Source organism: Triturus cristatus, chromosome 2_1, assembly GCF_964204655.1.
Source record: "Triturus cristatus chromosome 2_1, aTriCri1.1, whole genome shotgun sequence".
NCBI lineage: Eukaryota > Metazoa > Chordata > Amphibia > Caudata > Salamandridae > Triturus > Triturus cristatus.
In genome coordinates this window covers 396,223,755-396,295,843 of record NC_140581.1, presented here as the reverse complement: position 1 = coordinate 396,295,843, position 72,089 = coordinate 396,223,755, and positions in this window count along the sequence as shown.

The following is a 72,089-nucleotide window of genomic DNA, read 5'->3' as shown; positions in this document are numbered from 1 at the left end:
TGTGAATCCTGAACTGTGATTTGGCCGGGGCAGGGGAGTTGTCATCACCTCATGCGGTCATCCCAAAATTCTTGTTTAGTAAACCCTTCCCACTTAATATATTACATTTTCAGGACACTTCCTTTCACATGCATTTCACAAAATAGATAGATACAATTTTTATATAATTTCTTCAGTTGAGGAGCTTTTCCCAAGCACACGTCCTTGGTTCTTGGCAGCCAGTCAATGTTCCTGTCAGCAGGTCATTTCCCAGATCTTAGTGCGCAGACTCAACTTGCGTTACGTTTCACCCCCCATCTTTCTTTCTGCTTAGCACATCAGGCCCAAAACGTTCCTTTTTGACGAAAGATCATAAATAGATATTAATTTCTCAAATATGTTATTATCACTGTTTACCTCCCCCTTCTACTCTATCCCAGGTTATTTTCTTCTTTGTTAAGCAAAGCGTTAGTAGCGAAAAACTTCCTTTAAAATCCAGGCGAGCATATGCCGGGCATGCGGTACTTCAAGACCTACAGTTAGCAATTCCTCGCGCATGCGTGAGACTTTTATTCTTCACATGGGTTAACCACATGGTTATTTACGCACAACAGTTTCGCATATGCACAACGGGATTTTCGGTTTTAAGCGGGATTTCAGTTATGTAGCACATTAGTCTTTGTTATTTAAGCAAGCAGAAAGCCTTTTTCCCCATGTATGAATGTCGTGTGTATGTTAATTTTCTTTCAAGTCTCTATTCCTACTTGCTAGTACTTGTTAACATAAGGTTGATTCGAGCAAGTTTCCTTTCTTTGAATCCTTGCTCCATCAATGCGACTCACAGTTTTGCACTACACGTCAAACCACCACCTTCAATTAACCAGAGGAAGTACTGGACAATCTCTATGCTATCTGCAGGGCCACCAAAAAGTGCTGTGGCCCACAATGAGTGAGTTCACCTCATTCACTTGTTTTACCTATGAACCATTTTTTACTATGAGCTCCTTTGTGACTCATTCCTCCCTCCTCCCAATACAGCTTAATCTCATAGAAGCTCCTAGATGCTTTCTGCTTAGACACTCCTACCCTTGAGGATCCATTCCATATTACTGACCTGAATAAGTCTCTACTTGATGTCGGAGCACTACATTTCAATGTGGTGCCCTCACTTTCTACTAACCCTGCACCGATGGGCTGCTATGATCTCACAGTCATTTCTGCCTCAATCACAGGGCCACCATGGGCATTAATGTTTTAAATCACACACAAGGGAAGGGGGTGCCCTCTCTCTTGACGCCATCCATCTTGGCACTATATTCTCTTCTCTAAGGGATTTTTTAGTAAGTGCATGCTGTTATTTTTCCAATCTTTTTAATTGAGGTGATGGTTTAGTTTTCACTTCCACCAACATTAGAGCAGTGTTCTCTTTCTCGCTACTTAATTCACTACAGGAATATTTTGCCATATACAGGCAATTAAGTCTGATATATTGTAGTTTATGATTTTCTAATTGTTTAGAGTGAGGTCCTCTCTATATTTCCGCATAGACAACTCAGTCCTGAAGATGGTCTTGTGGATAATTACAGTATGAAATCAAGACATCAACATACAACCCATCTGTCCCATGGACTACCCACATCACTCCAATGAGTTTTTTGTTTCAATACTATGATGGACATTCTTGTGTTGAATTGAGAGAGTGCGTTACCAGTATACTGACAAATGTCTAAAACTCTCCAGGTTTCTAATCTCTTATAAACACATTTTCAATGTACTATGCAATAATATTGATTTTGAACCCCTTAGTTTCCTATATGTTTAATTTCAATATATCATGTTAAAGCATATACCCGTTTCTATGATTTATTCAACAATTTGATGTTTTCTCTAACTGACTACAATAAATTAAGTTACTATGTCACTCTTGGTCATCGCTGACTTATTTAAGTATTCAATTGTTCTTGCCAAATAACTCCCTTTTAGGCATCTTTACTTACTTTATCATAGATACTCAATCCCACAAGGGAATACTGGGTTGCCCTCTTGTTTATTACTTAGAGAAAGTTGGCATTTTCTTGCCCCGACCATTTGGTGTCTGTATCCTGGGTCACATGACTAGGTGTTGCTTGCAGTTGGCCTTTGAGTATTTGTTAGACCTAGTTTGTCCAGCATGTTTATCCCCAAACTTTTTGCTTTCTGGCCTCCTGTTTTGGACCTTGTTTTTATTTGTTTTATGACTCTGGGCACTTTTACCACTGCTGATCAGTGTAAAAATGCATATGCTGTCCCTGTAAATTGTGTTTATGGATTGGTGATTCCATGATTGGCATATTTGATTTACTGGTAAATTCCCTATTACAGTGCACTCTGTGTGCCCAGGGCCTGTAAATCAAATGTGGCTAGTATTTTCCTTCGGAATTTGGCTGTTGGAACTCTGGTTAGTTGTTGCACCTGTGGTGCCATGTGAAAATGGAAATCAACTTTTGGAACCTGCACATCTACAAAATGAAGGAATTAAAAGTATTTTGCAAGGAGAGGGGACTACCTGTGAAGAGGAGAGCTACAAGGCAGGATCTTGAGGCAGCCCTGGATAGCTATGAGGTGCCAGGCTGGGAAGCAACACTAGCAGAGGACTCTGAGGAGGAATCTGAGGGGGAGGATCCCCAGCCTGAACACCAAGGGAAACATTTTGGGAAAGATTGGCTCATGAAGCGAGGAATCGGGTTCGTGCTCGTGACCGGAGGCTGAGGCAGCTAGACCAGGAGCGCAAAGAGAAAGAGCGAGCCTTAGCTGAAAAAGAAACGTGTGTAGCTCAGGAAGTGAGCTTAGCTGGGCTGAAGATGGAGTCCAGCTCAGATGGTGGTAGCAAAAAGGTGTTATCTAGTGCTGAGGAAGAAGTGCACACACCCAGAGAGGTGGCACCTGATTTTAAGGAGGGGGTTAACATACACCAGATGGTTCAGGTTTATGAGGTGGCTCCAGTGGTGCGCAGTATCCCTGAAGTGGATTGAGGAACTGGCACAGGGGATCATATTACTAGTGGTGGGAGGGACACTCTACTGACTCTAGATGAGAGGTGCAGGGCGAGGGGTCCCCCATGGTAGAAGTCCTGGTATGTGAGTGTGGAGACCGCCCAGAAGAGTGTTGGATGAGTGACAGAGACAGTCAGACACTGTCCTGCCAGTCTCAGGAGAGGGATGTTGAGTACTTGTGCGAGGCACCGGATGGTGAGGCAAAGGGTAGCTCGGTTAACACCTGTGTGGGGCTCTGTGATTCAATTGGTGGAGAGCATATTTTAAGTCCCTGTTTTCCTGAGCTATGCCAACACCTGGTGGAGTGTGAGTTCTCTGACCCCAGGGATCTCACACTGGAGGCAGACCTTTTGGTGGATTCCAGAGGGTCTGAAGAAGCATCTGGGGGTGATCCTAAAGGAGGTGGCTTAGGTTATTTCCAACCAAGTGAGGTAGGGGAAGGTTGTGGTGGCCCAGATAGGTCCCTGAGTAATGGGAGGGGTGTAGGGTCCCATGTCCTGTCTCAGAGGAGAAGTTGTGAGGGGGCTGTGTCCCAAGGTGCCCGAAACCCAGTCTCAAGGCCTGGTTGCTACCATGAGGGAACACCTGGAGGAGGGGGGCTGGTCTGTACCAGGAGGCCATCCCCTGAGGGCGATCCCAAGGTGTCAGTTGAGCTGGGTGTGACTGCTTTAACTAGCATTCCACCAGCTCTACTGTCTGGCAGCACCTATCCAGTTGGGAGAAGGCATGAGTCCAGAGGAAGCAGTGAGAGGGGAATGCAGCCCCGGGTGGAAGACCAGTGGGTCATGGGTTGCCAGCTCTGAGGTTAGAGCACCCATGGACTGACCCTGGTGAGGCCACTTTTGGCTTGGGGGGTTTCATGCTCTGTCAGGTGGACAGGAGGCAGGAGACCTGTGCCAGGCCGACTCTTACACAACTCCAGAGGAGTGTGTTTCCTATAGGGGGGGTGGGTGTACTCCCCCATAAGTCCTGGGTTGCCAAGCACAGGTCCAGGCTAAGGGTACAGACCCTGGGTTGGAGGACCAGGTTTAGAGAGTCCCCCGTGACCTGGAGGAAGGGGCGACCACTGACAGTGCCCCTACTGGTTTGTCTTCTGGGGGATCTGCTCCAGGTGGGAGGGTGCAGGGTCTGAGTAGGGGGTGGCAGGGAGAGGGCAGCCTCACCCAGACCTCTGCCCAGTCTAAGGGTACGGACACTAGGCTGGGATCCCAGTTGCAGGATAGAACCCCTGAACTGGTGGGCGGAGTGTGCAGGACAACTGCCACAGGTGCCGTGACAATTCTGGAAGGGGGTACTGCTCCAGGTAGGAGGGTGAAGAGCCCTAAGCGGGAGGACTCGGTGTGGAAGAGCCCACCCCAGTCCCCTATCCAGTCTCAGGGTACAGACACTGGAATGGAGGGTCCATATCAGGATTTCATCCCTGACCCGACAGGAGGGAGAGTGAACAAATGGTGCCAGGCACCTGGGGCTACTGCTTCCCCCCCCCCACTTTTTGATGCCACAGAGGTTCGAGCGCCCTGAGAGGCATAAAGCCTGGGTATCATCACTGACCACTTAAGTGGCCACTGTGGCTTGCTGTCCTGGTGGACAGTGGCCCCTGGGGAGGGTACAGGAGTCACATCCCAGAGTTGGACTGGCCCATCTGGGTACTGTCTGCCTGTTTGCACACACATGTGAGCAAGCTAAGGTTAAGTGCTGCACAGATGGTGTCCACAGGTGAGGAGAAGGGTTCCCCATGGGCTAGCTTAGGGGGTCCTGAGAGTATGCACAGAGGGATCCAACTGGGTTCAGAAAGGTGCAGAACCAGAATATGCCCACGCTGTTGTGGGCCAGGTCTAGGTTCTATCGCCTCAAGCATGGAAGTCTATCAAGGGATTGATTAGTCTACCCTAGCTTTAGGCTGGAACGGTGTTGTGTTAGACCTGGATTTGTCCAGCAGGTTTATCCCCAGACTATTTGATTTGTGGCCTCCTGTTTTGGACCCTGTGTTTGGCTGCCTTTATGACTCTGGGCCCTTTTTACCACTGCTGATCAGTGCTAAAGTGCATAGGCTCACCCTGTAAATTGTGCTTATGGATTGATCATTCCATGATTGGCATATTTGATTTACTGGTGCTGGTACAGTACAGTTGATTTACAGGCCAGGGGCCGTAAATCAAATGCTGCTAGTGGGCCTGCAGTACTGATTGTGCCACCCACATGAGAGCCTATAAGTGTAACTCAGACCTGCCACTGCAGGGTCTGTGCGCAGTTTGGTACTGCCATGTGGACCCTGATGTCGACCTGGCAAGTGCACCCACTTGCCAGGCCCTAACCTTCCCTTTTCTTACATGTAAGACTCCTCTAAGGTAGGCCCAAGATACCCCCATGGGCAGGGTGCAGTGTATGTGAAAGTTAGGACATGCCCTGATGGGTGTGGTATGTCCTGTTAGTGAAATACTGCAAATTCCGTTTACATTATTGAAAGGATATCTGTCTAATAGGCTAGAATGGGAGTTTATTTATAACATCTTATAAATATAACTTTGCATTGGGACAAGAAAGAAAGATTGAGTTTAGTAAGCCTGATTTCAGAATATGAAAAGCATCTTTTAGCAAAGATGATTTTTATATTGTGTGTTTGAAAATACCAACTTTTAGAAAGTGTGTATTTTCTTGCTAAGCCATCCTGTGTGCCTCTGCTGGTTTGTATATTGACTGTCTGGCTTTGGAGTGACAGGGGCGAGGGAGGAGCATTCTCTCGGACAGCCACCGGGGAGTCTTGATGTGCGTCCTGCCTTTCCTGAATGAGTCAGGGCTGGGCTGAATAGACCGGGGCTGAATTCAGAGTAGGGGGAGGAATTCTCACTAGCACCTGAATAGGCCCAGTCTGCCTTATACAATGCTGTCTCCACCTCCTGCCAGGAAGCTGCACAAGTGAGGACATAACTGGTTTTAGTGGGCAAAGAGCTCCTCTGCCACTAGAGAACAAAGGAATTTATGCTATAAAAAGTGGGGCCCAGACCCCTGAACTTTAGACTACTTTTGCACTAAGGAACCTGCAAGTATGAAGAACTGGGAAAGCTGAAGGAGGAGTACTGCCCCTGTGCTGTGTGTTGTTGGGGCTGGCCTGCAGTGGCTGCTTCTGTCTTTGGCAGGGAAAGACAGGACTGTGCTTTCATCATCCTGCTGTTAGAGTGTTCTCCAAGGGCTTGAAGCAGAGCTTGCCTCCTGTTGGAAGTCTCAGTGATAGAAGAGAACTAATAGACCACTTCTGGGAAATCAAGAGGAACTTTTGCCAAGGAGAAGAGCTGGAGAAACTAAGGAGGAATACTGCCCCTGTGCTGTTTGCTGTCTGGGATTGGCCTGCAGTGGCTACTTTCTGCCAAGGAAAGGGAAAAGGACTTTGCTGTGTGTTGTGTTTCCTACTTGAGGAAGATCTCCATGGGCTTGAAGAAGAGCTTGTCTCCTGTTCTGAAGTCTTAGGGACACAACGACTTCACCCCCAGCTCCCCTAAACTTCCTTGCTGGGAGTTATGACCTGCAAAAACGTGCTTGTAGCTGTTCTGAACCTCAGGAGGTTGTTCTGGCTGTGGGAGCTGGAAAAGCAACGCAACACCAAGAAGCACGATGCATCTGTACCAGTTTCCGATGCATCGGCAAAGAAACCGATGCAGTGCCTGCCTGCGGCTCAAGAAATTGCCGCACACCGCATCGGGTGCACTGATCTCCGAAGTGCTAGATAACCGCACCAATTCTGATGCAAGCCCTGCTGTGCGGCTGCAAGAACCCATGCATCATTCCGGAAAGTCACGCATCGCACCAAAGCACCAGGTCTGTCGCATTATTGGGGGACACAGTAAGAAACCGACGCATCGCCTCACCACCCAGTAAGAAACCAATGCATCACCTCCCCTGTGCTACAGAAAGGAACCGACACATCACCTCCCCTGAAGCCAGGAACCGATGCATCACCTGCCCTGCTTGTAAGGAAATGGCATCCCCTTCCCTGTTTGAGTGTGTGATGCATCCAGGGTACTTTGTGTAAAAAGTGTTGCATCTGCAATTTGCTTTGAATAGAACTATTGCTACCATTTAAAAGTCATATTTGTATTACTGTATTGTGGACTTGTGTCGTTTTCATCTTGTTTTGGTTTAGATAAAGATACCTTTTTTTTCTAAACTGGTGTGGTGCTCATTTGTAGTGCTTTCACTGTATTAATGTATGTGGTCACAAATGCTTTGCACGCTGCCTCTGAGATAAGCCTGTCTGCTTCTGCCAAGCTACAAAGGGGGTGAGCAGGGGTTATTTTAGAAGTGTATCCTCCTTACCCTGACTTGGACAAAGGAGCAAACGCTTGCCAACTAGAGACCCACATTTCTAACAGTATTGCTCCCAGACAGTCAGACAACGGGGAATAGGTGTTGGCAGGAAGGGCCATCTCTGACTTGATGAGGGGTTTGGAACTGTCACCTACCATGGTTGCACTTAACAAAGCCTCTGACGATGCACACTCACAAACGGTTTGACACTCATCTTTTGTGTCCCCAGAAAAGCTTGGGCCGTGGCAGGGAGACACAAAATTCCAGACCAATCTAGGTTGGAAACCTCCAGAACCTTCTTCTACTTCAAAGTAGGCATCAGGTATAAATATTGGACCCTCAGACCCAACTCTTCAGGACACCTCTGGACCTGTAGAATACCCAAAAGGACAGCTGTGCTGCTCTGCAAGAAGGACTGTTACTCTATTGAATCTCAGGACCACCAGAGTGACTCCAAGAGCTAATTGGGTGACCGCCTGATCATGGCCTCAAGAATAGAAAAGGCTGCTACCACCTTGAACCCAGCATCTGGACTCTGTCTGCTATGAGCCCTACACCCCCCCAAGTGATAACGCACTAGTCCTGAACCCTTGGAGGAGCACTTGAAGGTCCGCTGCCATCCCTGCTGTGGTGCTGTGTGCAGAACTGATGTAGCGCAATAAATCTTCTCACAGCTCTTCTTTGGAACTGCCACAGCGCGATGCATCCCCGACACTGGACCTCACATTTCAGCCCTCAATCTCCTTGGAACCGTTGCTCAGCACATCTTCAACAGAGGCCTAGGCATCGAAAGCCTCTTGTCGACGGCATCCCCGACGACGACTCAGGACTTCACATCGCAGCTCTGCAGTTTCTTCAGAACAGATCCGCCACTGCATAACGCATCCTCAACTCTGGACTTCACATCACAAGCCCTTCCTAGATGGCACCCTAGAAGATGATGCAGGACTCCATATCACAGCCTCTTAGCTTCCTTGGAATCACCGCTGTGCGATGCATCCTCAACGTGGGATCACGCAACGTTCTGCAAACCAGCGTTTAAGATAATACATTCAGGAAGCTTCACTTAGTCCCTGTATCTGGTCCCGCTGCATCGTGGTCGGGCTGAACTTATGACTTTGTCCCAGTTCGGCGTGACCAGATAACCACAGTTGGCGCTTTGTGCTTCTAGGGACTATTTTTGCATAAAACTCTGAAATTGCATATCTGGTTCTACTAATTTAATTTTTGGCATTTTGGTCTCGACTAATTTATTAATTTTTACTCTATCTTTCTAAATTGGTGTGGAATTTTTTCTTGTGTTGTGTTTTTACTTCATTACTGTTTGAAGTGCTACATAAATACCATAGACATTTTGCATTAGTTAAGCCTGACTGCTTTTGTGCCAAGCGATCATAGGGGAAAGAACAGGTAAAGTTGGAGTTTGCTTGTGTTTTACCCTGAAAGAGATTTTGTTTGCTACTTGAGTAGGGTTTCACCTCCCCAACCAGTAACCCAATTTCCTACACCCCTCTCAAACCCATGGATCCTGGTATCACACACCTGATGCCCTATTGATACCCACGCTCTTGAAAGAGGGCAAGACATATGCTTACCAAGAGGGGTAAAGATTGACACACACATATTTCTTTTTCCTACAGACACCAAACTGTGTCTGTTTGATATGATAGTGTTCCATGTCAATGCTTCTCTATGGATGGGGTCATTGTGGGGACATTATTAAGTGGATGTCAATCTGTCTTTGGACATAAAAAGGATAGGTACTGAGAAAAGAGTGCCGGAAGTGAATGCAAAGGCTTTCTCCACCTCCTTAATGATTGCCAGAAATGTGCCATTACCCATAGTGGCAACTTGAAGCTAACCGCACCAGAGAGGCGAATCCATATATTTTCTTTAACACCTACCTATGATGCTGTCATGATGTGCTAGATTGGGGATTGTGCGTGTGGCCGACTATGTGCGTGTGGTATTAGTGTGAATGTTATTGGGTAAGATAAAGATGCTGGTCTTTGAGCTGTGAACCCACTTGATTGACCTCAACCATAGTATGCTGTCTCTAATATGCTCACCAGGAGCTGCATCAGTTCCTTAGTACTTTATGCCTAAAGGAGACAGCACTTTCTTTTTGTATCTTCTAGGAGGTACATCGCTTTCTTTATGCATCTTCTAGAAGGTACATCGCTTTCCTTATGCATAGTCTAGTACGTCACTTTCTTTATGCACCTTCTAGGAGACACATCATTTTCTTCATGCATCTTCTAGGAGGCACATCACGTTCTTCATGCATCTTCTAGGAGGTAGATCGGTTTCTTTGTGCATCTTGTAGGAGAACATCGCTTTCCTTATGCATATTCTAGTAAGTCACTTTCTTTATGCATCTTCTAGGAGGCACATCACTTTCTTCATGCATCTTCTAGGAGGTAGATCGGTTTCTTTATGCATCTTCTAGGAGGTACATCGCTTTCTTTTTGCATCTTCTAGTACGTCACTTTCATTATACACCTTCTAGGAGCACATCACTTTCTTCATGCATCTTTTAGGAGGTATACCGGTTTCTTTATTCATCTCCCAGAAAATTATGTGTGAATTGTACCTAGAGCTCTCTACCAATTTAAAAAAATATATATACCATCGTTGACATCCGCACAATGGTCCACGTAACATAAACAATTCAATTAGTCTAAGGCGCTTGAGGAATAATATTGCACAAAGAAATAGATCATCTTATAAAATATATTTTATTCGGTTAACCTTTACACAGCTCATTCAGCTATAAAACACAGAGGAAGAATTCTCACAATGTAGTTTCAAAAGCTCCCTTTGTTATTTAAATCATTTGCAAGTGTGTGGGCGCCCTTCTGATGCAAATCATGCAGCGTTCGTTTCGCCATGCTAATTATTTAAATGGCAGTACACCACGAAGGCGTATTTCATGCTGTAAAATGCTCCTAAATTCATACATGCTGAGAGAATTAAAATAGGTTGTCATTTCCCAAAGACCTTCAAGGGTTGCAAAATGTTCTTGATTTTGCAACTGAAATACGTTTGTCTGACATTCCTTAATTCACAACGGGTTGAAAAATAGTTGGAGGAATAAGAGGCGTACATGCGACTTAGACTTAAATACGATTGTAGTCAATGTTTTCCTTTACCACATTTAAACACTCCCGTAACATTGAATTTGAAATGTATAGAACACTAACCTAATGACCTATAGGTATTTACCACATACAGAAAAGTAATTGAATTTACTAGGATCATTGCAAAACCTTGAATGTTTCGCGGTTGAGTTAGGCCCTCATTTTGAGGTGGGAATAAAGTCATATTCAGTAACAATGTATGTGAAAGTGACAAACAATCCCAAAAAAGTAAGTGTCATCGAAAATGGATGATACTCCCATGGTTATTCCCTATTTCTCAGGGCCCAACCTGTGAAGACACATATTCCTGTACACTAGGGATTCGGAGCCTGCGGTATTGGTCATTCTTGGTCCATTGGTGCATAACTACTCCAGAGTCAGGAGAGTTAGACAGAATAGGACAGGCGGAGGGGTTACCATTATTTATAAAAACGATTTTCAATGCAAAGTTGAAGATTTCTGGGTCCTGCATGTTAAACTTTCTGTTACGTTTACACATACATATAGCTATCAGGGGTCTTGATCTACCAGTCCCCTGGGTCTGCTGGAAAATGGTGCACCTCTTTTCCGGACTTAATCGCTCCCCTCATATTAAAAGCCACCAACTTTACACTACGTGGTGATATTAACCTACACTTGGAAGACTCCAAGTGCAGCCAGAGTACTTCCTTTACAGTGGAAATGGGTGCCCTCAGTCTTGGACTGTGTAACTCTTCACCCACTCATACAGCCGGCCATCTTTTGGATCCGGTCTTTTCCAATGTCAGGGTGCTGCGTACAGATCTGCCCCTTCAGTTACTGTGGTCTGGCCATTTTGTGGTACCATTTAAGGTTAGCGTCCCAAACGACCCTTTAACAACACGACCCATACTACCTTCTAAATCCAGGGATTGGTTGAAATGTAATGTTTCTGCCCTGAATGACAGTCTTGATAGCACTCGCCCTATTTTAGCAAGCGGCTGACATGGAGCAGGACCTGATTCACAACTGGATTATGGAAGCCATGGAGAAAACTCTACCAGTCACAGATAAACGCTTTGGCTAGCGTCACCCGCCAGCTCCCTGGTTCAGTGACCTGCTCATACAGGGGAAAAAAACAGTGCATAGTCTTAGAAATACTGTGGAGACAGGCTGATTTGGAGGAGACTAAAACTAATTACAAAGTTGCTCTAAAAAAAAATAGCACAGGCTCCGCAAATAGGCTCGTGCAGCATTTTACTCTCAGATCTTAAGTACCCAAAACTATCCTAAGACACTTTTTAAGGTGGTGCAGGAACTATCCAATTCTAGTAACTTACCGTCTAAACTTCTCCTCTCTCAGACCCAATGTGAGGATTCAGCTCACTTCTTCACCCTCAAAGTAAAAAATATCCATGACAAACTGGTGAGGGATTGCACAATTGGAGAACATATGGCAGACGCTGTAGATGATGACATTTGTAACCCTGTAGTAGCTGATAAAATCGATATTCTGGCTGATCCTGCATCCACCTCTACAACAGGGACATGATCTCTTATAGATATGGCAATATTTAAGACCATACTACAGTATATCAAATCAGGATTCCCACTGGATCCTTTACCACCCAGACAGCGTGGGGTCCTGGACGCCAGTTCGTTAATAACAATAATGGATTTTCTCAATTTCTCCTAATGTGAGGGGTATTTCCCTTTAGGGTGGAATAACACATGATGGTTCTCCACCTTTTGAAAAAAATCGAACTGGGATATGACCAAACGGTCTAATTTTTGCACTATTTCCCGGTTACCTATCTTCTTAAACTTTTGGAGAAACATGTAAATGCTCAGCTTATATCATTTGTGGAAAGTCAAACATGTTTTCACCCCTCACAATCGGGCTTTAGAGCAGAACACAGCATGGAGCACACCCTACTGGGCATAACTGAAACTTGAGACAATGTCTTGATGAGAGTGCAACAGCTGCGCTTATTCTATTAGATCTTAGCACTGCTTTTGACACCAAGTCGCACTCCATCCTGTTGGACAGATTGTTGTCCCTGGGTCTGGAAGGCTCAGCACAGGTGTGGCTTGTATCGTACTTAAAAGATCGTACATTCCATCTACTGTCAGGCCTTAATCGCAAGCCTTAACCTCTGGAGGTCCACAAGGCTCAGTTTTGAGTCCCCTGCTGTTTAATATCTACATCCGTCATTTGGCATATGTAGTGGAGAGTCATGGCTTGAAACATTTTCTTATGCAGATGACACGCGGATCATCTTTACATTGTAAGGTGCACAGAATGATGAACTCTCTGATCTTAACCTGGGCTTGAGTTGCATCTCCTCATGCATGAACAAAAACTCACTTAAGCTCAATGGGGATAAAACGGAGGTCATAATTCTGGGCAAGCACTCCTCTTTCTGGGACCCATAACATTGGCTGGGTTCTCTTGGGCCTATGTCAACTCCATCTTCATAGGTCAAAAACCTGGAATTCCTGCTGAATGACACGCTTTCTATGAAACCTTAGGTGACCAAGGTGACTACCACTTTCTTTGCTGTGCTTGAGTGGCTAAGAAAGATAATTTGGATGATCCCCTTTCCAGCTCAAAGGACTATGGGAATGTGTAATACTTGGGCTCCGACAAGACAACAGTTCATCAGTTGGCGGTAGTACAAAATGCATCTGCTAGACTTATGTACTGGCTTTCAAAATTTGCATCGGTCTCTCGTCTTCTCCACGAGCTGAACTGGCTCACAATCTTTAAACGCATTAAATGTAACGCCTTATGTTATATTTTCAAGGACAAAGCTGGACTGGGACATTATTATGTTCAGGACCTAGTGGTGTCCTATCTGCCACTATTACAACTGGGCACCCGTACAGCCAAGGAGGCGATTCATCAATTGTATACATTGAACACAGTAAACAGTAAAACACTCACATTTTGAGATCTCTGAATCAGGCTTTGTTTAAGGTGCTCATATTCCACCTGGCCCACATGAAATGGTGTGCCTTCTCTCACTTAGGCCCAAAATTTACATCTGAGGACTTGTACATCACTGCTTGTTTTTTGTAAGGGTTTGAACACCTGGCTTTTTAATCTGTGACTTCTTAAATTCTCTACCTTACTGCTTCTGCACCGGTAAACCCCTGGGTGTAGCTGTGCATATTACAAATCTTTAAATAAATAAATGGGTGTATGAGCACCTGAAATGTAGGCCTTAATGGCTATAGAAAGATGGAAAGACTGTCCCCAGTGATGGACTTCACCACAGGCGTGCTTGAGGAGTTCCTAGTAGACTTGATTTTGGGGAAGACGCTCTCAGAGCTGAAGAGCTTGCCTATCCAGTCTTGAAAGCAACCCTGTGAGAACTGGCACTCCCTCAACTTGACTGAAACCTTCAGTCTCTTAGAACATCAAAGCTTCAAGAAGACAGCCTCTCTGACAGCTGGAGTTCAAATGTTGGGAGTGGAGTGTGCAAACAGAACATTGACAGGAGCACAGGTGGATTTGTCTTTTGGTGCCCGCCGCCTTCTCTTTAGCTACTCTGGTTCATGCCCTCTATAAAGAGATCTTTAGGATCTCAATGTCAACTTCTGTGGGAATATCATTCGGCTTAGTGTTACTTCATTTGTTCATATGTCCTCAATGTTGAAGAAAAAAAGAGCAGGTGGTCCTTGAATTCCGCTCCCCCTCTCTCTAGCCGTATTGGTTATTCTTCATTCACAATAGGCGACATTCAGGTTAAGCCCCAGTAGTAATCTGAGTCTCAGTAGACCCACTTAGACCCTTTATTAAAGCCAAACATGTTCCAGCGTCGAAGTGCTATCTTGGAGACATTATGGGGATACCACATTTTTTTTGTACAGGGTCCACAGCCTGATCAGCACAGCAGCAATTTTGACAGGTGCCCGATCTGGCATACAGGGTTGCAGACTTAGCTCCACACACAGGCTATGGTCCGATCAGCATGGTAGCACGCTTCACGGGGGCCCCACCCAATATACGGGGTTACCAATTTACAATCTTGACATGGGTGATGACCCATTCGGTGCAGCAACCTTCATGGCTTTCTTCATGGCAGTCCTCCTCTGGCATACGGGGGTGAGCAACTTTCCCCTGTACAGGGCAACAACCTGACGGGTGTAACAGCGGTCTCCGCACACCTTACTACAGGGATTCAATCGCCAGGATCTCCCACTGGACCCCATTCTCTCCAACGCTCCCATCTCTCTCACAGGGCACACTTATAGGCGCTGGTGCTCCCAGCTCCAGGGGCAGAAGGGCTTGAAGTCCCTGAGTGATGTCCTCCCACCCAGCTAGGAAAACTGCCTGGATTGATGCCAGTAATGTTTACAGACAGAAGTCTTGCAGAGCTTCTACTCCTTGCACAGCCTGACTGGCTGCTTGACAGTTGACAATTTTTAGGGTCTCGAGCTCCCCTTCTTACAGTCCATTTCCAGACACCAAATGTAATTTAGAATCTGGGTCTTTGAAGTTTATGTTGGTGGTCTGATTCCTTTTGAAGTGCCTCTCCTCTGCCATGCCCTTCCTGCAGAAAATAGTCTCTCACAGTAAAAGCAATTCTAATTCTGGTAATGCTTTAGATAAAGCTAGTGCAGATTTGCCAAATAATAAAGTGTATAAGATAAAACAAGTGCTTTCAAAATATATATATTTGTATAAAACCCAATCAGACTGTACCTAGTGCAAACATTTTCTATGAGTATCAATTAAAGCATGCAGTTCTGAGCTTGGCTGGTAACACACCTATATTACCTCTCTAAAAGTATAAATCTTTGTCACTTTGTCGCTCCCAAGCAGCCAGTATCTGCTATCCTGGTGCTCTTTTTATTTGGTTACAAATAGACAGAGACAGCTTCCTCAGAGAAATGCCCCGGATAAGGAGGTGAGATATGGGGGCTAATCTTTTTAAAGGGCCATCACAACTATTAGTGGGGCAAGTGCACTGGCACTAGAACCAGAGGTGTGAAGTGCCACTTCCCCCCATATATGGCCATCATACTACTAAAACGTAGAGTGAGGGACCATTTTGTTGCTAGCTTAAGGAATTAGGTCACCCTTGCTGCACAGGAAGCAGCACCAAAGCAAAAGGGAAAGGGCAAGATGTGGGGCTTTTGTTTTACATAAAGGGGTAGACAGCCTGCTGTAGACCTCAGGCCTAGGAGTGATGGCCAAGTGGAACGGCAGAGGAAACAGCCTGTAGATATTACCGATGCTGCAGGTGCAGTGGCCCTAGGGCCCATGGATGTGAGGGACCAACTAACCCTTGCAATGGCTCTTTTACTCTCCTTCCTTGCTTGCAAACTTACTGCTGCACCCTTGCTGTGTCAGTGCTGTTTTGGACCTTGGAGCAAGGGCACAAGAAAAGGGAATATTGAAGCTGAGGAGAGACCATTGTTCTGGCTTCAGAGAGATTTTGGGAAGAGACAAGATAGGGGTTCATGCTTATAACAAAGGGCAGAGTGGACAGCCCTTGTTGCCCAGCATTGACAATCATTATAAAAGCAGGTGCAGTGGCACTGGGACCAGCAGTTTAAGGGGCCTACTGCATCACAATTTAACTCTATCACTTGACAAAGGGGACATGGGTACTCCTTGCTAGCATTAGGGCCTAGGTCACCCTTGCTGAAAAGTAGACGGCAAAAAAAACTTCTGAAAGGGACAGAGAGCTTGTTTCAAGATTGGAGTGCCGGCCAGGTGTTGTGGAGAAGGAGTGAAGGAATTAAAGGAGACAGCCTGATTGCCAGGCCTTAGCTATTATTAGTGAAGATGGTGCAGTTGCATTGGGGCCCAGGAGTGTGAGGGACTCACAACACCCCAAGTATACAGATCAGTTGGTGTGGTTCTTGAGGATGCAGGAGGTCCCTACTAAGGTACAATGGATTACCAGAATGGATGCTGGCATGGGGTGCAAAATGCTGATCTATGCCACTAGGGGTTGATCAAAGAAATTTGAGAAAATGTAGGGTCAGTGGAGGTGTAGAAAATAGGCCTCAGCTAGGCCTACCAGTGCAAGGGGTTCGCCCTTCTCTGCACAGAGTCCTCAGACTATTAGAAAGAAGTTGGCACAGAATCTGAAATAGAAAATACATAGTTTATTAAACCTCAGGAGGTGGAACCACATTCACCCAGCACCCTGTGGTGCTGAATGAAGGTAGCACCCAGAGTAGAAGAACCATGGGTCTTTTATACCCACACAGGGGCTCAGGAAAAGGACGATGCAAGCATACATGAGAAGAGTTACATACATAGATGGTCATACAGAAATGCACCGTAAATAGTATAGGAGGAGCTAGCAGTTGCTGACTCTGGTAGAAACAACCTGATAGTTACAGACTAAAAACAGATGCATGGACAGTTAGATATTCCTGTGCATGTGCAGGGTAGCAGAGTCTAAGTATAGCCAGTCCTTTAAACAGAGCACAAGGGAAGACAAAATGGCTGCCAGAAATACAAAATGGATTCCACAAAATGTACAGGATAGCCTGTAAATACCAGATGGATTCTGCTAACGCTAATTTAATCGCAGCCAATTTACGACAGACGACCCTTTTAGCGTTAGCTGAAGACATCTCCCATAATCCAGTAGGAAAAATGAAAAATATGCATATTAATTTTTAATAAAAATTTTTTTTTTCTTTTCATAAATTTCCTAATTCATTGCTAGGTGGGCATTTCTCATTCTAAATATTGTTAAGCGGGTATGTATGAGGTATAAACAGAAGTACAAAGGGAACAGAGAATTGGGTCATACAGATAGCAGGAGAGAGTAATTACTATTATCAGAAACAGAATTATTAGCTTTCTAGTCCTTAGCAAATCCTAGAACCATCCAGTAAAAACATTTTCAAGGTTCCCATGCATTTCAGTTACCATCAATTTCAATATCAAAGTATCCAACAGTACATATCTAATAAAAACATTTTCGCTAGACTTTTCCAGTGTTTCCTTTATGAGGGCTAGAGTATCTATCATTATACCCAATACAAACATTAAAGCAGTCAGACATAATATTTACAAAAATGATCCTGGATCCAGGGGACCAGGAGGACCATGAGAATTAGGACGAAGAGCTGCAAAGGGTTGCTCCTCCTCAAAAATGGGACGATCAATGGGGTACATTTTCAACAAAAAGAAAAAGAAGTCCTTGGGAAATTAAAGCCGCTGTACAACCAACCAGAGGGGAGTCTCCTCCCTGTGTCCGTTTGAGCCTCACAGGCAGGCTCTTGTTGTTCCCACGGTGGAGCTGCACAACTCGCAACTCAGGAATCATGGCCTAGTTTCAAGGGAAAAGTTTCTTCTTTCAGGATAGGGCAATCACCCACCAGGGCAAATGCGCTCAGCGATCCTGTCCAGTGTCTCAGGCAGTGCACCAGTTTTCTTCATTTCAATCTAACAGGCACCAGAGACACAGCACCTGTACCCTGAACTCAAGTCCTTCCCTAACTCCTGTATTGCTCTGCTGGCACACTGCTCTTTCGTTGGGGCCATGGATTGCATTCAGTGTGCCCAGGTATCTCCTTTACAGCCACTTTGGGACCAGGATTCAGAGGCCTGATGCTAGGATCTCTGAAACAACCCTTGTTTCAAAGGGGGTTACCTCAAGCAAAAACCTTCTTCCCTTCCTGGTCGGTCTGTGACTCTCAGCTGGGCATCAAAAGCTTGATCCACGATTTCTCCTTTCTGATTTGTGACCCCGTCTTTCGCCCAAGATAGTAGCAGGGGTACGCTCATCACAATGCTTCCGGCCTTCTACCTTCACTGAGGTCCTGGTTGCCAGCAGTGCCTGTGCAGGTTACCTTCACTTTGACTTCAAGCTGGACTGGTGCTGACTCCTCAAGCTGGATCTGATGTACGCGCCCCTCTGGCAATGGTTGTAAAGCAGCAAATATCTATTGGTGGACAGAACAAAAGGTCTTTAGACAAGGCACAACAATAATCTATCAACAGAGAGGATAGTCTCAGAATACTTCCTAGTCCAGGGACGCCCCATATATTAACAAGGCACCCTGGAACCACTTTCATATATGTGAGAGTAAATAAAACAACAGTCTGGACCTATTGGCAAGTATAAAAACTCTTTAGTGAACTGACAAGAGTAATACGTCACCCAATGCCAAGCAGTCAAGGAAGTCTGTGTTCATTTCTAAAGACCCTCAAGAAAAAGGAAATGTTATACACGTTTTACTCCTAAACATTGCATTATTTGTACAGGACTGCAGACACTTCTAAAATGATTTTTCTTAATTAAAGCACCTATATTGTATACTCAGGACCATGCTCTCATGTTATAGGAGCAACAGGAAAATCTAACACTGCTAATTTAACAGGGACTCCTATTACATACAGAACTAAAAACTTCAACATAATGGGTACATGTTCTCCAGCGGAACATCTTGTGACTAACAGACTCCTGTAAAACAATATTTTCCTCAAAAATGTTTGCTAAGGATCACATAGACCTCTTCCCTGCATTCTACATTTTCACAATCCAAACTATGCAACATTAGTTCTAGTAAGGACTGTCAGTTTATTTACACAGACTAGCTAATAAAACTAGCAATGCCCTTGCAAAACTGTATGTAGCATGAGAATAACAAACAATAGTGGTGTTGTCACCTGAGAATTGTCAAACAAAAACTACCCACAGCTAGTTCCCCTTAAAGATCAAATAAGGAAACAGCAACCTAGACTACTCATCGTCTCATAATTCCATCAGAGAGGATGGGTAGTAACATAGCAAAATATATTTATTCGTTTTATTAATGCTAATAATGTTTAAAACAGTATTACTGAATAGCCAATTTAATGTCTCATGGTTATTTCACAGACAGTTTAGACAGGCTCAAAAAAAAAGTAAGAAAAAGAGAGAGAACACATAAATTTGCCTACCCTTAATTTGTAGAGGAGCTAGCCTCCACTCCCCAGTTTTGACAGTAAGAAACCTCTACCAGGTTTCATTCTGTCAACACTATCAACCCCAATTTGTAGCAACTGGGCATAAACAAACTCTGAGGAGCGAAATAGCACATTTCAGCTAGCCAAAGAACATATTCCTTTAGCAAATGTACTAGTGCAACATGAGGCCGCATGAAGTCAAACTGAATCCCATTGCTTCCTGAATTCAACCCTAAAAACATTTATACTATATATATATGGCAGAGCCATTGTCTTTTAAAGAGAGGTCACATATACTATGTTCATGGAGTGCACACAAAAACTTGCTTTTACCAAAAAAAAAAAAAAGGGTAAGCAAAAACCTCTTTCTTCCCCTGCCATTTCGTCTTTCAAATGTCGAAATGTCAAAGCAACGTTGTGCTGAGCCCTACAGGCTTCTAAATGTAGGACTTTGACCTGTGACCTATGCAGTTGTCCCAGCATGCATGCAAGGTTTTCATGCGGTGCTTCCAAGTCAAAGTGACCCTAAAGACCGAAGACAGAGCAGCAAAACCCACTCTGTGTGTCTACCAGCAATTTCAGAGGTAAGCTTAATAACTTCTGCCAATTTTTGTACATTGATATGTATAAGCAGTGTGCCAAGCGTTTGTCTAGCAGTATAGATGGTCTATGCTTACATATGTGCATTTACTGGGGCGTAAGGCAGTTTAAAAACTGATCTGACTGGAGAAAACTCATTTAAATAGTGAATTTTTACCCAATTTCGACTTTGATTTTCAGGGCACTTAAAAATTAACATCCTACAATGTTTTTGCATAATAGTCATCCCCAGAATGTCCTCTACATATCCCAGAGATGTGGCATCAAAAATGTATAATGTATACCCTTATAAAAATGAGTTTTGTACGCCTGGGTAAAGTGACATTTTCACATGTAATTGACCCCCTATTGCTGTATAGCACGGCTTAAATGCAATTTGGATGCTAGGAGGTCACAGTATCATTATTAGGCATTATAAATAGTAAAAAACGAATTTGTTTTTGCACCTATTTGAAATAACATTTTTTTTTTATATAATCAAAATATATTTTTTGTTAATAAATCTAATCATTTTGATGAGTCTACATATGAAAAGCGAGCTGCATCCCTTGCCTATTATATTGAAACACATTAATTCTTAGCCCTAAGCACAGAAGCTTATCTTGAAACATCTTAAGTCTGCGCCACTTTTAAATGAAGGACAGCCATTATTATTGAACATCAAAAACCACTCTTATCCTTATTTTAAAAAAAAGGCATTAAGAAAAGAAATCCCTACTGTCAATCTGCAAAAATAATGAAACTACATTTCTAACTTTGGAAACAGCAGTCTGAAATGCAGAATTTTACTCCGTGTTTTTGACTTCAACTATTCTCTGTAGCCGGAGTCCGAAATAGAAATGGTCTTGTTGACACAGCTGTTTAACACGTAAAGGTGTCGAAATTCACACGCCTTGCAAGTCAACCCTTCAAGCCAACACAAATCTGTCGTGCTGTATAATGTGAATGCCTTTGAATACCCTATACAAAAGATAAATGCTGTGACATTTTGTATCTGAATTTAGTCTATTGTAAAACACACAATTTCGTTTTTCCCTTTACACAGGTCATCTTAATTTTAACTTTCTAAAGGTAAAACTCTTATCCGATAATCCATGTTAATTTTGCGCCACAATTTCCACTGAGAAAATTAATTCTCAATTGGAAAATCGTTTTTATATAGGCATATAGCCCTTAAAATTTCAAGCAAGAGCATCATTTTACTTTTTGTGTAGGATTAATGCAACAGTTTAAAAAAAAAAAAAAAAAAACAGTTTTCTATGGAAAGTCTAACTGGTCTTTGCACAAAATAGGGCAGAGGAAGGCTCCTTGGGTTTCGTTCCTCAGCTGCCCTGTCTCATCAGAGAAGCTAAACCTCAGCGCAGAACCGGGCCACAGCGAGTGCTCCTAGCCCCCACCTTTCTCCAAGGCTGTCCTGCTGCAAGCATTACACATTTTCATGTCAGTGAAGCTTTCTAAGCAGTGATTTCACCTCCTGGTTCACTCCTCTATTTTTAGCCCCCACCTTACAAGCTGCAAGGTCAAAATCTGCCTTGCACAGCCCTGAAGCTGTCAAAGACAAAAAGCCTTCCTAATGTTATCTAAACTGCAATAATTTGCCCTATGGAAACATTTATTTTAATATACAATTTCTTTTCAAGGGTCATAAATTTAGGTTCAATTCTCAGATTAGCAGGTTCAGCTTAAATTAGAACCTACAACCCTGTGGACCCAGCACATTGGCTCACTGAACCACCAAGAACACAAAGCTGCATAGGAACAATTTGCAAATTCGAAATACCCACAATTTTTCCAAGCTAAACTTTTAACGGGTCCCTAATTACTCTTCATTAATACTTTTGTACATTAAGGGTGTCATCAAATCACAGGGGTTGCTCTTTCTCTTGCTACACCCCTCTCAATTTCCTTTTGCGACTTATTGATGGTGATGAGACCAAATTAAATTTACTCCTTAACAATTTCACTTCTCAGAATTCTTTCACATATTCACAGTCATTCAATCACACGCTTTTTCCAGTGCTAGCAACATCCAAAACACAATTTACCACACCATAACATGTAAACACACATTTAACCCACAGATCAACACTTAAGACAGAAACAAAAGACAGCCCACAGACTGTACTTAAACCAAACCATTTGTAAATACTAGTTGCAAGTCATATTCACCAGATTTGGCTGGCAGAACACCAAAAAAAAACGCTCTGCATCTCATCACTTATAAATGTTACTAAGTGCACAGACCAGGATCCTTTTATGTACATATTTAGTTCCTCGGGGTACTAGTCACCACTTACAAGTATTTTTATTCCATAATGCGCTGTACATTATAGAAGAAAGACCATACTTAATATACATATCCCTATTAGGCGTCCCCTCCGGGGGGGGGGGGGCAGTTGTGCTTCATCAAGATTCAAGGTACCATTCCAAAGGCAACACATCTTTTGAAGTGTGCTAAAGACAGATATGCCAAAAATAGTGCAGAATATGCAATATTATAATCAAAGTAGCACTTAAGGTACCTTTAGTACGATGTGCCGTTCAAATCAATTCAGTTAGAGAAAATTCTCCTCATTACCTGCCTATGTGAATTGCAAGTCACATATGTCAAAACAAACCAAGTTGGCCAACACAAAATATACCATACTCAAAGCCACAGTAAGCGTTACTAAACTACCTTACCAATCACAGGCATCAAAACCAACAGCAAGCGCCGCAGACACTTACCAATCACTTGGTGTTCAGATTCATCCTGCCAAGTTCTAAAATCGACCAAATGGTCACTGCACGGTGAATCAACAGAAGAGATCTCAGTCGAGGACCGGTGCCACCTGGATGGTCAGATCAGAAAGAAAGGAAAAGTCGCCGTGGATGCCAAGACTCTGGTCTTATCGGGCAGTGATCACGTCCAGAGCGAGATTCCAATCCTTCGTCGCGACCAATCCTTTGGGCATCCGAGTCACCGATGAGCCCCAAGTTGAGGCGCCAATTGTAGAAAATAGGCCTCAGCTAGGCCTACCAGTGCAAGGGGTTCGCCCTTCTCTGCACAGAGTCCTCAGACTATTAGAAAGAAGTTGGCACAGAATCTGAAATAGAAAATACATAGTTTATTAAACCTCAGGAGGTGGAACCACATTCACCCAGCACCCTGTGGTGCTGAATGAAGGTAGCACCCAGAGTAGAAGAACCATGGGTCTTTTATACCCACACAGGGGCTCAGGAAAAGGACGATGCAAGCATACATGAGAAGAGTTACATACATAGATGGTCATACAGAAATGCACCGTAAATAGTATAGGAGGAGCTAGCAGTTGCTGACTCTGGTAGAAACAACCTGATAGTTACAGACTAAAAACAGATGCATGGACAGTTAGATATTCCTGCGCATGTGCAGGGTAGCAGAGTCTAAGTATAGCCAGTCCTTTAAACAGAGCACAAGGGAAGACAAAATGGCTGCCAGAAATACAAAATGGATTCCACAAAATGTACAGGATAGCCTGTAAATACCAGATGGATTCTGCTAACGCTAATTTAATCGCAGCCAATTTACGACAGAGGGAGTTCTATAGTCTAGGGATGAAATGTTCTCAGCTGGTACAAGATTGAGCACGGAGTATGGTCCACCTAGCCGTGGTAAGGAAAGATTGAAAATAGTGTTGGAAGGCTTCCATTCTTGTTCTTACTTCCCACCCCTCCTGCATTCATCTCCTGGACATGTGCAAATAGTACTATGCCAAGGGGGGACGTGGCCTGGCCGGCTGCAAGATGGCCGCACTCTAAGTGGGCTCTGCCGGCCAAGCACAAAATGCGCCAACATCCTGCAGACCGCCACAACTCCCCGGCTCCTTACCTGCATTTTCCTGCTGTGTACCTCCCGAGGCGCAGACTGAGCCTGCTCCTGTCTCCTGGCGGCGTCCTGGTGCCGAGATCTGCGGCCCGACTGCCGTGCTGGGCTCGCGCCGCAAGTCCGCCCCATTGTGACCGGCCCTGAGAGCTCCTCCTCGTCGGCGTGCGAGTTGGCAGCCTCTCCTGGCCCTCCACCTGATGAGCGGTGCCTCCATTTGGGACTGGGCCTGATCGGTGCCTCCGCTCTGCGCGGCCGTTGGGCCTGCCTGGCGCAGCCTCCTGAGATCAAGGCCTTACCGCTGCTGGGAGGCCGACTTCACCTGGCTCCTCTTCTTTTGCTGTGTGCTGATCCTGGCCTGGGCTTAGCGGTGTGCCTTCCTGCCTGTGCTTCCTGACCTCCGCTACGCTACTGCCACTGTGGGCCCCCCGTGCAGCTGCCGCTCCGGCGCCGACCAGGTCCCCTACCTCCACGCATCTTTATCCTGCCACCGGGAGCCTGCACCTCTCCACCTGCCCTCTTCACTCCAGCCGAGGGGCGGGTGTGATATCAGTGTACATTGGAGGATTGCGCTTCGCCCGCTGCGTCCTAATTGGGGGCCTCATGCCGGAGCAGCTAGCCCTTTTACAATCTCCTAGGGGCCCTGCCTGGGCATGGGCCGTGCTGCATCTCTCCCTGCGCTGTTCTCCCCCCAGGGCCTCCGGACCTGCCTCGCCACTGCTGGTCTGGCAGATTGAGCTCGACATCTGATTAGCTCTTGGTCCTCGCTGGCCTCCCCCTCACTTCACTGGTGGTCCCTGCTGTGGGCTGCTGCTGTGTCTCTCTGCCTCCATGTCATCCTCCTCGTGGGCTGCTCTCCTCGGCTGAGGCCCGTGTGGGGCTGGTTGCGGCGGCCTCCGTGGTGTTGCCCTTCCAGTGGCTCCTTCTCTTCGTACCATGCCTGCTGCGGTGTGGGGGCTGGATGGCTTTGACCCCCTGCAGTTGTTCTCGCTAGCCGCTCCCACACCCCCTGCCTCTATTGACTGGGCTGTCCGCCAAGGGGAGAACGGACCCCAGGCAACCAAAAACCGCCTTTGACCAGGACAGGGCGGCTATCCAGGATTGCGCTGGTGTGGATGGGGGCCTCCATGGATGCACCCCTGGCCCATGACGATGACCTGAAGGCCATCATTCTCGACGTCAAGTCGACAGTCACCAGGATTGTGGCCCAATTAGACCAACTCTCGATCCTGCTGGACTCGGTTAAATCTCGAGTGGACTCCCACGATGCCCGCTTCCTTCAAGTTGAATCCGGTGTTTCTGATGTGGAGGACTCTGCCACCCAGGACCATCAGAAGCTTCTGCAGATTGACAAACTCCTTGAGATTATCCGCAACAAGAATGAGGACTTGGAGGCATGCTCCCGTCGGAGCAACCTCCGTTTTACGGGCGTGCCGGAGTTCACCAATATCTCTAACATGGAGGACTTTGTGGAGCAACTTATCAAGGAACTCTTCGGTGCTGTTCTCTCCTCCATCTTCATTGTCGAACGTGCACACCGCTCTCTTGGCCCGCGCCCGGCCTACCACCCCGGCCCATCATAGCGAAGATTCTGAACTTTAGGGACTGGGACGCCAACCTCCGGGCAGCTCGTGACCTGGGTAAAATTGTCCACCAGGGGAACTCTCTGTCCTTCTACCTGGACTGCACCCCCACCATCCAACTAGCCCGTCGTGAATTACTTCATGCGAAACGGATGCTACAAAAGCACGAGATCTCCTATTCGCTGGCCTATCCGGCTAAGTTAAGAGTCCGACAGGGCGCAAAGACGCCGGTGTTTCCCGATCCCAAAGACGCTTTAGCACTCGCCAGGAAGTTGGATAAATCAGCCCGCTCCTCACCGTCAGGATCTCAGCCTGTCGCCTCGGATCGCCTCAGTGACAATGACTGACAGGAGTAGTGACTCTTAAGCTTGACTGATCAGTATGTGGTCTGATGTCCTCATTGCTTAGCCACCCTGCTTCACTGCAGGGGTGAATGCCGAGCTCCGCCATGCACCCACGGGATAATTCCCATATCCGATGTTGTCCTTTTCTTTCCAAGTTGTGGGCTCCAGGGGAGGGCAGGGGTGGGTACTTAGCCTGATTGGGGGGTTGGTGTGGGTGGGGGGTTGGTACTGTTTCTGGGATTGTTGCTCAGGTTGGAAGGATGGGTTGGCAGGGAGTGGGGAGGTCCCTTCGGCACGTCATTGACTGCACTTGCACTCTGGCGCATTGTTGGGGGTTATGTTCTGGGAGGGTATGGGGGTTTTTCAGGGTGTTTCATCGCCTTTCTGTGCTCTGCATGATGTCTCTTTGGTTTTGTCCTGTTGCTGCTTTCAGTCCTCATTACACTAATTGGCCCCGCTGGGGCAGCCTGCTGATACACAGCCTTCTTCCTGCTCTCAAGTGCGTTTGTCCCACACATGGTGCTATCCGTCCCCTAGCGCACGTTCACAGCTGCAGCTCTCTGGTGGTCCCTGCTTGCTTTTTACCTGCTTGCACAGCTCTGTCTCCCATTTGCCTTGCCCCGTCCGGGCAGGCAGGTCGGCTCGTTCCGCTCGCAGGTCCTCTGCCCTGCATTCCACGTTACCTAATCATCCACACTCTCATGACTGATACCATCTGCTGGACCTGGAACATCCGTGGTCTCAATGATCACCGCAAAGCCAGGCTCATAAATTCACACCTCACCTGGCACAAAGTGGACATCTGCCTCCTACAAGAAATAGATCTGCCCCCTGCAACCTCCACCAGACTACAGTCACGTCACTGGGGCGAAATACATTCCGCTTTCTATTCTGCCTACTCCAGGTGGGTTTCCATCTTGATCAGAGGGGGGCACCTGTGGCACACTGCCCAGGTGCTTGCTGACCCGGACGGGCGCTACGTGATATTACACGGCACCTTTTTCTCCCAACCCATGACGGTTGCGGCTGAGTACGGTCCCAACTACGATGACGCCCACTTCTTTTCTCAGGTCTGGCATCTCATCTCCTCTCTCGGTCCTGCTGCCATTCTGGGGGGGGCGACTTCAAGGTCGCGCTCTCTGCTGCCTCCGACCGCTCTGGTCCCCATGCCTCCCATCCCCGCTCTGCTGCCCTGTTGCGGTCCATAGTCACAGATAACTCATTGCACGATGTTTGGCGTCACCTCTGGCCTTAGGCCCGAGAGGGTACCTGCGTCACTGGTTCGCCCCCCGATTCCCCGTGGAGCACTTTCACCTGGCGGCTTTCCCCGAACACTCTCCAGGATCCCGTCTTCTGTGATGAGATCCAAACTGTGATCACAAACTACTTCGATCTCAACGTCGGTTCCGTGGACTCCGCGTCTACTGTCTGGGAGGGCTTTAAGTCAGTGATCTGGGGTGAGTGTATCTCGAAACAAGCTGTGTCCTTTGCTCCATCCGCTCCTCGTTGGATAAATTGGAAATAGAAATTAGGACTCTTGATGCGCAGCACGCAGCGTCCCTCCACCCTTAGACTCTTGCAAATTTGCGCACCAAACACACCGAGTTTGCCGAGGAGGCGAATAGGGAGCTCTCTTTTCTCAGTCGGGAGGCTCGGGCATGCCGCTTTGGTGAGGGCGACCGGCCGGGTAAAACCCTGGCTAACCTCCTACGTCCCCCTTGTGCCGCTTCATATGTCACGGCCCTTCGGGATGGCGGTTCTTCCAGGACCACCTCCCCAGCTGAAATTTAGGCTCGCTTCATGGACTACTACTCGCAGCTCTACACCACTGCTCCCCCGCGCATGAGGCGTTCGAACAATACTTTGATACCATCTCATTAGTCTGGCTTGAGGATCACCACCACAAATTTTTGGATGAGCCCTTCTCCAAGGAGGATATCCTGGCTGCCATAAACAGCTTGCCTAGTGACAAGGCTCCAGGTCTGGACAGCCTTCCCGCCTCTTTCTATAAGACGTTTGCTTCGTTGCTTGTTCCCCATCTGGCCGTCATGTATAACGAATCCTTCGATCAGGGCTCTTTCCCCCCCTCCCTCAGGGAGGCCATGCTCACGCTGCTACTCAAGCTGGACCAACCTGCGGACCTCCGGAATTCTTAACGACCTCTCTCTTTAATTAATATAATTAATAGCGACAAGAAGGTGTTTGCCAGACTGCTGGCCTCTCGCCTGCTCCCCCTCATGCCTCTCATCGCTCTCCCTGACCAATCAGGTTTTGTTCCGGGCCGGGCCACTTCCCATAATCTTAGGACGATTTTCTTGGTTCTCCACCAAATCAATCCTGGTCTCCCCGCTGTGGCGGCTCTCCTCGATGCCACAGAGGCATTCGACACAGTGGAGTGGCCCTTTCTCTTTTTTCTCTTGCCGCGCCTGGGCTTCCGCACCATGTTCCTTCGTAAAATGTTGTTACTTTATACTCATCCCTCAGCCCGCCTGCGGATCAATGGTCAGGTATCGGACCCCATGGCGATCAAGCGTGGCACCCGGCAGGACTGTCCCCTTTCTCCCATGCTCTTCGCTGTCGCAATGGAGCCCATCGCTGCCCGGCTTCGGCAACATCACACTCAGAGGGGTATCGGTTTCTCAACTCGCTCTCTCTTAGTTTATATATGTATGTGGATGATGTAACGTTGTACGTCCACCATCCTCAGGATAACCTCAGTCACCTCGTGCGAGAAATCATACAGTTTGGTGGACTGTCAGGCATACAGATCAACTGGAGCAAGTCGATATTGTTCCCTCGTACCGACGCCACTCAGCAGTTCACACCTGAGTTCCCTTTCAAGTGGGCATCCGGCCCCACCCGCTACTTGGGAATCTGATTTAGCAGGGACTTGGACGACCTCTGGAGGGCTAACTTTGGGCATGCGGTAGACTGGCTCGAATACAAAACCCCTCATTGGTATTGTCTCCCGCTGTCCCTTGCGGGACGCATCGCCATAGCGAAAATGGTGGTGCTCCCGAAATGTCTTTATCTCTTTCTGAATGTACCCATTCCTCTCACTGCCCACTTCTTCCGTCAGCTTTGCTCCCTGATCATATCTCTCGTTTAGGCTGTCCGGAATTCGGTTAAAACCGATTGTCCCCGACAGTACCCTACCGACTGAAAATCAGCTGACCCGGTTTAAACCGAGTGTCACTGATTTTCATATTTGTTGCACCTCTTGGCCACTTGGTGGAGCCAAAGGAGCATAATGGCCCCCCGCTCGAAGTCCATATGGCAGCAGGAGTGGAGCAATGTGTTGGAGAGGAGGTAACGATGTGTGATAATGGGGGGTAGGGACGTCAAGGCACTTGCTGCCTGCCTGCCCCGGGGGATTCCAGGTGCACGCTGCCCCCACTATGAGAGAGACTTCGGACTTTTTGGTCACTACCCGATTACCTCAGATTACTGCTCACGTGGCCCTTGTCCCTTGTGGGCACCAGAATTCTTCTTGGAGTTCCTCTTTTAGTCTTTTTGGAAATCGGGGCTTCTTGCCTCACCAAGAACTGGCTCTCTGTTGGCCTGATGGGACGGTGCCTCCAGGGGGCTACGGCGGCGGCGACTGTTGAATAACTTTTTTCCATTGATATTCAGAGGTCCCTCCGGCTGCCGCAGCTGGGGACCTCGCACAGAAGCGGCCGAAAGAGGAACAGAGGTGAGGTGGGGAGGGTTCGAGAAGTGGGCGCGTGGCTATACAGCTGACTGCAGGATACAGCCACGGCTTCTTCGGGGGTAGAGCGATGTTCTGTCTAGAGCTGCTCGGCTACTTATTGCCGCCTGCAGAATCAGCACTACAAATGCAAGGGCGGAAACGGGCTCTAAATGTGTAGAGTGCTTACTAAAGGGAGAGCTCGTGCTTGTTATCATGTAAAGGGGAGGTGACTGTATGAACCTCAGAGGATGAAGGTTTAGTTGGCCCTGCCGCCCGTAGGTTACACAACCATGTCTCTGGCAGCCAGTCATCGTCACTAACATTACTCGAAGCCTAGGCATCACCTCACCAAAGGCCAGCCATTCCTGGGGCGCCATTACTGTGAAGATTAGCAGTGAAAACGAGTTCCTGCTTTACTTATGCACAAATTAATAGGCATCTGAGATAAAAACCCGACCTGCGTGAGAGAGAGCGCAAGACCTCCCCCGTCCTCCAGCAGAGAAGCAGCCTTTCTAAACACTTAAGAATGAAAGAAACAGTCAGTCACAAAAATAATTTCTAGAAATATGGCTTGCTGGCTAAGTTATTCGCAAGAACCAGCAGACCCGAGTTAGAGCCACTGTGTGATCCTGGGCAAATGGATTGTTTTCTGTTCTCGGACTAAAACGGATGGAAGCTCGGCCACACCATAAGAAAATCATGGCTGCGCTCGTAGTTTGGTGAAGGAATAATCTTCACCAGGTTTTAAATGTTTTTAATTGTGAGGGAGGGTTTTGCTGAGGAAATAAGGAAGTTAAAAGGAAACACATAGGAGGCGTTTTTTTGTGGCTGATAGCTTACTTGGTGGGAGCCCATGTGACGACACCCCTGACAAAGAGTTAAATGCTTAGAGAAGTAAAACCGCATTATCGGCACATATATCAAACAGCAAATACAAATGGAAAGCATTTTACGGGGCTTCTACATCTGCGTCAATTATCCTTGATTAGTAATTAGAGGACACGAACAGCAGGAAGTCATTCTACGAATAAAGCAATACAAGCTTGTTTACAGATACTATTTAGTATCATGAAGAAGTTATAATGTGCAAGGTGGCCCTTTTCTCCAAAATGTGGGTACAGCGCAGTGTGTGATTTCAGGCATATGCCTTCCTGTACTGCTTGGTCTCATCTGGCCCCTGTATCCTTAAGGTTCACATGCAGTGCTTAGGTGCCAGGGATATTGCAACTTAAACTATCAATTGTTGACAGTACCAAGACAACTACGATCCCTCACACTTTTGCAGGTGTTACAATTTATACTATTCCCGCCCCCCAAAGCTCTAAGAATGGCTTCTGTGGCAGTTATTATCACTTGCTTATATTTATTCAGTAGGGACAATTTAGAAACACATAGAATACACTTTTGAGTACACCAATGGTAATGGCTGGCTAATGAGAAATATCTAAGCCAGTGATTCGATTAATTAAATTGTCTGGGTAGGATTAATGTTCACATTTGACCCTTCCCCACCTGCTACACAGCATTTAGACAGACGAGGCACAAGTTGCTGTTCTGCTGACCGCTGGAGATGGAAGGAACAGTGGGTAGCGTGCTGGTGGGCACACACAGGCGGCGGAGAGTGCAATAATTTGAGTGTCTGGCATGGCTGCAGCAAAAAGATTACAGAAGGCTGTTGACGTACAGGGAGCAAGGAAGATTGTCTGGGTGGTGCCTGGGACCTGCCAGTGCTACACCAGGAGGTTGGGGGGGAGGGTGGAAATAATGTTGGGCCGCAGGATAGGCTGATTTGGCCTATTTGCTGCACCATTCGTTGGGGGCACTCTTACGAGGAGACCGGCAGTTAGGTCAGGGTCTGCGATAACATAGTCAGTTCTCCTCCCTCAAAAAATCAACGGTTGCACTCGCCCAAAAAATAAATAAATGAATAAATATGCAGCAAAAAGCAACTGTTAAACCTTACTCTGATTATGCATTGGCTCTACAATGAAGTTGCCTTAATGAAGTGCCAAAGTTTTAGACATTCCAAATTATGTTTGACATTCCAAATTATATTTGATAAAATATTTTAACTCTAAACATTTTTGCTCTTGTGTCAACCCCCAATCCCCATGCGTTTTCAAATGCAGCAGGCTGCTTATGCACGTATGACTACTGTGCTGATTTTGTTTGACTTGCATTTGTTTGGTAACAGGCACCTCATCGCTATTGTTGATGGGAAAAGAAGCAGCTTCTGGACTCCTTCTCTTCGGAGAAATTGAATGACCACATTTTTCAATTCAGGTTGCTCTTCTCTTTCATTATTGTGAATAGTCTGTTTTCCAAAGATTCACTGAAGAAATATTGTATGGGATACTACAATAAGTTTGACTTGTAAAAATGTATTTGGACCTCATTTACACTGTACGTAACCTGTCGACATACCATGCATCAGTTAAGAAAGCAAGCAATGATAAAAGTAAAGCGTTCCATAAACACCGGTAAAACACTGTTTCTGCTGTTTTTTATGGCGTGAAAATGAGTACCCACTGAAAAGCACTGTTTTCTTAAGATTTTGAAATCACTGGAAAACACTGAAAAAACACCACCAGAATTTACCACAAATAGAAACTGAAAACAGGAAAGCCTACCTATAATGTCCTCACCCTCCCTATGTCCATGGGTGGCATGGGCGCTCCTGATTTCAAACTGTACGCTTTAAGCGCCCAGGCTAGTTTCTTACATTTTTGGGCCCACCCTGCTCCTTACCAGCCACACGTCGCTGTCGAGTCCGACCTCGCGGCCCCTTGGCCCCTGTCCACCGCCTTGTTTGTGCCAGCCTGCCGCTCCCACGGGGAGGTGGACATAGTCGAGAGACTGCGATGGGCCTGGCAGGGGTTGTGCCGTCTTTCTCATGTTCCCACGCTTTCAGCTAAGCACATGCCAATTCTGTGTCATCCTGCTTTCCCTCCTTTGCAACCAACGGTTGCAAAGGAGGGAAACATGACTCTCCTCTGGGTTGGAAGACACTGGCGGATCTCTACCCCGGGGACACTTTTTATTCTCTCCCGGCCTCCTCTGGTCCACTAGACACTCTGCTTTTTCACCAGCTCAGTGTCATTTGCAAGGAGATCCACCCAACATTCCCCCGACCCCTGCCCACGCTGCTCGCCCTGGACTTTATATACACGTCCCCTGCCCCCCGCAAGCTGGTGACTAAACAATATGCCTTAACTCTGTCGACCTCCTCCATCTCCACCGAGCGTGCACGGGAGGCATGGGGTGCAGAACTCGGTGTGGACATTCCCCAAGCTGACTGGCTTTACTGCTGTAACCAGACTAAGAAACTGTCCCCTAACTATCGTCTACGCCTTATACATTTCAGATACTTACTCAGGCTTTACCGCTCCCCCGTTCAGCTACATAAAGTGGGACTCATACCTAATGATAACTGCATACGATGTTCAGCCCCCGCAGCAGATTTCACACACCTCGCATGGCTATGCCCTGCTGTGTCGGCCTTCTGGCTGGAGGTCTGTGCCGCCATCTTTGAGATTACCAATACCCAGGTCACCCCTGCTCCTCCGCTGTGCCTGCTGGGATTTGTCATATTTTGCCTGGATGCCACCCGCCGATTAACTGCTATGTTGCTGGTCCTCGCGCGGCGCAGGGTGGCTATGTGTTGGGGGTCGCAGACCAGCGCCTAAGTTCTCTCACTGGCTAGAGGACGCCTCGAGATGTCAGACCCTCCTCTCCGAGTTCTGGGAGCTAATGCCTGCTAGGTCACGTCCACCAGACATATGGGGCCCCCTCGTCACATACCTTCACTCCCGACCCCGGCCTAGCCGTGCTGCCTCCCCCGCGCTCCCTTCCGGCATTCTGCCCGCGGCGGCTGACGGTGCTGGTTAGTAACTGCTCTCTCTCAGTCCTCCCCCCCTCTGGCCGGGCCGGCCCCCCTTCTCATAGGGCTCTCACTATCTCCTGTGCCTTTCCCTTACACCCCTCCTCTCTGCTTTGCTGTTCAGGTTACCTGTTCCTACAGAGTGGGGATGCATGCATGTTAAATGTGCCTTGGGACTTGCCACATGAGGTGCGATGTTACGAACTCCTGCACTCAGTGTACCGTTACCGTGTATAAGCAGCAACTAACATGTACAATGCTCTGATTTCATGTAGAAGTGTACCATGTCCATGTGTTTGCAGTAAATAAAGGTTTTTTTGGGGGGGGGGGGGGGGAATTGTACTATGCTAATCTCTTTATCCAATGTACTGTGTCCTGATGAGTATTACCCTTGTGTTTCTCTTGGTGCAGAGTGGGCATGCTCATTTTGAAATGCTAATGAAAATGATTAAAACAAAATATAGGGAGCAGTAATTGATCAAGCTACTTTCTGATTTAAATCATATTTGCTTATTAACATGAACTATTTGCAGTTGCAAAAATAATATAGGTATGTCCGGAAGAAGCCTTTATATACTTTTCAAGGCTCTTCCCGCTTGCACACTGTAGCGCATTCATCAATAAGTCTTTTCATTGTTTATGTAACCAGATTTATTCTGACATCTCCAATAACCTTAGGTCAGAAGGGTCATCATTATTATTTATTTACGGAGATAGTGCTAGGATGGAGGCATTACATGACGTGTTATAATGCTGAATTTGATTTGCCATTGCATTGCGGCATTTGCTCACATCATGTGACTGTGCGATTTCCCATGCTTTCTATTGCAAAAATTGCAATTTGGGGGTGAGCCAGACCTTTTGGGTATCTACTAGGAATGTTGCTCAATTCTCTATCGATTTGCTGCACATTATGTACATCTTTCTGTATTGCACTTTTACATTTTAATAAACCTTCATGGTTTTCTAAATAACTGATCTCAAACTCCTTTATGAGTCAGTATTAATTATTGACTGTATTTTATTTTTGAATTTTATTTTTAGAGACACATTGCCTTATTGATTCTTGAGGGTAACACCATCCCTGACCCCGCAATGGGTGCTTCGATCAAGCACATTATCTAAAAGATAATGCCCACAGTGTTTATTTTGACCAATTTCTGTATTTGCTTGATGCATTTAATGTGGATTATGAACTACAGAAAAAGTCCCACTGAAATGCCCTAACAAGACATGTCCCCTTCATTTAGCCCAGCCCCTTTTCACTCCTCCAATCCTTCTCCTTTTGGAGTGTGGGCGGATTTCAAAGCGCTCTGTTCAGGGGATCTCAGTGCAAACAAGTTTGGAGACCTCTGGTATTGTCTGAAGCCATTTATTTTATTAACCAGTTATTTTATTAACCAAGTGAAGTGTTGATGTTACTTTTATGTATATCTGAAAAGCTGCTTGTGAGAAGTTTAGCTCCGTTAGCAGCTGTACATATCTTGGGGAAAAGTCAAATTAACCCACTTTGAGAAACACTGAATTCATTAAGTCAAACAGGGCTGGGGATGAGAAGACTCTTAAAGAAAGTGAGTGAAATTCTTGGAAGGTAATGCAGGCAAAACAAAAAAATGAAAGGAGAACTGAAAAGCAGCAGGACACTGACACAAAAAGAAGGAAAGAACAGCCAAGTAGCCATTCGGGCCACAAATATACCCCCAGGGCGCTGCTGGGGGCTCCATGGAGCTCTGCCAGGCCTTACACAGGAGGTGGAGGCGAGCGGGCGTCATCGCTCTCAAGGAAAACATTCGCTCGCACCCCTGCTGGTGCAACACGGTTCTGGAATAAATGCATGTTAATTCAGAGCTGAAATGGAAATTAGCATAGGTAATAATATGCTGCAAGCATCATTGCCTGCTTCCTGTCCCAAACTAATTAGTGAAATATCAAAGGTTACATTTGACTATATATATTTGCTACTGTACAATTAAAACAGAATACAGCTGCTGGAAGTTGTCTTTAGATTAACAATTATGCCCTGAGCAATTATCTCGCTCTTTAATTTCACTCTCTTGATAAATGCATTGCTAAATCAGGTGGGCCCCATTTCAGCGCATAGGGAGATTAATGTATTCAATCAGCTACCTGGTTACTTATTAGAAATATATGCGGCCTCCTCGTCACATTTCATTTCAGCTGTACGTCCACAGCGTGCAGTACAACAGGACCCGGTGCAATCACAGGCCGCCTGCCTCCCTCTCAGCTCAGGCGGGGAACCAGAGCATCCATCATCGGAGTATTGGCAGGCGCCGGGCTCTGTTTTGAGAAACAACACTGCTGAGTTTAATATATGGAACTATGAATAGCCAATAGGAGTAAATAAGAGCAAAAAAATGACAGAGCAACATAATTCACCGCCAATAATCACAATAAAGGTCACAAGTTCATCGCTGCGATTAATGACCCGACGGCGTGATGGCTTTTTATGGTCCAGTGATGGCAATGGCTCACCTGTTTAATGAGGTATGGTGCTTTCCAACATATTCAATCTGAGGACTAATGTAGGAGTAATATGGATTTACTTCAGCCTTGTTTCACCAAGAAAGGACAGTAATGGTGAGTTAGCCTTCAGATAATGTTCTCAAATAGGGTTCTTAAAAATCAATCTATATCTCTAGACAGAAAATGATCACCCTGTCGAATACATAGCAGTTTGCATTAGCTTGTATGATATAGATGTAGTAATGATATTCCTTGTTAGACCTGGCACCTTGGCGTGAGTCTCCCTTCCACTTTTTGTCGCTGTGCCTCATGTGTTTTTATGGTGTTGGCCGCTCAGAGCACTGTGCTCCCTATTTAAAATGTATATGTTGGTTGGATTCCATGATTGGCTTATTTGGTTTACTGTCAGACCCCAGTAAAGTGCACCAGGAGTGCCCAGGGCTTGTAAATACAAATGCTGCTGGTGGGCTTGCAGCACTGGTTGTGCCACCCACAGAAGCGGCACAACCATTGCAGAACCTGCAGGCAGTCTGGTACTGTCATGCTGACTGAGTAAGTGCACCCACTTCCCAGTCCCTAAACCTTCCCTTAACTTCATATTAGTCACCCCTATTGTAGGCCCAAGGGCAGGGTGCATTGTAACCATAAGGTAGGACAAGCCCTGATGTGTGTGGCATGTCCTAATAGTGAATTACAGACATTTTCGTTTTTCACTATTGTAAGGCTACCTGTTCTCCATAGGCCAGAATGGGCTGTTGGAATTGTTACATCCTATGATCCTAACATACCCAGGGAACATGGTAGAAAATCGAGTTTAGTATGCCTGAACTCAGAATAATAAAATACATCTTTTAGTAAAGTTTATTTTAATATTCTGTGTTTGCAAATACCACTTTTAGAAAGTTGGTATTTGCTTGCCTTACCATTTCAGCCCGCCTCTGCTATGATGTGTATCTGCCTGTCTGGTTTGTGTGAGTGACAGGGCTGGGGAAACCCAGAGGGGCAGGGCTAGGTAGCCTGGTGGTGAATGGAGAGATTGACATCCAGATGGGTGGGAGGAGAGCAGCTGGACTCTGAATAGGGCTGTGCTCTGCCACCACAATGCTGGCTCCACCTCCTGTGGAGCGACTGATGTCTCTGCCCTGCACCCTGAATAGAAAGGCAGAGTCATGTCAACAAAGTGCTCAAGAACTGGTTTGGACTGGGAAAAGGCCCCTCTACCCCAGAGGAACAAAGGAATTAGGGGTATAAGTATTGGGACCCTGCTCCCAAGAAATTAGATCTTGCTTGACAAGAATAACCTCTGCCTGAGGAGAAGGAACTGGGAAAGCTGTAAGGAGGAGTACTGTCCCTGACCTGGGGGACTGGCCTGCAGTGGTTGCCTTGCTGCTGAAAGGAGAGGAGAAAAGACTACAAAGACTTTAATTCAACTTGTGCTTAAAAGATCTCCAAGGGCTTGTGCTGAGCTTGCCCCCTGAACGAAGTCCCAGGACCAGTGGACTTCAACCCCAGCTCCCCAGAGTTTTTGGAAGTGCCTGCTGCTGTTGTTGGGCCTTCTGAGGGACTGCGTGTCGCAAGGAGCTGGAAGCGCGACTCGAGAAGGAGAAGCGTGCCGCCGTCGGAGCTGTTGTCGTCGCATCTCGCAAAGGGTGTCGCCGCTGCAGCATCGCATCGAGCGGAAGCGTCTCGCATCATTCCGGTAGTGTCTCGCAACGCCGAAGAAGCGTGTCGCCATCGCAGACATCGTAGCTGACGCATTGCACTGCATCAAGACAAGAGTCTCGCATCGAGGAAGAAGCGTGTCGCCATCGCAGCCATCGTAGTTGTCGCATTGCACAGCATCAAGAAAAGCGCCTCGCATCCACGGAGAAGCGTGGCGCCGTCGGAACTGCTGTCGTCGCATCGCATAAAGGGGTGACGCCGCTGCAGCATCGCATCGAGCGGAAGCGTCTCGCAAACGTCGGAGAAGAGTGCCGCTGCCAAGGCCGCTTTCGTCGTAGTGCGTAAAGGGGTGACGCCGCTGTAACTGACCCATCGAGTCGAGTCTTCTCGCAACATCGGAGAAGCGTAATGCATCTGGAAGATCTTCACGTCTTTATGTCTTTGCACCAAAAACTTCATCGCATCAGCATCGTTGCAACACTTTCGTTGCCCTGCGTGTCGCATCTAAGGTACATTGACTTAAAGTGTCGCATTTAAGAACTTAAGAGAACTAAGCAAACTTCTACCATCTAAAGTAACAGTATTGTGTATTTTTGTCGTTTAATGGTCTTGTGGTAACTCTATATAAAGAATCCTTATTTTTAATATACAAACCTGTGTGGTGTCCATTTGTAGTGTTGTCACTTGGTTACTGTATTTGTTCACAAATGCTTAACTTATAACGCTCTGAGATAAGCCTTGTCTGCTCGCGTCAAGCTACCTAGAGGGCGAGCAGGGGTTATTTTAGGAGTGTAACCCCTTACCCTGACTAGAGGAAAGGTTCCCTGCTTGTCACAAGTACCTACCTGTGCCAACCAGAGAACCCGGATTCTAACATTGGTGGTCAGCGGTGAGGATTCTGGACTTGCATTTGTGACTCATGTACAGTAATTGGTGAACACTACTTAGTGAGTGCAGACCTTAAACGCAACCAATACTTGTTGGTAGATTTCTTTTGGGACTGTCTATTTTTGAGCACTGCCAAGCTTAACCATGGTGGAGAAAGCAGCAGCCATAGTCTCTGTTAATACTGAATTTGAATGGGAAGAAGAGAAATTGGATAGCTACACTGCCAAGCAGCTGAAATACTTCTGCAAGAAATTTAATGTTTCTACAACTGGATGTAAAAACAAGCCAGAGTTCTACAAGGCACTGAGGGCCTGGGTAGAAGCAAGGAATGCCACTGATGATGATAATGCAGATGAGCAGCTGGATGGGCCAGTAGGTTCAAGAGGAAGGAGAACCCCTTCCCCTGCCGGTAGCAGTGTTTCTAGTAAAAGTTTATCTCCAGAGCAGTTGGCAAACAGGAAGGAAAGCAGAGCTCATGAAATAGAGATGGCCAAACTAAATGGACAACTGGCCATGGAACAAAAAAGGCTGGAAATGGAAGAGAAAAAAATCCAAATGGTGCACGACATGAAAATGAGGGAGCTGGAGTTGAAAGCCCAGGGCTTGGGAAGCACTCCCTCTGGTGGCAGCACACCCCCAGTGCAGGTAGAGTCCGGAGTGTACATACCCAAAGATGTAGTGAAAGAATTTTTTTTAAAAGATGACATAGGGCAGTGGTTCAAAGCCTACGAAGTAGCCATGTCCTCCCACCGGGTCCCTGAGAAGGATTGGGGAGAGGGGTTGTGGGGGCGGTTCTTGAGTGAAGGGCGGGACACACTTCTAGATTTGCCCTCAGAAGTGTATAACTCTTACCCCCATATGAAGGAAGCTTTAATGGCTAGGTAAGGGTTAACCCCTGAAATATATAGACAGAGGTTCAGGGGTTGCACTAAGATTCCCAATAGTACCTATGTGGAGTATGTGACTTTTTTTTGCAGAGCACTGGATGGTTGGGTGAAGGGTAGCAAAGTTGATAATTTTCAAGGGCTTCTTGATTTAATGGCATGGGAGCACTTGTCCAGTAATTGTTTTCCTGATCTACGCCAGCACCTGATTGATAGTAGGCTGACTAACCCTAGGAAGCTTGCTGAGGAGGCGGACCGCTGGGTCAGTACCAGGGTCCACAAGGGTCCCGTGGGAGACTCCGCCAAAGGTGGGCAGGATCACCAGCAGAAGAGCGGGGGGGACAAGGGTAAACAGAGGGAGTTCCAGAGGAGGCCCCAAAGTAATCCCCAAGGGAACCAAGGGAAAGGTTCTCAGCCTCCCCCACCCCAGAAACCGACTGGGGCCCGACAGGTACCCCTGTTCAAAGAGGGCCCCCAACCTGTTACAGATGTGGTGAGCTGGGTCATTTTGCCAATGATCCCAAGTGTCGCCAGTTTGGTAAACCAGTACCCCCTGGTGCAACCCCCTGGCAGACGGCTTGTGTAGCCCTGGGTGGAGAGATGGGTGTCCAAGGTGGGTGGGGTTCAGTAGAAATGTCCCAGGTCTCATTAGGAGACTGTGAAGTGGTCCCCAAAACCCAGCTGCCTGAGAACACTAAAAAATACCAGCAGTGGGTGACCATAAATGGCCATAGGGTTGAAGCTCTCAGAGACACAGGAGCCAGTGTGACGGCTGTCAAGCGCTACCTGGTGTCTCAGGAGCAGGTTGTCCCAGGAGCATTCTATCCGGGTGTTGCCGCCGACAACACCGAGAGTCACTGCCCGGTGGCTCAGGTTCCCTTTGAGTGGGGGGGGGACTCTGGTACTCTTCAGGTAGCTGTGAGGCCCGCCATGCCTGTAGACTGTCTGTTAGGGAACGACCTGGAAGAGCTCACCTTGGGCTAAGGTGGAGCGGAGTGCTCACCTGGAGATGTTGGGTATGCCAGATTGGGTGTGTGTCACCACACGGTCCATGACAGCGAGTAGAGGTGCTCAAGAGGACCTGGAGCCTGAGAGGGAGGCCCAGGAACCGGCCTTAGGGAGAAGAGGCAGGGGGTGTGGGAAACCGGCCCCCAAAGTTCCCACGGTCCAGGAGGAAGCAGACCTTGAGGGGGATGCCCTGGAACCTACAGGGGAACAGATAGCTGAACTGGGGGACCTGCCTGAGCTGACCCATTTGCAGCAAGAAGGAGGACCCTCCAGGGAGGAATTCTGCAGGGAGCAGAAAGAGTGCCCTTCTCTCGTGGGTATGCAGCAGCAGGCTGCAGACCAGGCCAACGGTGATCAGTCTGGAACACATTTCATTTACTGGGAGAACGACCTCCTGTATTCTGAGCCTAAGGTTGCTGAGCCTGGGTCAGCCCGTGTGCTGGTGGTACCCCAGCACTTCAGAGCCTTCCTACTGGGGCTGGCTCACGATGTGCCATTAGCAGGACATTTGGGGCAGGACAAGACCTTTGAAAGGCTTGTCACCCACTTCTTTTGGCCCCAAATGCACAGTAGTTCAGACACTCACTGCAGGACCTGCCAGACTTGCCAGGCAAGTGGGAAGAGTGGAAGGAAGCAGAAGGCTCCACTCCAGCCATTCCCTGTGGTTGGTACCCCATTCCAGCGAGTGGGGATTGACATTGTAGGACCACTGGACCCCAGGACAGCGATGGGCAATAGGTTCATCCTGGTCCTGGTGGACCATGCCACCCGGTACCTGGAAGCCATCCCTCTGAGGACAGTGACGGCCCCTGTGGTGGGACGTGCACTGATGGGAATTTTCTTCCGAGTAGGATTCCCTCTAGAGGTGGTGTCTGACCGAGGTACCAATTTCATATCTAAATATATGAAATCCCTTTGGCAAGAGTTTGGTGTAACCTATAAGTTCACCACACCTTACCACCCCCAAGGAAACGGGTTGGTTGAGAGATTCAACCGAACCCTAAAAGGCATGATAATGGGTCTTGAGGAACCCATGAGGCGTAAGTGGGACGTCCTCTTACCATGCCTTCTCTTTGCTTACAGAGAGGTGCCACAGAAGTCTCAAGGGTTCAGTCCCTTTGAGCTGCTGTACGGACACCCAGTGAGACGACCTCTAAGTCTGGTCAAAGAAGGCTGGGAGCAATCTCCCAGGAAACCTCCCCAGAATGTATATAGCTACATGCTGGCCTTCAGAAACCAGACTAGGCGTTTCAGGGAACTTGCTGAGGCAAACCTGGAAGCCAGCCAGGAGGAGATGAAGCGGTGGTACGACCAGAAAGCCACTCTGGTAGAGCTTCAGCCTGGACAGAAGGTATGGGTCTTGGCCCCAGTGGAGCCCTGTGCGCTCCAGGATAAGTGGACCGGTCCCTTTGAGGTTGTGGAGCGCAAGAGCCCTGTCACCTATTTGGTGAACTTGCGGTCTCCAAGGAACCCCTTGAGGGTCCTTCATGTCAACCGCCTCAAGCCCCACTTGGAGAGGTCCCAAGTGGGCATGCTCTTAGCGACAGATGCTGGGATGGAGGAGGAGACCGAGCCTCTTCCTGACCTCCTGTCAGCCAAGGAGCAAAATGGGTCAGTGGATGGTGTCATCCTCTCTTCCACCCTGACCCCTGAGCAACAGAACGATTGTCGCCAGTTACTGGGACAATTCTCTGACCTGTTTTCCCTGATTCCCGGTGTCACTGATTGGTGTGTCCATGATGTGGACACTGGGGAAAGTACACCTGTGCGGCACAAGGCCTACAGGGTAACTGACAGGGTAAAGGCCTGCATCAAGGAGGAGGTCTCCAAGATGTTTGCCCTTGGGGTAATTGAGTCCTCAAGCAGTCCTTGGGCCAGCCCAGTGGTCTTGGTCCCAAAGGCTGCAGCGCCGGGAGCCACACCAGAACTCCAGTTCTGTGTGGACTACAGAGGACTCAATTCGGTCACCAGGACTGACGCACACCCCATCCCCAGAGCTGATGAGCTCATAGATCGGCTAGGGGCTGCCAACTACCTCAGCACGTTTGATTTAACGTCTGGGTATTGGCAGATCACCTTGACCGATAGGGCCAAAGAGAGGTCAGCATTTTCCACCCCTGATGGGCATTACCAGTTCCGGGTTATGCCCTTTGGGATGAAAAATGCCCCTGCCACCTTCCAGAGGTTGGTCAACCAGGTGTTGGTTGGGCTGGATTCGTTCAGTGCAGCCTACCTGGATGACATCGCAGTGTTCAGCTCCACGTGGGAGGAACACCTGCGCCACCTCTGGGAAGTGTTGATGGCGCTGCGGAGGGCAGGCCTCACGATCAAGGCGAGTAAGTGCCAGATCGGGCAGGGTTCAGTGGTGTACTTGGGGCACCAAGTTGGGAGTGGCCAGGTGGCACCCCTTCAACCCAAGATAGAAACCATCCTGAATTGGGAGTCGCCCAGAACCCAGACAGAGGTGAGAGCCTTCCTAGGTCTCACCGGGTACTACAGGAGGTTTGTCAAGGGGTATGGCAACATTGTTGCCCCCTTGACAGCGCTGACTTCAAGGAAGCAGCCCAGGAAGGTGATTTGGACTGACACCAGTCAGAAATCTTTTGAGGCCCTGAAAGCTGCTATGTGCACGGCGCCCGTGCTTTTGGCTCCCAACTTCTCCAAAGAGTTTATCGTTCAGACAGACGCTTCAGAGCATGGTGTGGGGGCTGTTCTTTCACAGATCAATGAAGAGGGCCTAGATCAACCTGTAGCCTTTTTTAGCAGGAGGTTACTACCACGGGAACAGAGATGGAGTGCTATTGAGCGTGAGGCATTTGCTGTGGTCTGGGCGCTGAAGAAGCTAAGACCCTACCTGTTTGGGTCTCACTTCCGGGTTCAGACAGACCGCAGGCCCCTCAGATGGTTGATGCATATGAGGGGTGAGAATCCAAAGCTGTTGAGGTTGTCCATTTCCCTACAGAGTATGGATTTTACGGTGGAACATCGCCCTGGTACAGATCACGCCAATGCTGGCGGTCTGTCCAGATTTTTCCGCCTTAGTGATGAGGAACTCCCTGGGGTAGGGTAGTTCTCCCCACTTTTCAGCTGGAGGGGACACGTATTAGACCTGGCACCTTGGCGTGAGTCTCCCTTCCACTTTTTGTCGCTGTGCCTCATGTGTTTTTATGGTGTTGGCCGCTCAGAGCACTGTGCTCCCTATTTAAAATGAATATGTTGGTTGGATTCCATGATTGGCTTATTTGGTTTACTGTCAGACCCCAGTAAAGTGCACCAGGAGTGCCCAGGGCTTGTAAATACAAATGCTGCTGGTGGGCTTGCAGCACTGGTTGTGCCACCCACAGAAGCGGCCTAGTAAAAGGTGTCTAAGGTCTGCCATTGCAGAACCTGCAGGCAGTCTGGTACTGTCATGCTGACTGAGTAAGTGCACCCACTTCCCAGTCCCTAAACCTTCCCTTAACTTCATATTAGTCACCCCTATTGTAGGCCCAAGGGCAAAGTGCATTGTAACCATAAGGTAGGACAAGCCCTGATGTGTGTGGCATGTCCTAATAGTGAATTACAGCCATTTTCGTTTTTCACTATTGTAAGGCTACCTGTTCTCCATAGGCCAGAATGGGCTGTTGGAATTGTTACATCCTATGATCCTAACAGACCCAGGGAACATGGTAGAAAATCGAGTTTAGTATGCCTGAACTCAGAATAATAAAATACATCGTTTAGTAACGTTTATTTTAATAAAATGTGTTTGCAAATACCACTTTTAGAAAGTTGGTATTTGCTTGCCTAACCATTTCAGCCCGCCTCTGCTATGATGTGTATCTGCCTGTCTGGTTTGTGTGAGTGACAGGGCTGGGGAAACCCAGAGGGGCAGGGCTAGGTAGCCTGGTGGTGAATGGAGAGATTGACATCCAGATGGGTGGGACGAGTGCACCTGGACTCTGAATAGGGCTGTGCTCTGCCACCACAATGCTGGCTCCACCTCCTGTGGAGCGGCTGATGTCTCTGCCCTGCACCCTGAATAGAAAGGCAGAGTCATGTCAACAAAGTGCTCAAGAACTGGTTTGGACTGGGAAAAGGCCCCTCGACCCCAGAGGAACAAAGGAATTAGGGGTATAAGTATTGGGACCCTGCTCCCAATAAATTAGATCCAGCTTGACAAGAATAACCTCTGCCTGAGGAGAAGGAACTGGGAAAGCTGTAAGGAGGAGTACTGTCCCTGACCTGGGGGATTGGCCTGCAGTGGTTGCCTTGCTGCTGAAAGGAGAGGAGAAAAGACTACAAAGACTTTAATTCAACTTGTGCTTAAAAGATCTCCAAGGGCTTGTGCTGAGCTTGCCCCCTGAACGAAGTCCCAGGACCAGTGGACTTCACCCCCCAGCTCCCCAGAGTTTTTGGAAGTGCCTGCTGCTGTTGTTGGGCCTTCTGAAGGACTGCGTGTCGCAAGGAGCTGGAAGCGCGACTCGAGAAGGAGAAGCGTGCCACCGTCGGAGCTGTTGTCGTCGCATCTCGCAAAGGGTGTCGCCGCTGCAGCATCGCATCGAGCGGAAGTGTCTCGCATCATTCCGGAAGTGTCTCGCAACGCCGAAGAAGCGTGTCGCCATCGCAGCCATCGTAGCTGACGCATTGCACCGCATCAAGAGAAGAGTCTCGCATCGAGGAAGAAGCGTGTCGCCATCGCAGCCATCGTAGTTGTCGCATTGCACAGCATCAAGAAAAGCGCCTCGCATCCACGGAGAAGCGTGCCGCCGTCGGAACTGCTGTCGTCGCATCGCGTAAAGGGGTGACGCCGCTGCAGCATCGCATCGAGCGGAAGCGTCTCGCAAACGTCAGAGAAGAGTGCCGCTGCCAAGGCCGCTGACGTCGCATTGCGTAAAGGGGTGACGCTGCTGTAGCTGACGCATCGAGTCGAGTCTTCTCGCAACATCGGAGAAGCGTAACGCATCTGGAAGATCTTCACGTCTTTATTTCTTTGCACCAAAAACTTCATCGCATCAGCATCGTTGCAACACTTTCGTTGCCCTGCGTGTCGCATCTAAGGTACATTGACTTAAAGTGTCGCATTTAAGAACTTAAGAGAACTAATCAAACTTCTACCATCTAAAGTAACAGAATTGTGTATTTTTGTCGTTTAATGGTCTTGTGGTAACTCTATATAAAGAATCCTTATTTTTAATATAAAAACCTGTGTGGTGTCCATTTGTAGTGTTGTCACTTGGTTACTGTATGTGTTCACAAATGCTTAACCTATAACACTCGGGGATAAGCCTTGTCTGCTCACGCCAAGCTACCTAGAGGGTGAGCAGGGGTTATTTTAGGAGTGTAACCCCTTACCCTGATTAGAGGAGAGGTTCCCTGCTTGTCACAAGTACCTACCTGTGCCAACCAGAGAACCCGGATTCTAACATTCCTACTTACGGATAATTCTCATTACTGATTCCTACTCCTCCTTGTCCAAGTGCTCAGCCTCCTTCTCTGGCTCCCAATGCAATTAGACAGCACTATCATCCCCTAATGTATGGTTCTGGTCTCATAAAAAACAGCTTATATGAGTACAGTTACTGCACGTTGCTCGACATTCATGTATGCATTATTGCTACCAGCTTTTCTCTGGCAGTAACCTGGAATGGGGGTCTGGTGACAAAATGTGGGACTAGCGCTTCTGAGTAAGATTATTACCACACTGTGCAAACTCTCAGAGAATAGTATTACTGGATAGTGGTGTCAGTACTTAACATTATGCATCATTAAAATAGCATTCTGAATGGTGATGGGATTCGGGCATCTGTTGAGAGCGATTACAGAGGTGGGTTAACATAGACTCTCTGCATGGGATGAATGGAAATACTGAAAACAAACGCGTACACTTTTTTTTTGTTTGTGTTTTTTTTGCATGTAGCGCAAACTCGACCCGAAGGTATTGGAGTGCTGTACATGAGCACCGTATTTACATTACATATTCAGGCACGGGGAGATTAAGTGATTTGCCCCGAATCACAGGATGTGGACGTGACCCCGGGACTCGAACGCTGGTTTCCTGCACCAAAGTCGGCAGTTTAAGCCGACAGACCACATCCTCTCCCTACTTTGACAATAGCTTGTTGTATTATCCAGGAGTTTCCTTAGGAAGGCAGATAAACAAAACAGATAAAATAACATTCCACCTTTTGAAATCTTGTTCAGATTGAATCTTGGTTTTAGCCAGTGGAGGTTCCTCCTTTAGGGCGGAGAAGCGTTGCCCCGCCTGCTGCGAGTACAGCATCAAAACATAAATAAAATGGTCATCATTATTACTTTATTTATTACCTTAAAGGCAAGCGCCGCTGGGCAAGACCAAGTGCGGGGGCGTGGCCATTCCTGCTGATTGGCAGCATGGATGGCGACATGCTTAAGTGCGCATGACGGATTGGCTGGCTGTCTTGCGAAACCCATCCCAACATACGCACTTCAGACAACATCAATCCGAGCTGTTTTAAACAGTGGGCTCTTAGTCTCAAAAGGAGCACTTGGTTAGCCTGCCCCAACCAATCCTGGAGCTGCTCTCATGCTGATTACTATTATAAACAGCATGAGACCAGTTCCAGGATTTCCCCGGTTACTTACCGGTAATCTTCATTACTCCGAGTCCTTGTCTTCCTCGCAACAGTATTCACCAATGAGCCTTCGGCTCCCACAGAAACTCCAAATACAATTTAACATTCTAGTCTCCCTCTCCCTCCAATATGGCCCCCAGCTATGACAGCCAATCCCATAAAGGGATACAGAAAGCCCCAAAACGACCTGAGAAACCAAGCCGCAGACATGAAGACAAGAAGAGGGCCGGGTGGGAAAGGGAAACTATACTGTGGCGAGGAAGACAAGGACTTGGAGTAATGAAGATTACCGGTAAGTAACCGGGGCATTAACTCCTCGTCCGTCTTCCTCGCCACAGTATTTACCAATGAGCCGATACCAAAGCATATCAGCTTCATGTAAGAACAGAGTCCACCAGTAAAGTCAGCAGGTAAGCAAAACTTTAATACAACAACAGGAAAGAGACACAGAGAACCTCCAACCTATGGGACCCCAGAACCCAGCACAGAAGAGGCAAAGGCAACCGAAGCACCACCACCAATCTGAAGACGGTAGTGCGACATGAAGGTATGAGGGGAAGACCAAGTGGCAGCACGGCAAATATCCTCCATGGACACCCGCTTGAAAGCGGCTCAGGAGACAGCAACCGAACGAGTGGAACGCCCTTGAACAGGAAGAGAAGGAACCAAGGAAGAAGAACCGTAAGCCAACAGAATAACGTCCTTAATCCAACGACTGAGAGTGGAGAGGGAAGGACGCAAACCCATACGGGACAAACCAAAATTCACAAACAAATTGTCCACCTTGCAAAACGAAGAAGTCCGATCCAGGTAAATCAACAAGGCGCACCGAACATCCAGAAGATGCAGCAACGACTCATCCCCAGAGGAAGGATCAGGACAAAGAACCGGAAGAATCACCTCAGCAGAACGATGAAAAAAGGAATTTACCTTCGGAACAAAAGTGGGGTGAGGGCGCAGCACAACACGATCATCCAGAATACACAAAAAAGGAGCCGACCGCAGAAAAGCCCCCAACTCCCCAATCCTCCTGGCAGAAGTAATAGCCTCAAGAAAGACGACCTTAAGAGTCAAGAACTTCAGGTCAACCGACTCCAAAGGCTCAAAAGGAACCAACTGCAGCGCACGCAGAACCAGCGGCAGATCCCAAGGAGGAGAAGACAGAACAGGACAGGGACGCTGAAAAGTCACGAACACACAGCACTCCGTGTCTGAAGTGCGGTAAACCACAACAAAGCGCCGACCGCATAAGTCCGCTAAGCAGGACGCGTGGACGGCTATCACTAAACACGCACCCCATGAGTCCGCTAAAGCAGGACACCGAGGTGCTGACTCAGGAAAGAGGCGGGACCCCAAACGAACCCGACTGCCACCACGCCGGTTCCGCTAAAGCAGAAACCGGAGAGGCACGCTGCACAAGGGGACACAAAGCAGGTAAGAACATAATCAAAGAAGCAACACATACCAACGTCCCCCCATCCAAACGAACACGGGGCCCAAGAGTCCGCTATAGCAGGACCGCCGCCCCACACTCACCTGACAAGCAGGAACACAGTACTCGGAGTAGTGCAGAAACAAAAAAACAGGTCGTTTTGGGGCTTTCTGTATCCCTTTATGGGATTGGCTATCGTAGCTGGGGGCAATATTGGAGGGAGAGGGAGACTAGAATGTTAAATTGCATTTGGAGTTTCAGTGGGAGACGAAGGCTCATTGCTGAATACTGTGGCGAGGAAGACGGACGAGGAGGTAATGCTTTTTGTAAGCAAAGTTAACCACCTATACTGACTGCATGAGGCTGCTGCTCTTAAATGCTTTCAGAAAACGGGAACGGTGGTGAAGTATAACAGCAGAAGAGAAGAACAAACAGTAGAAGTGCCTCAAAGTGATTGAACTGTGCACATTAGATGCGCACTCTCTGTCACAGGTTGGCAGACTTCAGAATACAGGCCAGCTCGCACTGCTCTAACCAGGCAGCGTGTAACCTGCGGTACCAAAACTGACTGCCAGGCCTGCACTAGTCGCAAGACTGCCCTCACAATGATAATTTAATTATGGATTGAGTCCGTCGGCTGCGCTGCCGCCTCTGGTGAAGGAAGCCAGGGTTCGAGCCTCGAGGTCGCATCCACATCCTGTGATTCTGGGCAAATCACTTAATCTCCCCGTGCCTGAATGTGTAATGTAAATACGGTGCAATGTAAAGCGCTCCAATACCTTCGGGTCGAGTTCACGCTATATAAATATGCAACAATCAAAAAACAAAAAAAACACATGCACAGAGTAAAACATGCACGGAAAACACAGACTCAAACGTGCGTGTGCGCCCTATGAAATATTGCCTTTTTTAGAAGTCAGACACATACAGTGGTTTCTACTCGTTGTTGTATGTCGTCTCTACGTTATTTATTTAATTACACAGTGGCGCTCGCCAATAATGACAGCCTTCAGTACGTAGTATACTTCGACTCTGGGCAGCGCCCCCCAGGTCTGTTTATTTTATATCCTGGGTCCCTTTGTCACAGTCGTGACTATCAAGACCCATCAGGGAAGGCTGATCTACCAGGCACCCCTCTGAGGAAAAACATAGTGGGAGCAACCCACTCGTATAAACACAACATCGCAAAAAATAAAATAAAAAGAATTAAAAAAATTAGAGAGAGAGAGAAAAGGAAACATCCACATTAAACATTCAAGGCAATACAAAATCCTTCAATCAAGAAGATCTTGCCATATGAGGTCGGCGATGGTATCTCTCAGTTCCTTTGCGACAGGCATCTCCTTTCATCTCTTCTGGCACATCAGACAACTATGGGGTGCTGAGACCAGAGGGCCCGGGTGAACACGGTTCTAGGATGCAAAACCTTTCTGCCTGAAACCTGGAGCCTAAAAGTGAGCAGAGTGACCAGCTGGTAACAGGTCTTCATCATTCGGCATTTCCGCTCCACTCTGTGTATCGGCATCAGTCAGGGATTGTTTCAAACGGGGTTTGAAAAATGAAACATTTCTGGTTATCGTCTCTCCAGCTCGTTGTGCCGTGATCATGGTTCCTTTCAGGGTCAGCACCATCCAAGGTTCCAACTCAAAACGTAGTGTGAATTTTCCCCAGAATTTCTATTTCTCACCATCACCAAATCACCCACTTTGATGGAAATTTGTTTGCTCCTGCTAATTTGGGACATAAGTTCATTCTGTCTCCATCGCTTCAGTAGAGTGTCAGTGACCTGTTCTTGCATTCCTAAAGGACTTTCCAGGTTGGGAATGACTTCGCTGACAGTGCGATTTATTTATATCGAGCTGGGACTGACATGAGTTGTAGAATGGGGAGTCGAACGATACTCCCTCAGAAAGGCTCAGTCCATGTTTTGTCCATTGGCCAAAGCGATCCTCAGTACCTCATTTAGAGTGCGCATAAACCGCTCCACTTTGTCGTTCACTTGTGGCTATCGGGGTATAATCCTGCTGTGGCGAACACCCCAGGATTGTAAGTATTCAGTGAACTCTTGGCTAAAGAAAGAGGGGGGCATTGTCTGTGTGCATCTCCTTGAGTATTCCACGAGTAGCCATAATTTGCTCGAGACAAGGTATGGTCTGACTGGCTGCAGTGGATTCCATGATGCAACCTCTGGATATTTTCAAAAATCATCAATGACCACAAGCATCTGTCGACCATTGTAGAGACTGCCAAAATCTGTGCTGGTCCTCTGCTAGGGGAATGGCAGGATGGTTTCATTGATGATGCATGCTAGTGGATCCACGGGGCCTGCAGCTTGGCAGAGGGAGCATTGGCAAACAATCTGTTTCACTAAGTCATCGAGATTCGGAAACCAGACCTTACACCTCAGTCGAGATTTCGTCTTGACAACTCCTTGATGAGACAGATGGAGAAGATCAACCACATGCTGTTGCAAAGTCCCAGGAACCACCAGACGATACCCTCTCATCAGATAGCCCTCAGGGGATACCACACATTAAGCATGAACATTGTGGAGGGTGGCTAACGTCATCATAGCATCGGCCATGCGATATGATGTTTTGTTAAGCAAGGTACCCCACTTTCCAGATCGCACAGCGAATACGCCCAGTTGGATGCACTCGTCGGTGGTGGTGGCTTAGATGATCTCTTCAAGGGAGATAGGGAGTGGTAGGGAGCAGTTGACAACAAAATGAACATATTCCTTCACCTCTTCCACATTGAGCTCTGTGCTTTTTGTGGCAGAACTGGCATGCCTGGACAAGTAGTCTACAGGATTCTGAGTCCCCAGCGAAAAACAATTGAAAAATGATGTTCTTGCAATTGCAGAATCCACTTTTCGATTAGGAAAGGAGGTTTGGAGAATGATCCCATAATCAGTGGAATAAGGGGTTTATAGTCAGTGTGGACAATGAAAGGTTGGCCATAAAGATTTAAATAAAAATGACGACATACCCAATGCAGAGCAATGTCTTCCTTTTCAATGTGGGAGTAGCGCTGCTCTATCTCTGTCAGTGCTCGGCTGTCATAGGCCACTGGAGCCCACTTCCTGTTGTTTTGAGATAACACTGCTCTAAGGCCAGTGAGGCTGGCATCCACGGTAAGTTCAGATTACTTGTCTGGATCAAAATAGACCAAAGTTGTGTCGGCTGACAGTGCCAGTTTTGTGGCCTGGAAGGCTCTCTCCTGAACAGGCCCCAAGTGCCAGATGGTAATGGATTTGAGTAGTTCTCTCAGCAGGTCAGTGAGATTGCGAATGAACTGGCCACAATATGTAACCATAATAAAGAAGCTTCTCACTCTGGTCACAGTGGTGGGTGCTAGGGCAGCTTGAATGTGATGAACTCTGAGGGGATCAGGTGACACTCCTTCCTGGGAAAAACGATATCTGAAAAAGACAATCTAATTTTGGAGACAATCACCCTTTTCTCTGTGAAGTGTTAATCCACTGTCCTGTAGGTGTTGGAAAACAGCCTTTAGGGGATCAAAATGTTCTTACAGCATAGGGGCATGTGCGAGAATGTCGTCACTGACAATGAGGACTCCCTCTATGCCAGCAAGTACACTCCTGATTGTGTCCTGAAAAACTTCAACTACACTCGACATCCCACAGCTAAGGCACTTATATCTCCTCCACGTGGGTAGAGAAAGTGGTGATAGATCGAGATTCAGAGTCTAATGGCAGTGGGTGATGATCAGCTGGTAAATTCAATTTTGAAAACCATTTGGAGCCACTCACTTCTGACACGGTCATCAGCCGTTGGTGTCAGATGCCACTCTAGCTTGATAGCCAGATTAGGTAGGCGCATGGGCCTCTGACCTTTCAAGGGTATTGAAGAGCGACAGACCTTTGCAAAGTGACTCAGCTTGTTGCATGCAGAGCATCACTTCCCTTGTGCTGGTCAGGGTCCTTGGTGGGGGTAAGAACCTTCGCACCCATAGCATGTCTTCAATGCAGATGTTGGTTTATTTCATGCCTTTCTCTTGTCCGGGGCTCTATCCACAATGGCATTGACAGTTTCCACCTTGACTTGATGCTGTAGTGTTGCTTCCATGTGTGCAGCTTGCACCTTGGACAGTTCTTTTTACCTACCCATGGGCAACATGTCGGCCAGAGGCATTCCTGGAAGTTAGAGAATGCTCTCTCTGTGCTTCACTGATGAACAACCCTGAATGAACTGAGCTCTGATTTCATAGTTTTCATATGGTAGTGTACAGGTGCTAGCTAGTTCTCTCATGCGGGCATATAAGGCATCGACAGACTCATAAGGTAACTGCCTGGCCTGATGCAGGGAGACACTCCTTAAAGTATGACGAGTATATGGTCCACTCACTCCTTTCCTTTTGATATGGTTTGTAGGAGCAGTTGAAGTACAGCCACCTTCAACAGGTTGAGAGTAGGGAGGCATACAGAGGGTACAGTCAATAAGCCTCACATCCCGAGCCAGAGCACAGAAGGGCCCATGTGGGGAACCAGAGTGGAATGTATAATACCAACCTGGGGCTGTATGAATGCCACATTTGCCAGTAGAGAAAGGGCAGGAGAGCAAAGCAGAGATGGCCGCTGGTGCAGTGAGGCGAGGACCTCATGTTATGGAGGGAAGAGGAAAAAGCAAGCAGGAACACAGCCATGCCCCTTCAGCATATCGGGACGGGCACAAATCTTCAGAATGTCGTGCTCCAGCAGGAAAGTCCCAACCGGGCAGATGCCATCAGGAGCACATCAGGAGGGGTGGGGCAGTGCACCGGCAGGTGCACACATGAAGCACCCACAAGACCAGGACAACAGACAGAATCCTCATGCCCTTAGCCTGGTGTCGCCCAGCCATCAGCACACCTCCTAGGAGGAGAAAAGTGAGACCAGGAGGGCAGGCGCTGCCGGGCCTGAATGCAGTCACCGACCAGAACAGGAGACAAGGTGAGCGGCGGGTTCAGACCGCTGTCATCGCCAGTGTTCTATGTCACCTGTAAATTATTTATTTCATGCACAGTGGCACTCACCAATAATGATAGCCTTCACTACGTAGTATACTGGGCAACAACCCCAAGGTCCGTTTATTTGATATATTGGGTCCATAAGTCACTAACAGGACCCAACAGGAAGGGATGATCTCCCAGACACCCCTCTGGGGAAAAACTTAGTGGGAGCAACCCACTCGTCTAAACATAACACTCGTCTTCTCCTCCTCACCCCATTGTTTTCTGTCTTTATGTTAATTTTTCTATTATGTAGACACACTTTACCCTCCTTCAGAAACATCCTTAATAAAATGCTTTAACTTGAGAGCCGCTCTTATACTCTCTGGTGCCATTAGTCAAGTGCTGCTCGCACTTCATTTTTTGCACACAATCCCAAACTTCTTGTAAATGTGCTTATTTCCTTTAGAACTGCTCCCTTTATCATGTGGACTACTTCATTAAAAGAACTCCGCAGCTGTGGAGCAAGTGGGCATCATGTCCCTCCACAGGGATTTATTAAACAGCGCACGTTTCATGTGGCTCCGCAAAGCTGTGCAAATGACCAGCGATGTGAAACATGGCTTGAGTGCGCACACGTGTTATGAGTGACCTGGTTCACATTAGATTATTTGAAATTGCATTATTTGCACCTAATTATTCCGTATTTTGATATGTATTGTTTAAATCATCCTTTGCCAATGTCCTGGGATTAGAAACATGGATTTACAACTATTATATGTGTCGATATTTACAATATTTCCTGTTGTCCATTGGATAGCCTGCTCCATTTACTTGTACTGTATTGTATACCCCAGTCCAAAAGGATGCAGAATACATTCTAAACATAGAACGGGAAGAACTTGCATGTCTAGATGTCTACTGCGCACACACAGAAGTAATTTTTTTACACATGACACACACAGATATACATACACTCAACAGACAAGCGCCCATGCGTGTGCTCTCATTCTCACACACACACTTGAATAGTCTCTCTCAGACACATAGAGGCAGATACATAGAGACACGCATGTGCTGGCAGGATTGCACTCTCAAAGAAGCATGCTCAGAAAGACAGCCACATTCACGCACACAAACTCGTGCACACGCGCAGCACACAGGCAGCATGCACACATAAATGAAAAGGCACACATACAGATAGGCACATAGAGGACCAGACACCCATGCACTGGTACAGTTACCGCATGTGTTCAATCACTTACTCAGAGGCAGGACTCCGTCAACCACCTCAATAGTGCCCCAGACACAGAAAAAAGAGGTACATATTTGATCTGAACTTTCATTAAAAGATAGCCAAGTATTTAAGCGAGAACTGCAGCAGGGATCCAATCCTTGGCCTCTCTGCAAAGAGCATCGGCAGTGGTCGCGTAATTGTGTTGTAATTGTGATTCTGTGCAAATTGGTGTGATGGGACCCTCATGATGGGGGTACTCGGTCTGTAAAATAAGAAGGCGAAAGTATAAGAAAATGCTGTTTGCTTGCTACTTTAGTCATCCCTAACTTTTATGCTCCACCACTTTCACATTTCACTAGCCACCTCTGACTTTAGCGCATGAGCACATTATCAGTAATCTGGAGGGCTGGCTTGTGAGTTCTCAACTGCCCAGGCACTTTTCTGTGTCAGGGCAATCCAGAAGTATCTGAAGTTTGATGTTGGAGAGAATGAGCCTCAGTGAAAAGCAGCATCATTTCGGGGCTTGGATTAATGCTGCCCCATTATCCACCATTCCATAGGTAGGTGTATTAGATTTTAAACTTACTATAACAGATTACGTGTGACATCCCCCTATAATACAGAAATTAAGTACCTGCTGAACTGTAATAATTAATTTCAGTTGAGTTCTGACATCACATTGCTTGCTGCCATAGCCAGTAGCAGATGGGAAAGGCAGGGCATGGATCATAATTCCAAGTCAAAGTCCAGGGCAAAGAGTTCCATTCACAGTAGAAGGGGCCGCAGGGAGGGCACTGTGGATGGTTGTGGAGGTAGCTCAAAGAGCAAGCCAGATGTAGTGGACGGTCATTAGTGTAGTGGGAAGTTCCTGTCAAGGAGGGTTGTTGCTGGAGATTTGCATTGTTGGTCACTGTGAGCTATCGTTGTGGTAGTGCAAAGTGCAGATCTCGCGTTGCTGGGCCCCGTTGGTGGTTGCTGTGGAGCGAAGAGTCAGATTCGCTGGAACTTCATGTAGGCAGGCAGTATGGATGGCAAGATCCAGGCATAAATGAACCAGTTTGCTTTCCAGAAGAGACCAAAACTTAAGGATTTTTCCTTTTCTTTAGAGAGGAACACAACTGAGGACACATCAAGGGTCAAGAACCTGACGGGCACTTCTTAGAGGTCAGCCACTCACTCCAACAGAGGCAAGCAAGGCTTAGGTAGGTTCTAGTTGCAGGTCCCAATGCAGATCAAGCCAGCAGATCAGCTGGGCAATTGCAGGGAGTCTGTGGAGCTTGTCATGTCCCTGTAGCTCAAAACAGGATGTCAGTCTACTGACCGTTGGAGTCGCTTCTGCCTGGGATGAAGTGTGCAGATACAGTCCTCCTGGTCAGCAAGCAGGGCAGCAAAATAAAGAACAGCAGAGTAGCAGGGCAGCAGAGTGGCAGTCCTTCTGGCAGCAAAGCAGCACAGCAGTCCTCCTTCTGTAGCATCCACAGATGCAGAAGTGCACTGAAGAGTTGGGTCTGATGGTCCAATATTTATAACTGGAACCTACGTTGAAGTAGGAGAAGTTTCTAGAGAATTCACTTTTAAGTCTTTGAAGTTTACTGCCTCGTCTGCCGTGGCTCCAAGCTGGCTAAATGAACAATGCAAAGGTGACAAGTCCTTTGTGTGAAGGCAGGACACAGACTATTCAATTGCAAGTATGTCTGTGCCCAGCTCTGCTTCCTCCTCCATCCTGGCAGTTGATGGCCCATCCAGGCGCACCAAATATCTCTATTGTATGGTTGGGTGAGAGGAATAAACAAAGTCCAACTGCTAACTTCACCCAGTCATGTGACCTAGGACAGGCCGCAGGTCCTAAATAGTTAGGGTAGGAAAATGTGACTTTCCCAAAAAGGTAATTTCAAAATTGTAACAAAAAATCTGACTTTGCCATTAAAGAAGATTTTATTTACAATTTTTCAGACACCAAACATGAAATTTTAACCTGTTCGCAATCAAAGGTAAGCACTAATTAAATATAATAAGACAACCCAATGTTATCCTATGGGAGAGGTACGCCTCACAGTAGTGAAAAACGAGTTTTTCACTAAAAGGACATGTAAAACTTTAAAGTACATGTCCCACCTTTTAATTACAATACACCCTGCCCTATGGGCTATCTAGGGCCTATATTAGGGGTGATTTATATGTAATAAAAGTGGCTTTTATTGCTTGTCAAGGGTATACAATTGCCAAGTTGAATTAGCAGTTTGAAACTGCATTCAGGCTGCAATGGCAGACCTGGGACCAGTTTTAAGGAGCTACCTAAACGGGGGGTACAATAAGTGCTGCAGGTCTACTAGTAACATTTAATTTACAGGCCTTGGATGTATGGTATACCACTCTACAATGGACTTATACATAAATTAACTTTGCTAATCAGGTGTTAGCCAATTTTACTATGTTTAAAGGAGAGAGAACACATATTGGTTAGCAGTGGTAAATTGTACAAAGTCGTAAGACTAACAAAAAGAAATTCAGCAAAAATAGGAGGAGTGGAGCAAAATGTGTGGGAGAAGATCACACTAAGGCTTACAGGTCTAATAATGGTATCTGAAAGGCAAACATAATCATTGAGTCACAGGAGCTTCTGCCAGTGAAAAGTGGCCAAGCCTGGCTAAAGTCAGTAGTGGGAAATATCACAACTTTACAAAAGTGAGCACTGCAAAAATGACATACATAGCTATAACTGAAGTTATGAATGTCAGCTAAAATATTGCAAACGACATCTTGTTCAGGGGTGGGGGATATCACAGAGATTCACTTTGCAAAATTCTGGGGAGTTACATTAAAACTACGGTAGCTCAGTGGACTTCTGCGAAGTACCGCCTACACTTTATTTTTATTGGCCTATCTCCTCTGGGGCCCATGTGGCGTGCTGGCTGATGTGCTATGCCGTAGCCTCTCAAGCTGTGGCTGGGTGGAGTGAAGAGGCTGTTTTCTCTAGCTCGGTGGCTGCTAGGAGACTTTCTAATGTGATTGGAGGCCTTCACAGATGCAGCATCTCACAGCACAGTGGTCCAGGTAGTTCAGCAAAGATTCTGTTCTGCAGCACCTGACATTTTAGGGCAGCAGATGGCGGTGTGAATAAGGACATGAGGGTGGGAGCTGCACATGGGTCTCAATGTAGGCTTATAAGTTGTACATATAACCCTTTGCAGTATCGATCGATCGAGCCGGAGGGCTGCTGAGTTTCACCACCAGCATGTAACAAGGAGAGGGCCTCGACTATGCCTTGACTACAGCACCGTAGAAGCCACAGGTCTTCTTTGTTAGGATTCTCAGTTCTGAGCATGGCTGTCAGGCTCATGTGTTCCCAAACATACACTGATACAAATCATGAATGAAATTGACTTTTAGGTATGCCCCAGAAACCTGGGGACATACACACACACATGCACTATTTGACAGCATTCTGTACACATGCTCTAGCATTATGGTGTATGAACAACACCCTGCGCCTCCCTGGATCCCTATCTAATGCTCCACAGTCCACACAAAGCATCCCAGATTGCCAGAAAGCGGGTGCAGGGAGTACGACGTAACACACCAGATATGCACCATCAAAGAACAATGAAAACAACACATGGGCACAATAGCATGGCTGATTGCACAGAGGCGTGTATACCACAATCAGGTGTAATCAAGCAAAGTAGTGTTGCTTACCCTTGGAAGCATCTTTCTCGTCTTTGGGCTTCACCACCTTTACACTCATAGATCCCAGTTTGCTTGGAAAAAATTTCAGGTGAGTGTGAAGCCTTTTCGAATCAGGTGAATTAGCACAAGATGAGCGCCCGTCCCCTGTCAGTAGTTAGTTTTCCTTAAACAACTGATTTTTAAATCGCTTGGCAAGAACCTTTCCTATGTCAAGAGGGCTCAGCCAATATAAATATATCAGTGCTCTCAGAAACACCTCCCCTCTCCTCTCATTCCCTGCCACAAACCAGAGGTCCTGCGCAAGTTCGAAGAGGTACATGTTCCATTATTTGTGTTGCCTGTCTCGCAACCATTGGCCCGTAGATTTAGACTAGCCAATCATTGCTGACATGGCACTTATGTGGGTTACCTTAGTTTCCATACCAACTGGGAAGATTGGAGGAGAGGAGGAAGGTGTGCTGTTGGACAAGAATACAATAGTGAGTGGGCCATGAGATGGGTATTTTTTCTTTTACTTGCGGGCGGCAAACTCCGCTACAGGGGGGAGCGGAGTTTTTTGCAGAACTCCTAGTTTCAAGCAGAGTGCAAAAAACTCTGATAATTCTGCTGGCAGAGCAGAGTATACCACCCACTCATAATCTTGTTTGTATTCACCAATTTAAACCTGACTTCTATTTCAGTGTTACATTTAATTATAAGTATGCAGTACATTTCAATTTAAAACATAAAGGACTTACAAAAGCTTTACTTTTGGCTTTTATTAAAAAAACAGATTTTTCTTTTTTAACACAGACACTTTATTTGTTTAATCCAGGTGAGTTATCTAAGGTTTCTATGACAATATACCTATAAAATCTTTTTTTGTAATTTTTGGGGAAGCGTAACACAGGTGACACTTTCTAGCAGTTAACATCGTTCCAGAGGTGAACATAGTTAATACATAGGGCCCACAGTAAAAATATTCATCTTTCTTCCAGCTTTCAGGGAGTCTTGTTCTTACTAGATATTTGTTTCCCAGAACACAGACTGTTCTGAGGTGGTAGTGGGGAAGTACCATTCTTATCCCGTGCACTATGCAGTGATTGGAGCACTCTCCATACCCAACCCTGTCTTTTTTCTCCCAGAATCCACACCCACTTTTCAGCACTTTCTCTCATTTTAATGCAAACACCTTTCCAGAGTCTCTAAACCAAAATTGCCACGCCATCCTCCAACTGGATGAACTCCCCTAATCACTCCACTATGTAGCTGAGCTATACTTCCTACATAAGCATTGGAACTAGTTTTTCCTCATGCTGGGGATGCTACCAGGAAATATAGCGGGATCTGGGAATAAAAGGTCACATTCCTGACATTCCCACTTGCCATTTCCCTTTCAATATTGAAACATGTACTTCGTTCTGATATCTGGTCCTGTACCCTACCAGTTGGTTACCCTATTAAGTGACTACTAGTGGACAATAAACCTATTATTAAGCCTGGGCAGAGCACTACGCTACGCTCGCGTAGTTTGCAAAGTTCGCGCTACTTCGCACTACGCGAACTGCACGTAGCACAGTGCGAACACGCGTAGCGTAGTGTTGCGTAGTGCTGCGGTCATTTTTTGCTTGCTCGCGGTCCTCAACGTCAAGTTGGCGACCGCGAGCAAGCAAAATGACATCCAGGCGAGACTTTTTCCTTGTTGGCGATCAGCAATATCAAGTTGGCGATCGCGAGCATGGAAAATAAACCTCCCGGCGAGATTCCCAACGCGAGGAGGTCAGGTTTCTCATTGCGAGTGGTCGCGTATGCTCGCGACCGCTCACGATGAGAAACTACCAGTTCGCGTTGAGAAAGCTGCCGCTCGAGAAAAATCTACTCGAGCAGCAGAAAACTACAGCTCGCACTGTGCAAGATGCCATTTTCAATGATTGCACAGTGCCGGTTGCTTGTCCGCACTGTGCAATCATTGAAAACGACATCTGGCACAGTGCGAGCAAGGTACTACGCAGTTCGCGAAGTGCTACGCGTAGCTCGCGTAGTGCGAACTGCACTTTGCGTAGCTTCGCGAAGTGCTACTTCGCGAACTACGCCCAGGGTTACCTATTATCTTGCTGCAAGAGACCGTTAGCAAACCACCCAAGGATATATATTTGGCCTGTGGGAGGCAAACCAATTCTAGACCAGTTTACTCAAAGCCAGTGCAAAGTACACTTTCATAATGTTACCTTTCCATTTAAGTTATCAAAATCTATATTCACAATTGAATTATCTTTTTAAACTAAGTGACAAATGATTTTTCATCATAGGTTTAGCATTTTCCCACACTTGGAAAGGATAAGGTGATTTATTGATATCTATGCAGCTTTACCCATAGAGTGAAAACATCTTTCGGGTAATCATTGACTCTGAGGTCATACTATTCGAATGCTTAGTTACGGTAATTTTTTGTATATTTAGCATACTGCGCTTTGGAGTTACAAAAAACACATAAGGGCTGGCATTGAAAAAGCCACTTTTCCCTGCCACGTGTCACTTTAGTGTCCTTAAATTGCAGCCCAGCCACAGCACAATGGTGCTTCTTGAAACCATATACCTTTGTCATGTATGTTTGTGATTAAATGCATGCTGCAACCTACATCTGACATTTAACTTCCACACCACAGGTGCAGTTTTTTTGCATGAACTTTAAATGGCCTCCCAGTTGTGGGCATAGGGGCAATCTGTACAGAAAGTAAAAACAAACACAATGAATGTATGTCCCATCTCAATTGCCTAGCTTTGATCAATAGGAATGCAAACAGCTGCAGTTGCTTTCAAACAACCCGAAAGTCTTGGGGTTACTGTATACAACTACGGACAAATATGACACTGGTTGTCTTCATGCACGGGAATGGAGAAGAATGCTTGGCATAATTCAATGACTGTATACTGTCCTCTAAATACTTTATTTCATAATTTCGCCATAAAAGTTTGCTTACAATGTGCAGGTTACAGCGTTTGAATAATACAATAAATTGCATATAATAATCATGGGCATAATAAAATCAGTAAAACTGTGCAACAATGTTGTTTAAGATAGAACCGTTACGATATGTCACTTCAATATTAAATGAATTAATAAAAGTACATAAAATATGCAACAACATTATTTAAATTAGTAGTAATACATAAAAATAATTCATACAATAAGATATTTACAATAAATATGTAAAGTTTAGCCTTTGTTAACTTCCGCTCTCCGATGCCGCCCAGTAGTATTACATTATGGTAATCAAATAAAATGCTGTATACAGTAAAACGAAGCTAAAGCCCCAGCAGAATACATCAAAATACAAGATACATCATATGTAGACCACCTCCCTTTAATAATGGGGATCTTGAAACCAAGGAAATTATTTTGTGGATCTTGAAACCAAGGAAAATATTTTGTGGAGTCAATTATCGTTCACTTTCTGGGCCCTACCTCTAATTCCCCACATTTGGCCCAGGAACTTTGCCACCACACATGAAAACAATGGCCTAGCATCGGACTTCAGATTCCTCAGTGCAATTCTACAATTGTCTGTTCCCAACTGCTTGCAGATCAGAGTGAGCCAGTTTTTCCTCGGCAACACATACAATGGACATGCAAACATTACGTGGGCTAAAGTCTCTTATTGATTTTTGCAACCAGGGCAACTGCATGTGGCCTCAAAACTATTACTCCATTTTCTAGTAAAATCATGAAGGGGCAGAGTGCCGAACCTTAACTGGATATATAATTTCCTGTCCCTGGGATGTTCTATAAAGTTTAGATAACCTTCTAGAGAGCGATGTAGTTTGTGGCACATAAAATCTAGGGTAAGCTTCCCTCTATCCCTACTGCTGAATTCCTCCTAATTACCTACTGCTAGTATGCGTCCTTCACTTCATATTTCCGGGGAGGCAAAGTGGGATCATTAAGTTCCCAGATATCCCCCAGCCCAATGGCTGTAAGCATGTTCTTGACCACTATTAGCCAACTGATTTTATTAGCTGTGTCTCTGCATTTTACATCCTCCAAAGCACGTGCATACAGCAATGATTCAAGAGTCGACTTGATCCTTAGCCAGAACAACAACGTGCACAGTCTTCCTTTGGAGGTGAAAGAATGTCTGCCCATATCTAACATAAGAAGAAAAAGGAGAGTACTCCTGGGGTAACATTCCTAGGGTCCGAAGAAATTTAAAATCTAAGGTGGTAATCTCTTTACATGTTCCATGCCACATAAATCTGCCCTATACATCACAGAACTCACCACTTTTGCATCGTACACTTGCAAAGCCGGCCCAATCAGCTTAGTGTGGGATAAGCGATGTTCTCTTCCCCAAATCCCAGTCAACTGTTTATGCTTCAGAAACAAATTAGAGATATGGTTTCCATGACAAATTGTCTTTTAACTTTACCCCTAGATATTCAAAGTCGCTAACTCTCTCGAGCTGCATTCCTCCAAGCTAGGACAACCACAATATGATTTATGAGGATTAAGGGCAATAACTGTGGTTTGAGTTGTATTTAATATTAAACCTTTGGCATCACAGAATTCTTGGAAGCGGTTGAGAAGCCATTGTAACCCTCCTAGAGTTTTAGACACCAGCAGTGTGTCATCAGCAGAAATGCAAGTTACTACTCCCCCTACTCCCCCCTCAAGCGTTGGTGCATCTGACGGTGATACTGTGAGAAAATGCACAACACTATTGATAAATGAGGAAAAAAGCTTTGCAGCCAGAACAGAACCCTATTGACACAGATTGGGTCAGTAACCTGACCTTAAAGATCCCCGCGAACCCTGGTGACTTGTCCTTCATGCAGGCGAATCAACAAAATTACAATTTCCTCTGGCATATCTAAGTCCCTACGGGTTTGCCACAGATTCTGCCTAGGGACAAGATCGAATGCTGTCTTAAGGTCTATGAATGCGACATACAAACTACCCTTCCCAATTGTCACTGTTTTCCAGCAGAGGAGGAGAAAGCAGAACACCTGATCAACAGTCCCCGTTTTCCTCTGAAAGCCCCCTTGATAAGGTGAAAGGATTTCATTATTGTTGGCCCATGCCCGTATTTTGTGCAAAAGTAGCCTACTAAAGACTTTTTGAATTGAGTCAATTAGATTAATTGCCCTATAATTACAAAAGGAGGACGTATAACCTTTTTTGAACAATCACACAACTTCTGCTCCTTTCCAAGAGTCTGGGTTAGAGGCAAATTCGACTATAGCATTAAATAGCACATACACAAATTGCCTCCAACCTGGGATATTCCAAAGAAAGAAGTCGTCAGGTATCCCATCAGGGCCCGGTGCTTAGGTCGGGACTATTGTGCTAATTGCAGTTGAAATGATCTTCATAGTAAAAAGGACCCCATTGGTTTGGAAATGCCTGGCTGTGCATGGAAATGCTTTAAGACTTCTTGATCAGTATACAAGGTGGAAAAGTGGGTATGCCAAACAGAAGAAGGGATATAGTTTTCTAATTCTACAAGACCTGCCTCAATACCCGACACCACCAGTGACCAGAATGTTTTACTATCCCTAGCTTGGCATGCATCCTTAAAGGACTTCCACCTAGCTTTAACCCAGTCCCTCTTGGCCTTCCACAATTCTAATTTATATAAATTTCCTGGTGTTTCTTGTCCCCTCTAAGTCCCCTGATTTGACAGACTTTATTAATGAGGATCTAGAGTGCCTACAAGCCTTTTTATACCATGAATGTAAGCTCTTTTTGATGGGCCTTGGTATCGTTTTATGCTTAGCAGCTATGAAGTAGGAACCTAGTTGATCAAAGAAGCAACAATGAGCGCTTGTTACTTCCAGCCTCCCTTCCTTGGTTGTCTCTAATGCTACAATTTCAACTGTGGAGACCAACAACTTCCTTCCTATGCTCTTAAGTTTACCCTGATCAGTGGCAAAGTTGTGCCACTTAAGATGGTGCATGTCATTGGTCGGCCAGACCTCTTTAGTTTCCAGCCACTGGATATTAGACAGTGCAGGTGCTGCACCCCATGGTGATAGAATTGTTAGACAGAGGGGGTTATGATCACTGTCAGTTGTTTCTCCTACCACCATATATTTTACCTTATGCCAAAGCTTCAGGTCCAGCAGTATGTAATTAATGCAGCTTTGTCCTCCCATTCTATTAAAGGTGTTTGCACCCATCTTATCCAATTTAGTCCTGCCATTAGCTGCCCTAAGACCAAACGCCATAGTCATAGCTTTGACTTGGAGTACTATTTGGGTCCACCTTTTAACCAGTTTCAGGTCCAATGATGGACCATCCACTGCCTCTTTTCCTCTTGCGCTTCATCCATATCCTCCCCATCAAGAGGTTCAAATGTTGCGTTAAAATCCTCTGCTATTATTAGGGAGGGAGGGTTCCACTTACCCAGAAGTTCCTTAAATTTTATAATAATTGCTGAAGATCTACCTCCTCTGGTACCTCTCGAATAGACATTAGAAATGTCAATAGTCTTGGCCATGTATCCCTTGAGGAAAATTCCCATAATATCCGAGTTGTTAGAGGGTAATTGTGATATGCTACAGAAAAGACCAAGCTTGACCGAAATAACAAGACACCTGCTGGGCGCCCTCATTCATTTTGAATTGCTAGCACGAAGAAATTAACATAACCTGCCCTATATACTAGAGCAATACTCCAAGTCTCTTGGAATAAACATATATCGTACTTCTCAACGAGCTCATTCCAGTGTGGGAGGAATAGCTTACTCCTAATGCCTGCCGCGTTCCATGAGATCATTGAGATTTGTGATGATGCCTCCTCTTGCAATGCATATGGATCTCCGTCGTATTACCTTCGGTGCTGCAAACTCTAACTGAATTATTCATTGTTAAAATATCTAAGATGGAACTGACCGGGCCTAAAAAGGTCTCCTGGTTCCTTTTACCCAGGGAGAAACTATCCACTCCTAATAGACCTAAGGATTTTGAGGCGGCCTGAGATTGCGTGTGCGATTCTAACAATGCTTCTAGGCTAATGTTGAGTAGATGGCCGGCAAACCGACCAATATGCCCGGCAAGTCAATCAGTTTCCCTCAAGGGTGACTCAAGTGCCAATTGCTTCATGTGACTATTACCCACTTGAGACTGATCCTCAAGAGGTGGGCTGCACCTAAATTGCATAGCTGAAGGTGATAGGGAACAAGTTCTAAACTCTAAGGCTAGATTCACAGCCATCATTTCATTAACCAAAGTCAGCTCTATACAATCTGTGGGGGAGTGTGGAACCACATGCCTTCTAACCCTAACAATATCTTCTCTGATCAGGGACGTACACCCTCTCACAAGCCGTAACCATTGAGACACCTTATTCTTCAGGGAATCCTACCCTCAAAACCTTTTTGCGGGGCTAGTTTTGGTACATTAGACATAAACACTTTAGAGGAGTTTTGGGGTATTGGACTCCAATTTGGGGAGAATCTGTGCTCTACACTATCACTAGTACGCAGATCAACAAACCGGGTCTTCCTCAGCCTGGTGTAATGCCCCACATCCCCACCTAGTTCACCTGGGTTTCTAGAATTAAATGGCCGAGCCTCATTCCTGGCTTTATTTAGTAAACCCTTTGCCTCCTTCGCTGCCTCTAAGCTTGTTGTGGTATCCGAAACCTCCTGCCTATCACCCAAAACTGGGTCAAGCTTTTTCCTCACAGCAAGTGTAGTTATTCTGGGCCTTGTGTGCAAGGATACCCATTTATTTGAAGCCAACAATTGCCTCATCATCCCCATAAGGTCACGTTTATCAATTTCAAAACATTGACCTCTTTTTTGAGGTCACTAACAGAATCACGGACGCTAGGGGTACACACTTGGATGCTATTCATTTGGGTAGAAGGAAAATCCCTTGCACATTTATCACCAATTTTAATGAGGCTCTTTAGTGGGACAAACCGATTGCTGCATACAATTATCGGGTCTACTGTACTATTGGAATGTGTGTCAGAGTGTGTTGTGACTACAGCTTCTAAATAAGAGCCTAATTGTTTTGTCATTGGTGCGAGGTCATGGCTTTAGGCTTTGAGGACATCTTTGGGATAGTATGTGTTGTACCTGATCTTGCGCAAGTAGGGAGGTTGTTGGAATTTCTAAAACCAGCTCGGCCTCTTCTGCGTCTTTATCTAAAATACCTTTACATTCGACCAGAAGGCTATCTATGCAATCCAAATCACAGTTACTCCCTGAATGTTTGACTAGTTTCTTGGCTTTCTTGGCTTTCCCCATACCTGGTTTGCCCCCACCCTCCTTCGCCTTTTGCCATCAACTCGAGAAAAGGGCTGCCACAGATGAAGAAGGCCTTGCCAAACAGCCAAAACACCAGTAATTCAAAGGCTAAACACTACTGCACCTTAACTGTTATTTGTAGCTCCAAATAGGTGAAGCATATATCCAAATCAACACTATCTCATAGTCCGGGAAACAAACGTGAGAGCAGTGGCCCAGCCCAGCCTTTTCTGGGCTCTGACGGATGCGGGCGTGTCAGCTCTAGGCCTGGGCTTTGCCCGGGCGCTTATGAGCAGCAGCCCCTCCTCTTTCGGGCCAGGTGAGTCCTGGAACACAGAGTCCCACTTAGGCAGCAGAGGCGGTTTCAGCAAAGCATCTTGCGCAGTGGGAAATGACAGGCACTTATGAGCGTGGCTTCGATGTCGGCAGCCCCTCCTCCTTTGGGCCAGGTGAGTCTTGGAACACAGAGTCCAACATAGGCAGCAGCAGCAGTTCCCCAAAGCATCCCATGCAGTGGGGAATGACAGGCGCTTCTGAGCGCGGCCTCGATGTCGGCAGCCCTTCCTCCTTTGGGTCAGGTGAGTCCTGGGATAGAGAGTCCCACTTAGGCAGCAGCAGCGATTTGTTAATGTATATCATTGTACATCTGTGAGAATATGGAACAAAACTACTGCTGGATTTGCCACAAGTGGACAACATAGATCACTATTTTATTATGTTTTAACAAGTTCTGCACAGTTGCCCATTTACCACTCTATTTTCTGATGGCCATCACAGGAGAGCTGCATGGACTAACTAATTACTGGAGATTACCCAGGCATCAACTCGTGCAAGGGTAGTGGGTCCAAAAGTCAAAATCACCACCTCGCGTCGCTCATACTTTAAGGTTAAGCAGTCCCTCTCGAAAGAAATTATAACGCACATTGAGGAACAGGCCGAAAGTAAACGGAAATCTAAAATGACGGAAGCCAGTTCAGTGACAGATATACCTCAGAGAAAAACCAGCTCAGAATTCAGGGGGCAGGTGAGGTACTGGAAATAAAGATTAACATGATAATGGAACAGATTAATGTAGTGGAAGCCTCGGTGGGTGAGCTGGGGAAAAACGTGGAGACTAATAAGGAGGAGATACCGGTCTTGCAAGCGAACAAGAAAGATCTAAGACGGAAAATAGAGTCATTGGAAAACAAAGCAGGACGAAATATTGTGAGACTCCTAAATGTCCCGGAGGGACAAGAGGGGAAAGATATCAAAAGCTTTGTGATCAATCTCCTGAAGGAGTTCTCCCCATGGTTGAAATGAAGATATTGTCAGAGGATATCCAAAGGGTACACAGGGACCCGTTTGGAAAAGGTAAACATAGGAAGAATCTGAGGAAGATCCTAGTTAACTTTAGAACCCATACACTAAAGGAGAGAATTTTGGGTGAGGCAATAAGAGCCATCTCTCACACAAAAAAACGAATGGACCTTCTGAATAAGATCTGACATTTCAAGGGCAACCCAGAACCGTCATTGGGAGCTTGGCCAGTACATGAAGAAGCTGAGATCTCTGGGGGCATCAGTACAGATGCGCTTCCCTGCATCTCTGAGAATGATGTGGGGGAACCAGATGCATAATTTGAGGGAGACCAAAGAAGTAGAATCCCCAATAAGTAAGATTAAGGTGCAACAAGTGTTAGGAATGCCTATAGAATAGGGCCTCAAAATGTCGATACTGACTCGCCAAGGAAAATAATGGAGGGTTCTCCATGGGTGGGCGTGGGATAGAGGGGGGGGTGGAAATGGGTCATGAAAGATAAAGTGCACTAAGGGTGTGGGAGCATATGGGGAAAGAAAAATCAAAAAATCAAAAATCAAAAATATTAGAATATCTAAAATGCATAAAGTGTAATCCTTCAAGAAACGCACTTCTTAAAAACAGAATGGGGAGAAATATTGAAGAACCAGGTGTGGGTGGATTCTTACATATGTACAGATCAGGCCTGCTGTATTAAGGGGCTGATCAGTCTTTTCAAGAGGTTAGCAAAAGCGACAATAGAGTCATCTAGTAGTGACCCGAAAGGGAGATGGGCTGTAGCAAATGTACGTATGAATAGGAGAACGTACGCAATAACAGGGTATTATGGTCCTAATGTAGATGACACCAAGGCAATGCAGGCTCTTTGCACATTACTTTTAGATGTCTCAGCTCAAGTTATCTCAGGGGGTGACTTTAATTTGATAATAGACGCTAGGAATGGGTTGATATATGGCGAGAAAATGGCATAAAATCTCAAAAGTTTACCTTTAAGAATAAAATACTGGGTCATTCTTTAAGGATAGGTTATGTTTTAGTTTATAAAACATTAGGAAGTAACATGAAAAAGGTGGAGCATCTCCCAGCACACCTCTCTGATCACTCAGCAGTAATGATGGAGGTGGATTTCCAGAGTCCACAGAATCTGCCTAGATGGACTCTAGATAGAACCTTGCTTCTCGATCCTGAGGTAATAGAGAATTTGAGAGTTGAAACCAACTCTTTATTCCTAATAAATGCAGATGAGACCTCACGGCAGGTTAGGTGGGATACATATAAGGAGGTAATAAGGGGTAAACTAATCAGTCTAGCTGCCCATCGGAATAAGTTAATCAAGAAGAAAATCAGCAGCTTGGAGGGCAGAATACAAACCCTAGAGAGGAGAAGTAAGGAGGAGAATTTGGCACATAAAAAGGATAAACTAGAGGGAGAAATGAATGATATGAAACATGATCTTTCTAATACACTAGAAGCTAGAATTGAAGAGAAATGGGAGGCGGGCAAACTTGCTCATTACCAATATGGAGAGGGCTTTGGCAAATTGCTAGCATGGCAGACCAAGACAGAGCAAAGCCGCAAAAAGATCGTATGCAACCAGGAGGAGGATAAGGCGGAACCCAGCATAGAAGAAACGACAATTGGGAGCGCATTTGACTGCTTCTTCAGGGATTTATATACCAATGACACACGGGCTAGTGAAGAGCAAATAGAGGATTTTCTTAAAAACTGGATAAAGCAGACCCTATCAGGAAAGTACAGAGAGGAGATAAATGCCAAAAAAAGGAAGAGGTAATGGGGTGGTAAAAGAGCGAAAAAAGGAAAAAGCGGCAGGTCCAGACACACTGCCAAATGAGATATATAGATCCTTGAAGGAAGAGCTGGTGCCCCGTTTGACCAAAATGTTTACTGAGGTATCCTTGAAGGGTCAGGAGCTACCGAAGTCCTGGGAAGAAGCACCAATATGCATTTTACTAAAACCAGGGAAGGACCCTAAGCGGTGTGAATCATACAGACCAATATCAATGCTAACCAGCGATTATAAGATATACTCTCAACTGCTGGCAAAAAGACTGGGCAAGGTGGCGGGGTCTAATCCATGAGGACCAGAAAGATTTCATAAAGGGCAGGCAAATCCTAGAGCTAACACATGAACTAATGAGAGCAATAAATGTGGCTACCCAGGAAAAGATTCCCCTGTCGGTAATCACTTTTGACGCCACAAAGGCGTTAGACAGGGTCAGCTGGTCCTTTTTACATAATGCAATAGAAGCATACAACCTGGGAAGTTCCTTCGCAGGGGCAGTAAGATCTCTATATAGAACCCCCTCAGTGCGAGTATTAGTAAATGGGTCCCTTAAAGAGAGGATAAACAATGGAAGGTACACTAGACAAGGGTGCTCTCTATCCCCATTGCTGTTTAACTTCTATGCAGAGCCTCTAGCAAATGCATTAAGGTCAAACCACCAGATAACCTCCTTCAAGTATAAGGATTGGGAGAAGAAGGTCACACTTTATGCGGATGATTTAATGCTATTTACGGATGATCTGACAGGTTCACTTCCAAGAATAATAGAGTCACTTGAGCAGTTCGGGAAAATCTCTGGCTATCAGATAAACCAACAGCAGACGGAGATCATGGAGTGGAACACCCAGTCCAACAATCCTATGGTAAAGCAACAGATTAGGTATGTGGGTATTCAGATTATGGGAGAAATCAAGAAAATCGCCCAAGTAAATTTTAACAAAGTTCTAGCGGAATCCCAAAAAATCTTTAATTCATGGAAGAGTCTCCCTTTGTCTTTCCTGGGTCGCTCCAATATAGTAAAGATGATGATACTTCCTAAATTCATGGATATTTCTAACTCCATACCTTTAGAAATTAAAGATACTAGGGTCTACTGCTAGCCCATGGGTTCAAATGAGACACCTGTGGATAATCTCTTATTACAGTGACTATGCCCCAATCTGGAATTCACCAGGAACGCCGGAATGTCTGGAAGACACATTATCAACTCCTCTGAGAGAAGGACGGATGACAAAGTGGGGACAACTATTAATAGAGAACGTAATAGTCGATTGGGACCATCTAGTGTCATTGACCAATGGGGCACTATCTAAGTTTAAATTTTAGCTGGGCAAATTCCCTAGGGAAAGATGGCACAGGAAACAGGGACTTAGAGACAAACATTCAACGGGAAGCTTTGAAGAAAGAAGTTGCTTATTGGTACTGGTCGCTTATTTCTGAAGGGGAGGAGGAATTTAGCCTACCCACAGAGACCTGGGGGAAAGACCTGCCAACAATGGATCTATTTCACCTATGGCAAGTATCAATGGCTACATATTGGTACATAATCAAGTTTGCACCTCTCAAAAGGAATCATTTATTCACCCTGCATAGTGCCTATTGGACACCAAAGAAATTGTCCAAATTGAAAAGAGGAGGGGTGAAAGTGTCCCAAATGTGACAAGGCGAGAGCGGACAATATCCATATGTTCCGGCGGTGCCCCCAACTATGAGTCTTTTGGGAAGATGAGGTTAAGATCCTCTTGGAAGTACTACATCAAGAAATAGAGGTAAGCCTTCAGTTAGCCATGTTTGGGGTGGAAGGTGGAACTGATAATAGGGGAGGCACCAGATTAAACAAAAAGCAGAACAATCTGCTCTTCCTTTTGATATTACTGGCCAGACGGGAGATCTGCATTAAATTGGTTAAACATAATCCGCATACTCAAGCAGAATGGCTGGGTTCAGTTCACAGGATTAATAGACTAGACCGCGTGGGAACACAAAGTAAGTGGCAAGAACTCTTGTATTTATGGAACAACATTGGGAGTGTTGAATTGTTGGAACGGAGTACCTAGGAAATTTGATAGTCCAATGATTAAGCACAACAGCAATAAGAAGAAGGGAGAGCTGCTGGTACAGGAATGACTCCCAACAAGGGAAGAGTGGGACAAGGAGTGCAGGGGGAGCCTAGCGGCCGATAGGATACCCCCATACGCTTAGACCCCCAATTCGAATGGCGTGTGTCATGGGGCAGGGCCAGGGAGGCACAGTAAGGTGAAGATGGTCCCCTACCGCAAAACAAACTTGTCTCAACTCAACCTGTTTATTGCACAATGAGGACTAAAAAAAATCAGATCCCATCAACTGATTCCTGCCATTTCTCTGAATCTGTTTTTTTCTGGGCAACCATCAGCTTCTTCTTGATCTTTTTTTGCTTTGCATCAAGCTAATCGCTAAAATGCTTTATGATTTCATCTATACCCTTTGCGTACCAGCACATCACACTCTGTTCTCTAAACTTTGGGTCACATTTACTATTTCTTGCTCACAATGAGGTGCAGCAACAGAACTTGCTGTGCTACACTATGATGTATGAAAAGAAGAGAGCAGAAATGCTCCAAATCCATAGAGATATGGAGCTCTCCTTCCACTGGTGCACT